This window comes from Rhinoderma darwinii, chromosome 3, assembly GCF_050947455.1.
Source record: "Rhinoderma darwinii isolate aRhiDar2 chromosome 3, aRhiDar2.hap1, whole genome shotgun sequence".
Lineage (NCBI taxonomy): Eukaryota > Metazoa > Chordata > Amphibia > Anura > Rhinodermatidae > Rhinoderma > Rhinoderma darwinii.
The window spans coordinates 417,438,500-417,510,588 of record NC_134689.1 but is presented as its reverse complement, the minus strand read 5'-3'; the positions used below and the strand labels follow the sequence as shown (position 1 = coordinate 417,510,588).

Genomic DNA, 72,089 nt, shown 5'->3' with positions numbered 1-72,089 from the left:
GATGTCATTTATGGGGTGTTTCTAATGTTTCAGCAGCATTAGGCCCACCAGAAAACAGTATGCGGCTCTAAAATCAAATGCAAAATTCCTGGACCGAAAAGGCCAAAAAGCCTCCTTTTATGCCAAGCCCTGGCACATGCCCGCACAGTGAATAAGGCACACATATTTGGTATCCCCATGCACCGCTGAAGTGGAAGAACGTGAAAGGAGATGCATTTTGGCCGTGGTCTATACCGTGTGTGAAAAATACTAGCCTAAACTGACGCATTTGCTAAAAAAGTGCTGATTTTATTTTGTTCCATCTTATTCAAGAAACTTTCAGAAGAAAACTGGACTGTCTAAAAATATGATAAACCCCTTGAAGAAAACCTTGTGGGGTCTACTTGTGTGAATGAAGTCATTTATGGGGTGTTTCTAATGTTTCAGCAGCATTAGGCCCCCCAGAAAACAGTATGCGGCTCTAAAATCAAATGCAAAATTCCTGGACCGAAAAGGCCAAAAAGCCTCCTTTTATGCCAAGCCCTGGCACATGCCCGCACAGCAAATAAGGCACACATATTTGGTATCCCCATGCACGGGAGAAGTGGAAGAATGTGAAAGGAGATGAATTTTGTCCGTGGACTATACCGTGTGTGAAAAATGCTAGCCTAAACTGACGCATTTGCTAAATTCTTGCATTTTTTTCCAATTTTGCCCACTTTAGAGAAAAAAATAAAAATCATATATACTGACAAATGCCACTAAAACAAAGCCCTATCTGTCCTTTAAAAAGAGTGTAAAATTCAAAGATGAACTTTATTCACCTGCAGAGTTATAGTCATCTAAAGAAGCGCATAGCAAAATTGTGAAATTTGCTCTGGTCATTTAGCTGTAAAACAGCCTAGTCCTTAACCGGTTACATTTCCACATATATAGGGGTTATGATTGCTATAAATTCCACTGTGTCATTCACTCTTGTGCATTCACTTTCTGACAAGCAATGGAGATACCTTATTCTAGTTCGTGAACTTAACCATGTTATATACACTCTAGTCAACATATATGCTCCAAAATCGAAAAGAAAACAAATTCTGATCTAAAGTGTTTACAAAAATTAGGAGGGTATCGGAAGGCTTTGTCCTGATAGGCAGTGACTTCAATGAGGTCATGTTTCCTGAACTTGACTCCTCGGTCAAGACCAGGCCTTCATCTTCTATTCATGGTTTTATTGTTAAAGAAAGTTATCTAGATTTTTGGAGATGTCTGCACGGTATAGAAAAAGATTTCACATCATACACCAGAATTGATATGTTTTTGATAGGCAGGCAGTGGCGTAACTACCGCAGTAGCAGCCGTAGCGGCTGCTACGGGGCCCGTGGCTTGAGGGGGCCCATGCCGCTAGCTGACACGCCCCCCATATGCCCGATGGCGCCGCTTGCTGTAGCGATGCTACTACGGGGCCCGCACGGCCGAGCCTCTAACATTTATAGGCCGGGCGACACGGGCCCCCTCATGCCCGGGGGCGTCGCTAGCACCGGAGGGGGCCCCGGTGCTAGCGACAGCCATCCCGTCTTGCAGTAATTGTACTTGAGTCTATAGCATGCAGGTACAAATACACGCATTAGTGCTGAATGGCCGGGCATGTTCCGTGCCCGACCATTCAACACCTTACAATGACGCTGATTGGTGGGGCAAAATGACTTGCCCTGCCAATCAGCGCCTTTCAACAATGCTAGCGTCGCGATGACGTCATCGCGCCGCTTCCGTGCTTGAAAGGCTCTGATTGACAGGGCAAGTCATTCTGCACCGCCAATCAGCGCCTTTGAACGACGCGTCGTTCAGCTCCAGCAGACCTGCTTAGAAGAGAGCAGATCTGCATTGCCACCAGACGGGATCATGTGAATATGTAAAGTTTTATTTTTTTTCTCTACTAAAACTGTGAGTGGCATTATCTACAGTGGGGGCTCTATCTACAGGGGGGGCGTCTATATGTGGGCCACTGTATACAGGGGTGGTCTATATGGGGATCTGGGGCACTATATACAGGGGGGTCTATATGGGGATGTGGTGCACTATGCACAGGGGGGTATATATGTGTGGATGTGGGCCACTATATACAGGGAGGTCTATATGTGTGGATGTGGGGCACTATATACAGGGGTGGTCTATATGTGGGGATGTGGGGCACTATCTACGGCGGGGTCTATATATGGGGATGTGGGGCCCTATATATAGGGTGAGCTATATGTGGGACACTATATACAGGGGGAGCTATATGTGAGGTACTATCTACAGACACAGTGTATGGTACTATTATAATCAGGGACACAGTGTATGGCGCTATTATATTTAGAGGTTTTGAGAATTTTAACTTAGTTTATAGGTGCAGAAATGTTTTAAAAGTGAGAAGCTGAAGACATCTGAGCAGAAAACTGCAGAAATGGGTCATGGTCGGAAGAAGTCGTCATAGAGGTCTGGACCGGAGGGAGAAGAAAAGAACTAGAATTCGAGACGTCACCGGTGAGTCACTTAATGTAAATGTTTATTCTGCCTCTAATAAGCACTGTAGTCATTGTATGATCTGCAGCGAGATGATGGGTGGTATGATTTTTTTTTTGTGAAACAGCAACTCCCAGCATATCCTTACCATTGTTCGGCCCATGCTGGGAGCTCTAGTTTTACTCTGTACAGACCTATTCAGCAGGGGTTGCACTAAATTGAGCTATATTTGTTCTGGTGCTGCATATATGTACTGAGCTTTGTTCTGGTGCTGTATATATGTAGGAGCTTGGTTCTAGTGCTGTAATTATATAGGATATATCTATAATAAGAAAATTGCAGGGCAGATGGAATTGTTCTCAATTCATTGTATATTTCTTGGGACCCTGTCTGGTAGTTTTAACCGCTTGAACCCCCACCATGTGGTAATACATGACCTGACAATACTCCCCTGTATGTTTTTTCTCAGATGCAGCTAAATCTTTAAAATCCACTTTTAAAACGGCGCACACTATATGCTAATTACTCATTAAAGGTTCATGGGGTGGTGCCGCTATCCTGACAAGTCACATAGTCCTGCCTCCAAACCAAACTTTGCATGTTTGATTGACATCCCCTGGCTGATACAACTTTCTCGGATGCGCCATTGCCTTGTGGCACTATATACAAAGGGGGGCTGTGTGGCACTATATAAAAGGGGAGCTGTGTGGCACTGTAAACATGGGGGAGCTGTGTGGCACTATATACAAGGGGCCGTGTGGCACTACTAAGGGCGGGCTGTGTGGCACTATTTACAAGGTGGAGGGCTGTGGCTCTATCTACAGGGTGCTGTGTGTGGCTCAAACTACAGGGGTCTGTGTGTGGCACTATCTACTATGGGGGGGCTGTGCAGCACTCTGTACAAGGGAGTAGGGCTGTGTGGCACTATATACAATGGGAGCTGTATATCGCTATATACCAGGGGGGCTTTATGGCGATATCTACAGGGGGGCTGTATGGTACTATCTACAAGGGGGAGGTGGGGGTCGCTATCTACAAGTGGGGTGTGACACTGTTTATAAGCAGGGCTGTATAGCACTGTCTACAGGGGGCTGTATGGCACATTCTTCAGGGGTCACTATCTATAAGGGCGGCTGCTTGTGGCACCTGGGGGGGGGGCCCAGTCAAGAGTTTTGTCTGCCTGCTATGGGGCCCAGTCTTTCATAGTTATGCCCCTGTAGGCAGGCATGACCTTTTCAAAGCATTTAATGCTAAGATTGGTCTGATCACATAGTCTGATCTTGCACTCATTTCTATAGATCTTTTCATCGATCGTTTTATGGCGTTTAGACGATTCTATTCTTAATAATCTTAACACCGAGTTAACTGCGATAGTAATTTGCAAGAATATTTTTACTTGAATTTGCATTCCACGCCGAACACTTTTTCGGTCTGGAATGCGCGTAAAACTTACATGAGAGGTTTATTTCTGAAAGCAGCACCCCGTGTTAGAAAAACATGGAACTCGAAAGCTGCACGTCTTATCTCTAAAATCGCGGATTTAGAACAGCTGAACAAATGTAACCCCTCACGCACCATTTCCAAGGAGCTTCAGATATTACGCTCTGATCTTCGCCTTGTTCTGACGAATGCACACAAGTTATTACTAAAAAGATATATAAATTATATTTTTATACACATAGCAACAAACCAGAAAAATTCCTTGCAAGACAATTGATGAATAGACAAGCTAGTCAGCGGATAGCATATCTTCAATCCTCTAATGGTCGAAAAATAATACACACAGAGGAGATAGTGGCTCAATTTTGAGATTACTATAGCAATTTATACAACCTTAAAAACGATAGCACTACTCACCAACCTACTTACTCTGCCATCACAAGTTTCCTAAACAATTTAAATCTTCCAGTCTTTTCTCCTTCTCAACTGGAGGGCTTATCCACTCCATTTTCTGTGGATGAAGTGTTGATGGCAATCAGGTCCCTTACCCTGGGTAAGTCAACAGGTCCCGGCGGCCTCTCAAATTGTTATTATAAAACATTTGCCGCCACCCTGGCTCCACACCTAGCAACTATTTTTAACAAAGCGGCGGAGTCTACAGAATTTCCACCCAAGATGCTCTCAGCTACTATTATTACGTTGTCTAAACCTGGCAAATAGCCTAACAACCCAGCGAACTTTCGCCTAATTTTTTTGCTAAATACAGATGTGAAACTGTATGCTAAGGTGGTGGCAACTAGATTACTTAATATTTTACCTTCTACCATTCATTTTGACCAAGTAGGATCTTTAGCAAATAGACAAGCACCAGATGATACACGCAGGATTCTGAATCTGATCCAACATGCTGAGGCCTCTCGAATGCCTTCTCTACTTCTTGCCCTGGACGGCGTTTAACAGGGTTCACTGGGAATATCTGGAGGCAGTTCTTCAGAGGTTTGGGTTAGCTGGACATATCAAATAAGCTATTATGGCCTTTTACTCTAAACCTTCAGAAAGGAAGTTCTCTTCTAGCTACCTATCACAACCATTCTCAATTACCAATGGAACCAGTGAAGGTTGTCCCCTATTGCCACTTATATTTGCTTTAGTTTTGTAACTGTTGGTGCAATCTATTAGAGTGAATAAAAAATATTCACAGTTTGTCAGTTGTCAAATTAGAACACAAAATTGGTTTATACGCCGACGATGTCATTCTAACTCTATCAGATCGACATACCTCCTTGCCTTCAGCACTAGCTCTCCTACATAACTTTGGCACTTTATCTTATTATAAACTAAAAGGGGTTTGCCAGGGACACAAAATGTTTTAACTAATACTCTATGTAAATATTGAATAAAGTTCCTAATATACAGTCTGTATTAAATCTGAACACTTTCCTTCCTATACTCCCTACCTCTGCCCTGCCGGAAGTTCTGCTTTTCATCGGTGTCTTTTTTCTTTCGATACCATCTCGTACACGGGAGTTAGTATACACACAGGCCTGTGTCAATACCTCACTGACCTACGTAACGACGCAGGGCTGTTCTTTACTAATTATTCTACCCCCTCTGTGTGTCTATTGTCCCTCCCCACTAGTTCTCCCTCCCCTTTAGTTTATCCTGCCCACCTGCTTTATCTGAGGTGCGGTCACAGAATCATCTGACCGCACCTCAGATAATGTTATCCCCATCATCCCTAAATATATGCAATCTTCGTCATTGTTGATACCACCGCGGCAGGCAGATAGCAGGCACTGATGAAAATGGTGCCGCTATTGAAGCAGAAACAAAGAATAAATGAAGAGGATATTGAGGAGGCTGTGGACCAATAGGATGCCTCTATGCCCTGGTATAGTGCCAAGGGACTGGCGCAGGGCAAATGTGGTGCCTATTTTCAAAAAGGGCTCTAGGTCTTCCCCGGGTAATTATAGACCAGTAAGCTTAACATCCATCGTGGGGAAAATGTTTGAGGGGCTATTGAGGGACTATATACAGGATTATGTGACAATAAATAGCATTATAAGTGACAGCCAGCACGGTTTTACTAAGGACAGAAGTTGTCAAACTAACCTAATCTGTTTTTATGAAGAGGTGAGCAGAAGTCTAGACAGAGGGGCCGCTGTGGATTTAGTGTTTTTGGACTTTGCAAAGGCATTTGACACTGTCCCCCATAGACGCCTAATGGGTAAATTAAGGACTATAGGTTTCGAAAATATAGTTTGTAATTGGATTGAGAATTGGCTCAAGGACCGTATCCAGAGGGTTGTGGTCAATGATTCCTTCTCTGAATGGTCCCCGGTTATAAGTGGTGTACCCCAGGGTTCAGTGCTGGGACCACTATTATTCAACTTATTTATTAATGATATAGAGGAAGGGATTAATAGCACTATTTCTATTTTTGCAGATGACACCAAGCTATGTAATATAGTTCAGACTATGGAAGATGTTCATGAATTACAGGCAGATTTAAACAAACTAAGTGTTTGGGCGTCCACTTGGCAAATGAAGTTTAATGTAGATAAATGTAAAGTTATGCATCTTGGTACCAACAACCTGCATGCATCATATGTCCTAGGGGGAGCTACACTGGCGGATTCACTTGTTGAGAAGGATCTGGGTGTTCTTGTAAATCATAAACTCAATAACAGCATGCAGTGTCAATCAGCTGCTTCAAAGGCCAGCAGGATATTGTCGTGTATTAAAAGAGGCATGGACTCGCGGGACAGGGATGTAATAATGCCACTTTACAAAGCATTAGTGAGGCCTCATCTAGAATATGCAGTTCAGTTCTGGGCTCCAGTTCATAGAAAGGATGCCCTGGAGTTGGAAAAAATACAAAGAAGAGCAACGAAGCTAATAAGGGGCATGGAGAATTTAAGTTATGAGGAAAGATTGAAAGAATTAAACCTATTTAGCCTTGAAAAAAGAAGACTAAGGGGGGACATGATTAACTTATATAAATATATTAATGGCACATACAAAAAATATGGTGAAATCCTGTTCCTTGTAAAACCCCCTCAAAAAACAAGGGGGCACTCCCTCCGTCTGGAGAAAAAAAGGTTCAAGCTGCAGAGGCGACAAGGCTTCTTTACAGTGAGAACTGTGAATTTATGGAATAGTCTACCGCAGGAGCTGGTCACAGCAGGGACAGTAGATGGCTTTAAAAAAGGGTTAGATAATTTCCTAGAACAAAAAAATATTAGCTCCTATGTGTAGAAATTTTTCCTTCCCTTTTCCCTTCCCTTGGTTGAACTTGATGGACATGTGTCTTTTTTCAGCCGTACTAACTATGTAACTATATGTAACTATGTAACCGGGGACTTCTGACGTATACCCGGGTTTGAGGCATCCTATTGGTCCACAGCCTCCTCATAGTCCGCACCGTATCTGATTGGATAGTGTCACAGCCATAGTAACACTCCCCCTTGCCAGTACACTCCCCATTGACATTTCAGGGGGTTATTTAAATATTGGATGACAAATATAACGGTACCGATATCTAAATAACGGAGGAGGGTAGAATTTTTTTTTAAAGTGCCCCAGGTTTTGTGCAGCCCTGTCCATTACATGCTGCACATGTATGGGCAGGTGAAAGGTTCTCTTTAAGGTCATCCTTGTTCACTTTGGCATACAGGCTCTTCGGCTTTCAACTGTAATCTGATGTTCCAGATTAGATGTACCTCATAACTTTACACTATTGTTTATTGTGTATTTGCAACATATACTAGTTTGTCATTGTACTTCTTACTATGCACATTTTGTATCACTGTACATGTTATTTTTGTACACCGTTTTTTACTTTTCTAAAAATACCCCAAAAAATCATTCTGGAAAAAAAAACAGTAGTTGTACTTAACATTGTCATGATGATGTCCTCATTGATCCGATGGATATAGCACATGATTGTATTGCTTTTGTTGATCTGGCCTAACTCAGTGGATAGAGCTGTTTATGCATCTGTGCCCACATAACAGCTCTCTGTGCTATATACCCGATAGCTGTCGTGTTGGTGCCGATTTGACATGGGTCGTGCCACCATGGTCATATGGTGCCATCCCAACAAGCTGAACACATCGGTTACTACCCTGCTGATTGGTTGCCTTGATGCATTCGCAGTCATAGCTACAGGACAGCGTGGAGTGATGGATCCTCCAGCCCAGACGTCTTGAACTAGAAAGAGTAATTTTTATTGGTGAATATCGTTGGCATTCATTAAATAGTAGCATCCATACAAGACATACATGTGTAGACACAGACATATCTATTAATGATTTATTAAGATTGGCGTGAACTCTATTGCTTGTAAAAAAACGGCTACTGGTGGTTTATGGGGCACTAACAAAAAGATAATACAAGAATATGATGATGTCATCTCTATGCATTCCACCAGCAGAATAGTGAGTGCAGCTCTGAAGTATAATACAGGCTACAGTATCATACGAAACATAACAAATATTTAGAAATGAGTCAAAAAATATATTTTATTTTTTGGGGTCATTTTAGATAAAGATTTGCTTTTACTCTAGTCTTAAATTTTATATAATTTAACATTTACATCCCGAACAAGAAGTACAAAATAAGCCAATATTTACAAAAAAAAATCAGACACTGGACACAACCTGGTTATACCCAATGAAATGTCGATTCACATTCTGCAGGTCTTGCCCACAGAACATCTGTGTCTTCTCATTACATAGTCTTTACAGTTCCTATTAGGTCGAAACAGTATAATAAAACATTTTGGCAGAAACATACATATTAAGATAGCCCAGCTGGAGGCCATGATTGCAAATAGCTCCATTGCCACCGTATATTTTCCCTGGGCACTGAGGGAGGCAGGAATGAAGGACACCCATACACAAAGAAAGGCCAACATGCTGAATGTAATAAACTGGGCCTCATTGAAGCTGTCGGGAAGTCTCCGAACCAGGAAGGCCACTAAGAAGCTTATTGAAGCCAAGAGGAACAGATAACCCAACATGGTCCAGAAAGCGATGGATGATCCTTCATTACACTCGACGATAATGATTCCAGGGTTGGTATGAATGTTGTACTCCATGAAGGGAGGTCTAAGAGAAAGCCAACTAGTGCACAAGAGGAACTGAAATATGAAGCAGACAGATATTATAAAGTAAGAAACTCGAGTGTTGGTCCATTTCTTCATGTTACTTCTTGGCTTTATGCCCATGAATGCAAACAACACCATAATAGTTTTGGCCAAGATGCAAGATATACAGAGAACAAAGACCATGCCAAATGCGGCCTGCCTCAGGAGACATTTCTCAGGCTTGGGGTACCCAATGAAAAACAGAGAGCACAGAAAGCACAATGAGAGGGATCCTAGAAGAAGACAGCTTATAGAGTAGTTACTGGCCTTCACTATGGCGCTGGATTTATTCAATGTTAGAATCCGCAAAATTATATAAGGAACCAAAGAGGATACAATGTTAATAATTGTCAATATTGTCCCTAAGGGCTCCACGTAGGAAAGGTAATCTTCAGTCTTTGAGACACATTTTGTTTTCTGGAGATCCGGCCACTTGTCCCATGGACATTCAAAACACTCAAGAGCATCTGAAATACATAAAGCAATAGAAGCTAACATTGAAGAACTATCCATGTTTATTCCAAGAGCTGGAACAATATCTCCACGTACTTCCTGAAGACCATCAACAAGGAGATTAGCAGCTCTCGACAGATGATATTATTCTTGCTATGTGTCTCTAGTACTGTGAGTGCACAAGGGTGTACTGTTGTGAATAGTCTATAAGTTGGATTGACATAATAAATACTTTAATACTCATTATCCTTTAGTATTCATACACAATTAGAATAGCTTCAGGGATATTAACCAGTTAAGGACTGGACTATAATACAGACTGTAACTCAGGATTTGTACAACATTAATAATGCAATGCATTTACAAAGTGACTATACTTCTTGTTGTAAAGAAAGGCATTTGCGGGACTTTCTTTTAAATACACCCCACTGAAGGACAATTTACCTGTCTGATTGGAGACTTCACCCAGAGGACATGGGACACATTGGAAACAGCAGACGGGTTCTCTCATTCTGACGGTCTTTCGAAATCCCAAAGTGCAGCTCTTACTGCAAACTGACGGAGGAACCTAGAGGAAATTGTGTAGTGATAAGTTTCTTAGTCTATGAAGTAAGACAGTAATCCATAGTGTAAACACATAAGCATAGTCCCACACCAACTTACATGTTTTTTAGTAGACCATCATCATGACCATATATATTTAAGGTTATGTTCTCCTTTACACCCGTATCTTTATTGTTCCAATGCATCGAAAATAAAAATGAGGCAACTTTGCAAATAGTCTTGATGAAAAATATCCTACCCTTTTGTGTATACAGCTAATATGCACCCCTGTAATGTCGGGGTAGGGAGACAGACAGGTGAGCCCTAATCTACCCACCACTCAGTCCCTGCCTACTTGCACGGCCCATCCTAGGCGACGGCGTACAACTGGGCGACGGTCCATACGCTCAATATGTGCACGACAGACAAACAGACAAGAGTACACAGAAGCTAAGGGAAATGGGGCAGTTGCCCACGGCAACACCGTGAGCAACAAGAGTAGTCAACGAGCCGAGTCAAACCAGGAGTGTACGTGGTGCCAAATGCAGAGCAGGAGAGTAGTCGGTAAAGCCAGGGTCAATATGAAGCAGAGGTCAATAGGAAAAGCAGGAACAGCAGAGCCAGGAAGAAGAGAATCACAGGCAAAGAACAAGCAGACAATGAAGGTATAAGTAGACCAAGGGCGGGAGCTAGGACCTTCTGGCCAGGCTGTGATAGGTTCTCCCACTCCTGAGCCTATCAGCCTAAGTGGTAGCAGAACGAGTCACTCTAGCAGACCTAGGAACCGGTGCTGGCTGATTAACCACGGGTGTTAACACAGAAGCTGTGTCTGGCAAATCCTTTACAACCCCTTTGTCAAAATGGCTCAGCTCGCCTACATCTGTGTATGGTCTAAAGTCTTATATTAGCTAAATACACAATTAAAATGTGCAATCAACGGATCCTGACCTAAGGGGACTCAACCAACTCTAAGAACGGGAGTAACCCAATCCGTGATAACGGTGGGGGAGTCTCTACATATGCACAGTCACTTTCCATTAAGGTCAATGAGCGATATGGAAGCAGTCGAGTTTGACCCCCACTGATCAGACTTTTATGGCATATATAGTTGAAAGGTCTATGATGGCAAGACTTTATTAAAGTGGTATTCCACAGGATATGCCATAAATGTCTAAGTGGTATCAGGTCCCACCTCTAGGACTTGTAACTCTGTTTAGAATGGGACTTATGCTTGGAAAAGGGTATAAAAAAGAGGGAGAAAGGGCGCTCCTCTGACGTGATGTTGTATTTGCTCTTAAAATATATTTTTACGGTGAAGTTGTGCAGGATCATCAGCACAACTTGACTTAATTGCTCGTCTGGTAAACTATCCGGTACACTGTGCAAGCCTCGGGAGCGGACCCACGGTGGATGCCTCCAAGCCTGGAGTTTTCTCGACGTGGTCTTTTGATTTATTTTTCGGGATATAGATAAAAGGTCCTTGTTTCGGGCGCTTCTGTGTAGCAGGATTTTCGTTCACTCCAGACCCATTTTTTGATAAAAATATATTATATAAAAGGATAAAACATATGTGGGCTGCAACGCGTTTCAACACCGGATCGGTGTCTTCGTCAGGCAGATAAAAAGAGATATGCTATAGATGTATATATATATAGACATATATATATATATATCTATATATATATATATCTATATATATATATATATATATATATATATATATATACATCTATAGCATATCTCTTTTTTATCTGCTTGAAGAAGACGCCGGTCCGGCGTTGAAACGCGTTGCAGCCCACATATATTTTATCCTTTTATGTTTCACAGTTGTTACTCACGTCATGTGAAAATAAAAAATTGAATGGGACTTAGTGACCCCCTACTCGGCCTGGTGAGTTGACCACCAGGAATAAATAGGGAGGTATGCTGAGAATGAACGGAAGTTGAAGAAACAGCCAAGCAAGCGTTCCCACCTCTGGGACCCCTGTTCCCCATCTAGGTGCAGACTTATCAGACATTTATAGCATTTTCTGTAGATATGCCATAAAGATCTGAGATGGGAATACCTCCTTAATTATTGACACGAAAAATGAATTGAAATATTGAAGTACGATATACAGATACTTTATATCCAAAGCCTCATTATTCTAGGTGTACCTTTCTATCACCGTTGTCCCATAGGATAGCGCCTCTCTCGATTGTAAAGACTAAATTAGGATGAGTTGTGGTGTCATAACTGCCGACTTTGACTTGTTGCATGGCGCCTTCTGGGCTCAGCTGCCAGTTCACAATGTCGTAGACCGCAGGAGGGTCTCCATTCTTATCAAAGTAAAATTCTTTCCCATTACTCAACGTCACCCTCACCTTCTTCATATAATACAGGAGCTGGAAGGTGACAGCACAGGTTTTCATTTTAATCCCAATTATCCCCAACTAACATAGATATCTTGTACCAACAGCGTCAGACTGTGGTTCCTTGGGCTCACCAGAGGAGATGAGCGCCCACCATTAATTGTATCGTAATCTTTGTTATTATTGTACACACAGAACGTATAATCAAGAAGGTCTAATAGGTAATTTGGGATTCGGAACCAACTCATAAGTAATAGATCCTAGTTGCAAGTGATTGGCTCCAAATCATCTCCAAATTTTTAATATTAGCAGCAGGACTGCTGCTAATCAATGATTTCTGTTATCTGTTGGGGCAATGCCTTTGGTCTGAGTCTGGATTTGGTCATTGTTTAGCTTTGCCTGGTTGATTAGGATGAAGTACTTTTCTTGGGCCTATATATATTTCAGGCCTGTATTAATATGGTGCTGGTTATACTGTTTCTGGCATGTGCTAACGCTTTCCAGAATCTTTTGTGACTGAGGTCTGTTCTATATGTTTGTTGTACTGTGCAACCTGTTGGTCCTCTGAGAGATCTAGTTTTTGTATAGTGGTTTTATGTGTATCCTGGGAACAGTAGTTCTACTGGTTTTCTTGCCTTTCCTGTGCATTTGTTCTGCTGCCAAGCTGTTATCTTACCCTGCTGTGGGATAGTATTCAGATGGGGTCAATGAGTGCTGTAGTTCTTGTCCACTGTCTTTTTGTCTGCTAACTGCTTGCATGATATTTATCTACAATCCACTCCATGTATTCATTGTTACAATCTTCTACTACCTTCGATGTTTGGTACCACTCGTTCACTGGTGAGTTACTTGTGCCTTTTGTTTTATGTTTGTGTTGATGCGTTCTTCACCCTTGTGATAACGATTGTCTGTTTTTGCGGTTTTGAGCACTACCAGTGGCGTAACACAAATGGGGTTGTGTATTGCTGGACATTTGGGGCCCATTGTTGTGTCCTATCCCTGGTCTTCTTAAGGATCCCCTGGCATCCTAATTGGCCAGTCTTACCTTGTGGATCAACACTACCTGATAACAATTCAAATGATATGCAGTGCATCCCTTTAGTATTCATTTACACATGTAAAATGCATTATAAGTCACTGTGCCTCCACACAGCCCACATGCAATGCTGCCACTCTCTTATGCATCCAATCAATGGGAGTAGCTGAGTGAGACCCCCCCCCCCCCAGATAGGACTTTTATGGCATATATAGTTAATAAAATCTATGGTGGGGAACACCCACCAGGAGTAGGGACTCATTTGCCACTGCTAAATTCACACCAAAAGAGTTTCACATCTAGTAAGGTTGAGTTTCTCAGAATTCGGTTTGTCATTTGTTACAACTCTTGATAATATCAGAAGTTGTTAGGATACATTTATGCTTTTATTTTAGTCTTCTTGGTCTTATTTTAAAAATGATCATAATGGATTAATTGACATGATATGAAATATCTCTCCATTTTCTGTTCCACACAGGGCCGTAGCTATACTGTAGAGGCTGTAAAGGGTGTAGTGATAGCAGTCACACCTGAACCCTTGTTTTTGAGCGGTCTAACAGCTGTTCAAAAAGCATCTCTCTCTTTCTGGAAGCTCATCCATGCTTTACACGGAAAGTTGTTCATTGTTATCACCGGGGATTCCAGCAGTAACCTGTCTAACAATAAGGAACTGTCCAAAGCGAACAGCCCCTTTAAACCTAATAGGTGGGTCTCCATTGGCACTAAATAGATAGGATACTATCACTTTATTACTATAGTGGATGGAAACAAATACGATTACCTGCCATGGCTCGAAATTCTGAATATCTGCACAGTTTTTATTCAAAAAGGGTCCAGCTCCGTTGTTACAAGTCTGAAGGTCTATTAAAGCTTCCGCAAAGATATGCACTGCTGTGTAGACATTGTATGTGGTCCTGAGGTTAGAGACATCATTGTAGCTATTTTGGACGCTAGTTAGATCTTCTGTCCCTGTACATAGTCTGACAGCTTTTGTAATGTTTCCCATATCCAAAAATGTACAGTTGAAAATTTCCTCCCAGAACAACTTTATCCAGGTTTGTCGTAAATCATCAAAGGGATGGACCTTGTTTAGAAAGTGTTTAAACCCTGAAATCACCCCACTGTAGAGGGCTAAACCAATGGTTCCTGAAAAAACTGTAGCAAATTTTCCTGTGGAGTATAAGAAGGATGTTGACCAACCTTCACTCGCAACAAATATTTTCCCTCGGATCTTCTGTCTCAACATTTCTTCCGCTACCGGGATGAAGTCAAGTTCAGTGGAGAAGACAATGACCACCCCAACGGTGGATTCCTTAATGACTTTCACAATGTGTTGAGCGTTGCGGTCAGCTTGGCTTACCAGAATATATTCAGTGAATGCCACGCAAGCTCCAGCCTTCTCTATCTCATGTTTGACCAGCTGTATTCCCTGATGACCATAGTCATTGTCCACAGCCACTAGACCCACCCAGGTCCATCTGAAATAAAACACCAGTTTGGCAAGGCCTTGGGACTGAAATGCATCACTGGGTACAGTCCTGAAGAAGGAGGGGAACTTGTTTCTGTCACTCAGAAGTCGGCTCGTTGAGAAATGGCTGACCTAAATGCAATAAAACAATACTCTAGTAAGAAAGTTGAAAACTAGACCTTAAAGCGTATTCTCAAAGATCTAATACTAAATTTTGGGAATGTGTACTAGGGCCTACAATAACACTACAAGTTCCAGCATACCATGACTGTCTGCAGGTTTCATGTCGTTTTGCAACGTTTCCAGAGCTGAAGGGGGTCACATGTTGAAGACCGCTTTCCTGCTTATGATACACCCTTGAACTTGTTAAAAAACTGAACATGAAGATTCACAGTCCATCACTATAGAGATTCGGAGGGAAAGTTAAGATGTAGCCCACTGCTCCTGACATAGATTCAATCAGGAATATCACTGCATATTGAGAAAGATGGGCCTCACAGTGATTGGCTGCCTGGGAGAACTGACAGAGGGAGGGAAGAGGTGAAGCCTTGCATAGAGACACAGACTTCTGGTTATTTTATTGATTGGGAGACTGCGATATTTTCCCCATGAGAGCTTATATGGCTGACAGGAAGTAGCTGGCAGGAGCGGTTTGATAGCATGAGACGTAGTACATAATACTAACCTGTGGAAACCTAAGAAGCCCCAGAATATGAGCCAGTAAAAGTGAATTTGAGGAGACAGCTGCTCCGATGACACCACTGAGAGGGATATCCAATAGACAACGGTAGTTGGGGATAACTGTTCTGGTTCCTGTCAGTACTTGTAAAGTTCCTTCTAGGTCATAATGAAGAACATTACAGGAATCATAGACATGGTAGCCCAGAGTGATATTGAGGAGCATACTGGGATTGTTATTAATTTCTTCTATGGCGAAAATCAGTGCCTGGATCTGCTGATAGCTCTCAAGGTGAAACCTTCAGGATATGACATAAAAAAACAACAACATGTAAGTAAAAACAATAGGTGTCCACATAGAAGTGTGACAAAAACAAAAAGGTTCTTGGGTATGCCCCAGAAAAAAGGGACTGTTGTCCAGTATGATACTCTAGTATTTGATATGTATATGCCATTCAGCTTGTGATAAAAAAAAGAAGGTTCCTCTTCTACTCAAAATTTAGATCATATGCTCAATCTGACAAATGTGGTAAAAAATTAGCTTCTCTGATAAAAAAACACAAGTCTGCCACATTTATTTCAAAGATTAAAAACAAACAGAATAACTTGGTACATACGACAGACGAAATATCTAAAGTATTTAATACATACTATGAAGAACTATATAACTTAGATACCCAAAATGTCCAAGAAAAGGAAAGCACAATAAAAGAGGTCTTAGACGAGGTACACCTACCATGTATCAGCGAAACCCACAAAATAATACTTAACAAGCCATTTTCAACCCAAGAAATCGAGAACGCGATCAAAGCAAGTCCGAATGGGAAAAGCCCAGGACCAGACGTGTTCTCCAGTACTTATTACAAAAAGTTTAAAGACATCCTCATCCCCCATATGACTTATTACTTAAATAGCATAGATTCCTCCAATCCATTCCGTAAAGAATCTCTTACTGCTCACCTCACCTTGATCCCTAAAGAAGGCAAAGATGCCACACTCTGTAGCAATTACAGACCGATTTCATTAATTAATAATGACGTTAAAATCTATGCTAAAATAATTGCAAACAGACTACAACCCCTACTACCCTCTCTTATAAATCCTGAGCAAGTGGGTTTCACTCCCAACAGGGAAGCAAAAGACAACACCTTGAGAATAATTAATATTATACAATACGCTAAAAAACAAAATATACCGTTAGCTCTCCTATCAACAGACACAGAAAAAGCATTCGATAGGGTCAACTGGCAATTTTTTAAATTTACTCTTGTAAAGTTTGGTTTACCAGAAAATGTATTAGACAAAATTATGGCCTTGTACATCAACCCATCCGCTAGAATTAAAATTAACGGAGTCCTCTCACAGCCATTTCAAATTAGAAATGGAACAAGGCAAGGCTGTCCATTATCCCCCTTGTTATTCATTTTAACGATGGAAGTCTTAGCCCAAAGAATAAGAGAAAATGCAAAAATTAAAGGAATTTTATGCAATAAAACTGAACATAAAACCGCGACCTTCGCAGACGATATGCTCATTATTATGACAAATCCGAACACATCGCTTAAGATTCTGCTCAAGGAATTTGAACTGTTTGGGAAAATATCCAATTTTAAAATAAATAATTCAAAATCGGAACTCCTTAATATAAACGTGTGTACAAGAAATTGGACCTCATTATCTAAGATGTCCCCCTTCAAAAACACTTGCACTAGCATAAATTATCTAGGTATTAAGATAGATCCTGACTTGACAAAATTATTTGATCTGAACTACAAACCTCTGTTGGAAAAAATAGAAAAAGATCTTATAAATTGGAACTCAATACAAACCTCATGGTTCGGAAGAACTAATCTTGTGAAGATGATAATTCTACCCAAAGTCCTCTACTTTCTACAGACCCTCCCCATTAACATTCCCCACTCCTTTTTTAAAAACCTTAAACAAATAACAACAAAGTTTATTTGGCATTCAAAGGGATTGAGAGTCAAATATGACACCTTGACTAAACCTAGGAAAATGGGAGGGATTGGACTACCTGATTTTGAGAAGTATAGAGACGCAACCCATATCAACAGAGTCCTAGAACTATACTTTTATCCAAAACGCAAATTATGGACGAACATAGAACTGCATATGCTTAACCAAAAATTTGAAAGATATATGTGGATCACCCCCCACAATAGAATTCAATACAACACAATCGGAAACTCTCTGACAAATTTCACTCTACGGACTTGGCACAAACTTAACAAGAAAAACCTGATGGTCCCAAATATCTGTGAACTGACGCCTTTCTCATTTCTCATACCTAACAAATTCAGATCCTTGAAACAGACCATTTCTGATAATCCAACATTAGCTACCTTAGCGGTAAAACATTGAATTAAAAACAACAAAATTGTACACCAACTAACGGATCTGCCCGAGTTTAAGGATTCAAACTTAACCCCTTCACGACCACCCAACGTAGATTAACGGGTTGCAAAGCTGGTCGTTGTGCCTGCAGCCCGTTAATCCACGTGTGCTCCTAACAGAGCACACAGACGCTCCCCGCAGCCCGGCATCTCCCAGTACAGGCTGGTACTAGCAACCTTAGTACTGGGGGAAAACATCGGGTCGGATCACAGCGGTGATCCGAACCGATTAACCCCTTAATTGCGGCAGTCAATAGAGACCACCGCATTTAAGTTCTAATAGCAACATCGGCACCCCGCTACGCGATTGCGAGGGCCGATTGTTGCGGGGGGGGGGGGGGGCGATTGCTATGGCAAATGGAAGCCTAACAAAGGCTTCCTATCTGCCATTACGTTAGCCGATTAGGCCCCGCCTGGAGGCGGAGCCTGATCGGCTTGCTGTCAGTGAACAACTGACAGTTCTAATACATTGCACTACATGGGTAGTGCAATGTATTAGAACATCAAACAAACAGTTGGACCTTCAAGTCCCATAGTGGGACTAAAGAAAAGTGTAAAAAAAAAGTGTAAAAAAAGTAAAAATAAAAGCTGTAAAAATACAATAAAAGTTTCAAATAATAACACAAAACACAATTGCCCTTTTTCCTTTATCAAGTCATTTATTATTATTTATTAAAAATAATAAAGCCATACATATTTGGTATCGCTGCGACCGTAACGACCGTAACTATAAAAATATTATGTTATTTATTCCGCACAGTGAACGGCGTAAAAAAAAAATTCAAAAATACTGACATAATTGCTATTTTTTGGTCACTTTGTCTTCCAAAAATTGAAATAAAAAGTGATCAAAAAGTCGCATGTACCCAAAAATGGTACCTATAAAAACTATAACTCGTCTCGCTAAAAACAAGCCCTCATACAGCTCCGTCAACGAAAAAATTAAAACCGTTATGGCTCTCACAACACAAAATCCATTCTCTTTACAAAGGTTATTTTATTGTGCAAAAAGTTGTAAAACATAAAAAGTGCTATAAATTAGGTATCACCGGAATCTGACTGACCCGCAGAATAAAGCTAACATGTAATTTATAACGCATGGTGAACGCTGTATAAAAAGAATTTAAAAAATAATGTCAGAATTGCTGTTTTTTGGTCACCTTGCCTCCCAAAAAAAAAAGGATAACAAGCGATCAAAAAGTTGCATGTACCCCAAAATGGTACCAATAAAAGCTACAGCTCGTCCCGCAAAAAAACAGCCCTCATACCACTACGTCTATGAAAAAATAAAATTAGTTAAGGCTCCAATAAGCCAGGAAATAAAAATATGCAGTTGTGCCGGCCCGAGGGGAACATTTCTTCTGTTTCAAGTGGCAAATTATCAAGGCCCCTAAAATTAGGGAACCAGGAAGGGGAGGGCCCAAACATATCTGCTGGAAGTGAGGGCACCCGTATTATACCAGGACAACACTTTCCCAGCAAAATTCCCCAAACTTCAAAGGTGCCGAGTGCGGACCAAAAGGGGGATAAGTAAAGACCATTTATTAGTGCGACACCGGCCTGTGCAGAAAGGATTGTGTCACAGCATAACACACATCTATGGATTATTTTATTGTTTTTGTTTACCCCATTATTATACCACCTGACTATGCCCCTTATATACTCCGCCCGGCTTACATGTACCCCCACATTATAAACGGAAACACCAGTAAGACTCAATACAAGACTACTACAAGCAAAATCCACGCTCCAAAAGCCAAATGGCGCTACCTCCCTTCTGAACCCTACAGTGTGCCCAAACAGCAGTTTACTTCCACATATATGGCATCGCCATACCCGGTAGAACCGTTTTAACAATTTTTGGGGTGTGTGTCTCCAGTGGCACAAGCTGGGCGCCACATATTGTTATTATACACGTATTATGCCTGGGATTGTTATTGTACTGTACATTTACCCTACCGATACTCTTGTTATACATATTTTAAACTTGGTAATAATGTTATAGAAAAAGAGAAGAGAGGAAACCTACAGCTCACCAGTCCTGCGTCTTGCACCACACTTGGCTCGGATCTCCGCGACGGCCCATGGTGAATAGCATAAAGAAAAAGAAGGTACGATCCAGCGCTGTTTGGTGATTAAAAAGGAATCGATATTCCCACTTTTATTGGCATAGAAAAATAGATGAATGTAAAAGACACAGTATCGAGGTGGTTTCAAAATAGTAAGTATCAAAGCCTGGCCTTTTTAATCACCAAACAGCGCTGGGTCGTACCTTCTTTCTAATGATGATATACATGTATTATACTTGAAGCTTTTAGTATACATGCACTATACTGGTATCTCTTCGCACTACTGTTATACCAGCACTATATCTTGCACTTTTTTGGAAGTACAATCAACATAACATAACATTCATTGTGTTGTAGTCAGAGGTCTGGAGTAAAGTATGCAAAAGTAAAAAAAAAAAACTTCATATTACATAACATTAAAACATGAGGGTAATATTAATATTACATATGTTTTATACTAGAGAAAGTAACTGTTAGTGATGCCTCGAGCTGAGTTTGTCATGTGGTGTAACTTGTGGTCGTAGCACTGTGTTATCACTGGTTTTACATAGGACTATAAATAAAACTATTACATAATCTTAAATTACTAATTCATCACAGTACACAATAGAAAGCCTAATGACAAAGTCAACACTGCTACATCTATATATAATTTCAATAAGAGCCAAAATTGGAAACGGTCGGGATATTATTGGTGTTCTAATCCATCCAGTCTTCATACGGGCAGGGAATAAATCTAGCACTATGTTTTTAGAGTACCCGGAGATACTTAATCTGCTGCATTATCTTAACAATGCAAAAAAAATAAAATCCATCCTGAAAGTGTCAATTCAGTTCTAGTACATACATACAAATGTAGCAGAGCCGAGTTTATAATTATACTTTTAAGAGCTTTCAACAGATTTACCAGCAGTCACATGAAAACCAAAAGCAACACATTATTATATCGCAAAAACTTCAACCAATTTTCAAATTTAGCCCCATGATTCATTAATCATATTTCTTGTAATCCATGAGAGAAGAAATGCGATACCCCCCTCCCCCACCCCCCATTATCAATATCCTACTTACATTGTACACATGGTCTTTGGAGGTCTCCGGTCAAATGAAACTTTTTGATAGATTCTGTCCAGATGAAGCGGTATGATGACCCCGATCATGATGTCACCGGGTTGGGTCATCTCTTCCAGTTCGGAGGTTGACGTCAGTTTGCATCGGTCTTTATCGAATGTGAAGGAAGAAACTGGATTGGGATGAAACAGAACCAGAGCCCAAAAAAATCTGCAAATTCTCTTCATTTTTAGCTGCAAAGAGAATTTGATAAACCTACGTCAGCGATTGTAGTGATGTAGCAGAACTTAGTGCGTCATTTGGCACTACTTGTTATAATATAATAGAAAATTTCCACAGGCAAACTTGTTGATCTGCTTTTACAGGGTTTTCCTGCTTTCGACAACTTCTTTAAGAAGGCTGAAGACCACCGAGTGGGATCACAGGATCAAAACCTCCTCCTCGATTAGCCAGAGCAGATGGCTACTACAAAAAGTGTCAGTCTTACCAGGAAGACCATTGGCACCCATGCTTGGTACAGAAATGTATGGATTTCAATGGACCTGCTCAGTGAATAGTGATTGTCTAAAGTGGACAACCCCTTTAAGGCAGATTTCAGATAACTGTTGTATGGCCACATTTGAACATCCATATTACAGCAGCAAGACCCAGACCTCCAGAGGTTCTTATAAACTTAAACCTCTATAGGGTTCTATGGTGATCTAAGTCAGACACAGGAGACCCATAGAAGGTCCTTGAGCCGGTAATACAGATGTTAAAATGCGGACATATTACGGCCCTCTGAATCTGGCCAAGCTCAGAGGGCTATCATCATACACAACAATAGACAATTCATCCAAAATCTGAGCTTCATTGTCTAGCTGGTGCAGATGTGTTTTTTTTAGATCATTGCCAAGTTTCCAAAGAAGTTGGGTTGAGTCAAATTCAAAGATGGATGGTCCAAAATGCCCTTCTGGCCCATAGTTTAGTGGTTACCTTTGTGGAACACAATAGTGAATGTCAAGTTCTGTCCAATGTGAAGGTTCCTCAGAAACTTCAGAGGTGGGTACATGGGTCTCGGAGACACTGATAGAGATGGTTGTCTGGATGAAGATGTCTTCTGGAGGCGGAGTGAGGATAAGATGTGTCTCATGTCTCTTCTTTTCTTCCTATAGCTTATACAGTATTCATGTTAGACTTTATAGAGATCGTTCACTGATAATTATAGCATCCTTAACACTCGATTTTCTGGCACCAGGTATATCATAAGTGTGTTTTACCCATAATTATACTTCAAAAGGAGTTAAGAGAAAAATTAAATCAATTACTTTGTAGTTAAGATGTCACAAGGGCAATATAATTGGAGAACATGTTATGGGATGAGACCTGAGGGACAGGAAAACATAATTACAGGTACATTACAATGATATCTAGACTCATATGTGCACCAGGTAGACTATCTTCAGTGCTTACAACCTTGACCTGGTGGTAGAAATATCAGTGTGTACATTTGTAATGGCACATTCTACAGATGTAGGAGTGCCAAGTTTGTAGTTTGGCGCAATATGATGTGAGTGGCATCAATTGACCTCTCTATGAGAGGATCCACGTCTCCGATGTGAATTCTAACAATGAATATTATGAATGAAAAGATTAAAGTGGTCAAACGTCCTATGGTTATCATTAACGGGGTCCACCACTTGTGACCCATTCTATGGGCCAGAACAAAAAGCCAAATTCCAAAGGCGCCATGTAATACTGCTTATCCACTACAGCGGTCCTTGTTTGAAGCGGATTCCCCAGTAAAGTTAGTTGCTTGCTGGTGGTGTCGGGAGTGGGCTCCCATATGGTAGGTGTTGTCTGTGAATAGACAACCCCTTTAAAGGCATGGAATCGCCCGAAAAACATGTTTTTTTTTTAAAATTTAAACATTTAGTGTGTGGGTGATTAAACATTGTTCAAATTTTTTTTATTTTTTTCGCGAGTCAGGAAATATTATAAATTTTTTCTAATTTATAATACTACCCATTTTTGGTCACTAGATGGAGCTAGTTCCCAAAATTGCAGCATTGCAACATTGGGTTAAAAGCTCTCGCTCTAGTGAGCTCTCAGCATCCCCCCCTCCTTTATCCTGGCTAGTGCCGGGATAAACGAGGGGTTTGAAAGGTTTAACCTCCTACACTGTGTGTCGCCATTTTTTGAGGTAACCCACAGTGTAGTAGGTTTACATACAGTAGTAAACACACACAAACACTAACATACATTGAAATCTCTTACCTGCTCCTGCCGCCGCGGCTCCCTCCGGCCCGTCCGCTCCCTTTGCTGCCGCTGTTCCATGTGCACAAGTCCGGAAGCCGCGACCGGAAGTAGTAATATTACTGTCCGGCCGCGACTTCCGGTCCACAGGAAAATGGCGCCGGACGGCGCCAATTTCGAATAGGACTGTGTGGGAGCGGCGCATGCGCAGTTCCCACACAGACGCCGTACACGGACGTGAATGGGACGGGAGCCGTTCACAGTCCCTATGGGACTGTGGCTGCCGTATTCCATGTCTGTGTGTGTCGTTAATCGACACACACAGTAATGGAAACAAAAATGGCAGCCCCCATAGAGAAGTAAATCAATTAAAAACGTAAAAAGTACAACACAGCAACATACATTAATAAAATTTATTGATCTATCACACTAAAACACATAACATATTAAAAAAAAAGTTGGTCGTGACACTGTTCCTTTAAGAAGGACATTGTATATCAATAGGGAGCACAAAAAGGAGACGAGGTAGACAATGACATCCAATCTGATGGGAATTGGGTGACTAAGGCAAGTAGAACATCACTAACATTGAGAACTTTTTACAAAAAGGCATCTGTTGGTAGATCCAATTTCTTCAAGGGGTTGTCTGGTTTATCTGATTGGAGCATTCATATTAAATACATGGCATCTCACGTTTGGGATATCTATTAAGTAACCAGAGTGGAGCAACAAAGAGCGACTCTCTCTTTGGAGGACCCAACACATCTGTTCATTATATAGATAGACCATTAATTTCATTGGAAAACATGTCATGCTTTCCATTCCATGTGGTGGTGCTGTAGGGGAATAGAACACTGCCTGCCTTGTTTCCCCACAGATAAGAGCTGATCGCTGGGTGTCCCAAAGAAGGACATTCTTAAAGTAAAAAGTGGACATCCCCTGTACGGAGAACGCAGAAGGATTTACAGGGAAGTAAGAAAAAATAAGTGAAAAAAAAAAATTAAAAACCCACTTTTCCCCTTATAAACTGCTTTATTATTAACAAACAAAATAAAGTAAAAAAGTACACATATTTGTTATCGCCGCGTCTGTAACGACCCCAACTATAAACTTATTACATAATTTAACCCGCACGGTGAACGTCGTAAAAAAAGAAATAAAAAAACATGTGATAAAAAGTGATCAAAAAGTCGCATCTACTCCAAAATGGTACCGATACAAACTACAAGTCGTCCCGCAAAAAAAAAGCCCTCATACAACTGCATCGGCGAAAAAATAAAAACGTTACGGCTCTTCAAATATGGAGACACAAAAACAAATAGTTTTGAAAAAAAGTGTTTTCACTGTGTAAAAGTAGTAAAACATAAAAAAACTATACAAATTTGGTATCGTTGCAATCGCAACAACCCGCTGAATAAAGTTGTTGTGTTATTTAGACCACACGGTAAACGGCGTAAATTTAGGATGCAAGAAAGTGTGGCAAAATTGCTGTTTTATTTATATTCCCCCCAAAAACAAGTTAATAAAAGTTAATCAATAAATAATATGTACCCCAAAATGGTGCTATTAAAAATTACAACTTGTCCCGCAAAAAACAAGACCTTATACAGCTATGTCGACGCAAAAATAAAAAGGCTATAGCTCTTTGAATGAGACGATGGAAAAATTAAAAAAATGGCTTGGTCATTAACGTTTAAAATAGGCTGGTCATTAAGGGGTTAATGCTAATTTTTCTAATGGGGTATTTGTGTTTTCTTAATTAGACAACCCATTTAATTAGGATTTAATGAAGACAATTAAAGGTTTTCCTACACATAAATATGTATCAGTTATATTATATTATATGTTAGAATATGTTATTTTATTATGCTATATTATAGTAATTTATATGATGTATAAAATATTACATTATAGTAAACCGTGAACGCCGTAAAAATTAAAATAAAGAACAATATGAGAATTGCTGTTTCTTGATCACCCTGCCTTCCAAAATATGCAATAAAAGCGATCAAAAAGTCATTCCACAAAAAATAAGATACAGCATACAACTACGTTGGCAGAAAAAATTAAAAACTAAAAGTTATGGTTCTTAGTATATTAAAGAGAACCTTTCACCTCCCCATACGTGTGCAGCTGAGTGCAGCATGTAATGGGGAGGGCTGCACAAACCCCGGGGCACTTTACATGTTTCTCCTACCCTCCTCCGTTATTTAGATATCGGTGCTGTTATATTTGGCGCCCGATATTTAAATAACCCCCTGAATTGTCAATGGGGCGTGTAATGTCAAGGGGGCGTGTAACATCACTGTGACACTGTCCAATCGGCTACGGACAGTGCCACATCAAGAGTTGGAGAGAGGAAAGCATGCGTGCGCGCACGCGCAGTTTGGAGCTGTGCGCGCTCTCGCACTCACTATTTAGCTCTCGGCAGACAAGGACAAGGCTGTGTGGTCTCTCGCGGAGATCGCACAGTCTTGTCCTTGTCTGCGAGAGCTGAAGTGTGAGTGAGAGCGTGCGCATGCGCGCACAGCTCCAATCTGCGCATGCTCGTGCACACGCTCTCCTCTCTCCAGCTCTTGGCAGACAAGGACAAGACTGTGATTTCTCACAAGAGATCGCACAGCCTTGTCCTTGTCTGCCGAGACCTGAACAGTGAGTGATTGCGCATGCCCGCACAGCTCCGAACTGCGCGCACACTCTCTCCTCTCTCTTGCTATGGCACTGTCCGTAGCTGATTGGACAGTGTCACAGCAATGTCACACGTCCCCTTGCCTAAACACGCCCCATTGACTGTCTAAGGGGTTATTAAAATATCGGGCGCCAAATATAATGGCACCGATATCTAAATAACGGAGGAGGGTAGGAGAAAAATTTAAAGTCCCCCAGTTTGTGCAGTCCTGACTATTACATGCTGCACTCAGCGGAACATGTATGGGGAGGTGAAACGTTCTCTTTAAAGAAAATGAGTTTTTATTGTGTAAGCAGTAAAACATAAAAAAAAGTTATAAATTCAGTATCACCGTAATCGTAACAATCCACAGAATAAAGCTATTATGTTTTTTATACTGCACAGCATACGGCGTAAATTTAGCATGCAAAAAAGAACGGCAAAAATTCAGATTTATTTTCCATTACCCCCCAAATAAAATCTTAATAAAAGTTAATCAATAAATTATATGTACCCCAAAATGGTACCATTAAAAAAAATACAACTTGTCCAGAAAAAAACAAGCCTTCACAGGTGTCTACAGAAAAATAAAGTTATGGCTTTTAAAATGCTACGATCCAAAAAATAGGAAACATTGCTCAGTCATTAATGCTCAAACTAGGCTGGTCACTAAAGGGTTAACAAGATATATAAGATGGACTCTTCTATCCTGAGTTGGTCCCCTGCAACGGCTCTTCAGCCGATACTACTAGATTATCAGAATACTTTGAAAAAAATACATTTATGATTTTTTTCTACTAGCTGCTTTCTTGGTAATTCTTTGCCAATATACTTGCCCCCTAATTTTGAGAGAATGGAGACCTTCTCAGACATATATAGGATGGAAAACCTAATTACTCAGGACCATTATCAGGTCAACCAATTTTTTAGGGGGTGGAACAATTTGGATTATGTTCAAAGGATTTTTTTTCTAGTTACCCTCCTGGCTTGATAGATAACCACCAAAGCACATTGACTTAGACTCCCTTCCCATCTACACAGCTTATATGTTCATAGTATCTTATTACTATATATATATATATATATATATATATATATATATATATATATATATATATATATATATATACAGGGCCGGTGTCAGCTCCAGGAGTGGAATCCCTGGTAAGAGTCTTGCAGGGGTTTCCACTTCTAGAGGGAGCCCCTGTCTGTGAGGCGGCGTTACTACCACTGTAGCAGCCATAGTGGCTGCCACAGGGCCCACAATATGAGGGGCCCGTGCCACCCACCGTCACGACCCCACCCACCGTCACAGCCCCCCCATGCCCAGTGGCCCCGCTAGCAACCGCTATGACTGCTACAGCGGTGGCGACGCAACCTTCAATAGTATCTGCGTTCTTAGGATGCAGATATTATTGAACGCTATTCCAGAGCAGGGAGGTATTTTCCTGCGTTGCCATTTACTAGGCTACAGACGCCCAGGCAGAGTGCTAGTAAATAGCTAATAGCGCTCTGCCAGGATCCATTTCTGGGGAAGCCCCAGACATTACTGTCCATATATGGACAGTGATGTCAGGAGGAGAGGAGTCCCAGGCAGAGCGCTAGAAGCGGATATGCTCTGGGACACCGTCTCCTGGGAAGCACTACCTGGGAGGGGGACAGTGTGGCACTACCCTGCAAGGAGGGGGCTGTGTGGCACTACCTGGGAGGGGGGCTGTGTGGCACTTCCTGGGAGAGAGGCTGTGTGGTACTAAATTTATGGGGTACAAACTTCTATATGGGGGCATAAATGGCCTTACATCTATATGGGGGCATAAAGTGAGGTTTTCTGCAATTTTCCTGCCGCCGTGAGTTCCCCCGCAAAGGGGCCTACTAAGGCTGTTTCGCCCAAAGGCCCACATAGACCGTGAACCGGCCCTGTATATATATATATAAATGTTAGATCCATATAGAATGTAGATAATGTTATAAAGTATTATATTACATGTATATTTGTATAATATTATATTCTATTTTATTATACTTATATTTCTACATAATCTTATGTTACACTTATATGTAAAGAGTATTATTTAGTATTAAATGATTTTACATATCTTATTACCTTATTGTTCGGACTATTAGACGCACTTTTTGTCCTAAAAACTGTACAGTAATCTTCTGGTGCAGCTGCCAGTGTATGAAGAAGCAGGAGACTGAGCTCCTTGTTTCAATGGTCCTTGCAGTGCAGTGTTATGGAAGCAGCACGTCCTGCGCTGTGTGTATAGAATCTGTTATCTGCTCACTGAACAGTCACATCTTACACACACAATTCTGTAAAATCCGACTGTTCATTGAACAAATAACACAGATATTTGCACACACAGTAAATCTGTGCAGATATTGATCTGCAGGGACCTTCAAGCCAAGCCCCCTCCTGCTGTAAACAGCAAATTCATCACCATTAACCCCTGCTTCTCCGCACCTCTGATGTCCGATGAGTTCAGGAGAGGGTAAGGGCACTATAGCGGCCAATATATTGTATCACTGTGGCTGGCATTGTATTGGGGCACTGTGGCTGGCATTGTGGTGGGGTACTGTATCTGTAGCATATTGCTTGAATATTACCCATAGGAAAAGTATGCTTTAACCCCTTAATGACCAGGCCATTTTTCGCGTTAATGAAGAAGGATTATTTTTTTTTGTCTCACGGTCGCATTCCAAGAGTCGTGACTTTTTTTTTATTCCGTCGACTTTTTTTTTGCAGGACGAGTTGTATTTTTCAATTGCACCAATTTAAGATGCTTATAATATATCGTTTAACTTTTATTAACTTTATTTTAGGAGAGAATTGAAAATAAGCAGCTATTCCAGCATTGATTTTCACGTTATAAATTTACGGCGTTTACTATCCGGCGTAAATAACATGTTACCTTTATTCTATGGTTTGGGACGATTACCAATTATATATAAGGTTTTATATTTGTTCCTACGTTTGCACAATAACAACAATTTTAGAAAAAATTTACTTGTTTTGGCATCGCCGCATTCCAAGAGCCGTAACTTCTTTATTTTTCTGTCGATGTGGCCGTATGTGGGCTTGATTTTTGTGGGCCAAGCTGTAGTCTTCCTTAGTACTATTTTGGGGTACATAGGACTTATTGATTAATTTTTATTTTATTTTTTATTTTTTGGACGCTTTGATCTGGCGGTTTAATTAATGTGTTAATTTTATTGTTGTTATGATTGTGAGGATACCATATATGTGTATGTGTTATTTGTTTTGACACTTTTACTATATAAAACCACTTTTTTAGGGAAAAAAAGTGGTTTTATTTTATTTTACTGTAATTATTTTTTTTTCATACATTTTAGTTAACTGTTTTAATTATGAATTAGAATTCGACATTTTAAGGCCTACCACCAGTGACTTATTACGACCTCTTGGGCAATGTTATATTATTATTAGAATTTTACACTGAATTGGAGGAATATACAATATATATATATACTGTATATATATATATATATACATAAATATATATATATATATATATATATATATATATATATATATATATATATATATTGTATATTATATATTGTATATTATATATATATATATATATATATATATAATATGACATAATTTATATATAAGTGAGATATAATACTATATAATATACCACATTTTCGGACTATAGGATGCTCTGGACCATCAGCAGCAGGAGCATAGCAGTTTAACCTATTAGATGCCGCTGTCAATAGCGACAGCGGCATCTAATGTGTTTGACAGAGGAGGGAGCTCCCTCTGTCAGCCCATCGGCGCCCCCGCAAAGAAATTGCAGGGTGCAATTGGGTTTCCATGGCAACCTGGGGCCTAACAAAGGCCCCCAGGTCCGCCTTCACCAATTGCCTATTAGGCCATGCCGGAGGCCTAATAGATTGCCTGTCAGTTTTACACTATACTAAATATACCAAAGCATTATATAAGGGATCAGCAGATCGCATGGTGAAGTCCCCTAGTGGGACAAAAATAAATAAATAAATGAAAAAAAAAGAAAATGATTACAGCAAAAATAAAATGAAACCACTTTTTTTCCCCAAAAAGTGGTTTTATTTAGTAAAAGTGTAAAAACAAATAATGCATATATGGTATAGCCGTGATCGTAATGACTCAAACAATAAAGTTAACACATTAATTAAAAAACTATGGCAAAATTCTTTTTTTTCTACCGTTCCCACCATTAAAACTAAAGTAAAAGTTAATCAATAAGTGCCATGTACCCCAAAATACTAACAATGAACACTACATCTTGTCCCGCAAAAAACAAGCCCACATACGGTTACATCGACGGAAAAATAAAAAAATGACGGCTCTTGGAACGCGGCGATGAAAAAAAACAAGTTATTATTTTTTTTTAAAGGGTTTTTATTTTGCAAACGTAGGAAAACATAAAACCTTTACATATTTGGAATCCCTGTAATCGTGCCGACCCATCGAATAAAGGTAACATGTTATTTACGCTGCATAGTAAACGGCGTAAATTTATACCGTGAAAAGCAATGCTGGAATAGCTGTTCATTTTCAATTATTTCCTAAAATAAAGTTAATAAAAGTTAATCGATATATTATATGCACCCAAAAATGGTGCAATTGTAAAATACAACTCGTCCCACAAAAAACAAGCCCTTATACGGCTATGTCGACAAAATGTAAAAAAAAATTACGACTCTTAGAATGCAACCGTGAAAAAACAAAAAATAGTCCTTGGTCATTAACGTGCAAAATGGCCAGGTCATTAAGGGGTTAAGGTGTTTAAATTACTTTCTCAGATGATTCCAGAACATCAAGATTTATTTTCTTCGTTTTTGGAAGCATAGACATCATATTTGTGAAAATGTATTCGGTCTATAATCTGCTTGTTGGACCTTTATCGTAAATTTCTCATTATGAGATATTCTTTGGAGTTCATCTCTGGCCTGAAAAGTAAAATGAAACATTTAGGAAGAAACATACAGATCAACAAAGCCCAACTAGATGCTAGGATGGCAAATACCTCCATGGCCACTGTATATTTGCCCTGGGCACTGACGGAGGCTGGGATAAAAGATAGCCAAACACAAAGAAAGGCCAACATACTAAATGTTATGAACTGGGCTTCGTTAAAACTGTCCAGAAGTTTTCTAGCCAAGAAGGCTACAATAAAACTAATGGTGGCCAAAATAAAAAGGTAACTGAGCATGGCCCAGAAGGCAATGGGTGACCCTTCATTACAATTAACAATGATGAGTTCTGGTTTATCTTCTGTGTTGAGTTGTGGAAACGGAGGACGAACTGACATCCAAGTGATACACAATATTAATTGCAGCAGGAAACAGAAATAAATAATTGTGTAGGAGACTCTTAGGGTAGTCCACTTTCTTAGACTGCTTCCTGGTCTAGTGGCCATGAACGCAAAAACAACCATGATTGTCTTGGCCAAAATACATGCAACACAGAGAGTGAAGACCAGACCGAAAGACACCTGACGTAGAAGACATTTATCATGATCTGGGTACCCAATAAATCCTAAAGAGCAGAAGAAGCAGAGGCTGAGGGACATCAGTAGAAGACAACTTAGAGAGCAATTACTGGCTTTCACAAGTGGTGTGCTGTTATGGTAGAAGAAAAGCCTCAAGATAAGAGGAGGGACAATTGAGGACATTATGCTGGTTGCAGTTAAAGTGGCTCCTAATGCATCTTCATAGGACAAGAACTCCATGGGCTTTGGTAGACACCTGGATCTTTCAGGATTCGGCCACTGATCCCATGGGCACCTCAAGCAGTTCAAGGAATCTATAGAAGGAAAAAATAATACGGATTTCATTGTCTTCTGTTATTTTTTATACTGTATTAAATAGACATAGGGACCATGAAACATCACAGTCCCTAAGGCTATTTAAGAGGCTATCCTGATCTCAAATCATATTGTATATATGTCAAGATGGCTGCGATTGGGAGGTTAGCAAATGGGTTATCTTACCAAGACAACCCCTGTCTATATCTTCTATTAGAGAATACAACCAACATGGAAAGGGGACCTTGCTCCGGCGTACCCAGCGCTTCCATGCATTACATAGACGGAAATAAATTTTAATGACCGCCATGTCATGCTAACAATTTGTGGAGTTTTATTGGTACCATTTTTGATAATTTATCATTCCAGTTTTTGGAACCAAATGTGACCAAAAAGCAGAAAATCTGGCAGTTTCTTTATGACGTTCATCCTGCGGGTAAGATAATGTCATATTCTAATAGTTTGTACATTTATAAATCCGGCGATCCAAATTATCTTATTTTTTTACAATACTTTATTGGAAAAGGGGGATTATTGCTTCTGGCAGGGCTTAATAGGAGCACTAATATGTCAGGCCTGGGGGCCCCCAGGCTGCCATGGAAATCATCAGCACCCCTCTATGCTTAATGGCTTATATGTCACTGTTGCTATTGATCGCGGCGTTATCTCTGATCCTGGCCGTTAGTGTCCGGTGTCCGTTGTAATATAGCCTGTGAGCCCGCTCCATACTCCCCCCTCTTCTGACTATGATGTACAGTTACGTTAAATTTCAGTAAAGGGGTGAAAACTTTTTTTGAGATTAACGGTACGCTGAAAACTTAGTGGGATTGTCGGGGACACACCCTAGGATAGGTCATCTATGTATGATCAGCGTAGGTCCAACCACCAAGTGCCCCACAACCTGACTTCAGCATAAAGAATTGGCCATGGTGCTCACTTCATTGTTTGTTCAGGCACAGAGCCATACCTACCCGTGTGGCTGTTCCTGGTACGGCAGCTAAATCCAGCTCAGCAAAGCTCTCTTGAATGGACCGAGCTCCAGTACCAGGCACATTCACACCTGTATGTAGGCCCAGTGCCTGGTTAAACAATGAATGGACCACAGTGCTTCAGTAAGTGCCTCAGCTGCTTTATCCTACTCCACCTCCACTGATCATACATTAATGACTTATCCTAAGGATAGGCCATGAACCGAAGGTCTCAGATAACCCTCTTAGAAGAATTGTCCACTTTTGACAACCCCTTTCTGCTTTTTAGGTTCAAGATTGTGTATGAGGATTAGTGATCAGGGATAAATTCTTGTTTAACATTGGACATACACGTTGGCTGCTGTGAAACATCTCCGGGCATTCAACTACAGTACCTGTCTGATTTGAGATCTCTCCTTGTCGACATGGAACACATGCATAGCAACTTGATGGTTTCCCTTGCAGGGCAGCCTTCCTGAATCCCATGGTGCATCTGTCAGTACAATCTGAGTCCGGGACCTGGAAAGATGAAACATTTCATTTTATTAATTATCTTCAGAGAAAAGTTCAAATTAGGCTGTGTTCACACCTTCGTTGTGACATTCCGTTACTCTGCTCAATCAGAGGAGCAGAACAAGGGAATAATGGAAGCAATGGATTCCGTCGGCGAGCAGACACCGCCGGTGGCCGACAGAACGCATTGACCTCAATGGATTCTGTCGGCTCTCCGACGGGATGTCCGTGATTTTACCGGACACAATAGCATAGCGTGCTGCGCTATTGTCTCCGGTAATCTCCGGTAAGCCCTGCCAGATCTGCGACGGAGGCCCCTAACAGAGCCTCCAACGCAGATGCGAACGAAGCCTAACTTTGTTAAGACCACTGCCATTGTATCCCTCTCCCCCTTATGGCTTTCTCCTTAGTTCCTTTTCCCTTTGCTTTACTCCTTATCTATCCCTCTCTCCCTCCCTTCTTTGCTGCCTTCCGATCCCTTCCTCTCTCACTCCCTATTCCAATCTCCATCTGTTTCTTCCTTTCTCCCTATCCCCCTCTCCCTTCCTAATTTCTTCCTTCTTTACTCCCTCTCTCCTTGCTTTACTTCTTACCTATCTCTCTCTCCCTCCTCCCGTCACTGCCTTCCTTTCCCTACCTCCTTCTCCCCATTCTATTCTCCATCTCTCTCTCCCTCTCTACCTATCCTTCTTTACCTCCCTCACAACCTTCCTATCCTTCTTGACCTCCCTCACTACCTTCTTATCCTTCTTTGAATGCTCTTCTCTCACCTTCTGTCCCGTTTCTCACTCCTTCCTATCAGGGGTGAACCTAGCCCCTCTGCTGCCTGAGGCGAACTATAAAAAGACGCCCCCCCAATTCTATCTGAGTTTTCTCATTACTAGTTTTACACAACAAACACGCAATATATACACTTTTTTAAATAGGAAAACATTTGTTGTTTATTTGTTAAAGTGCTGTTTAATGTATAGAAAAGATTTAAAGAATTCTACTTACTGTATTACTTTAGTATCATAGATCAACAACGCAGAATTAACACTGAAAATGGTTTAACACATCATCTATGTCCCCTTTTTATTACCTAATTGACTTATGATTTTTAACTGAGTTCAGTGGCCCGGCGTGGACGGCATGATGCAGTGACATCATCGTGCCGGGCAGTTGGCGTCATCACTGTGCTCCTGATCTCTTGTAGGCCTCAGGTATAAACCATGCTGTGGTCTACAAGAGCAAACAGTGGAGCATGGGTTTCTATTGTTAAATTTTATACTGCTAACTTTTTTTTGGTGGGTTCCGCTTGACCGTTTGGACTACGTCGTAGATTCATTGGACTACTTCAATGATCTACTTTAAAAAAAAAAAAAATTGTGAAAAAGGGTTGCATGGGGGAGTTTTGATTTCAATAAAAAAAAATTCTTATGTCTGTTTTTTGAATACTTTATTATGGCCTTAGTAATGGCAGCTGTCTGATTGACAGCGTTCAAATACTAAGGCTGGGGCTTAGCATTAGCCAGTAAAAAGGCTATGACTAACCCCTATTATTAACCCGATTCCCACTGCCGCCAGGGATACCGGGAAGAGTCGAGTACGATTCAGTACCTGGCCTTCTGAAACGACGGTTAGGTCGCAGGCTGGTATTATCAGGCTGGGAAGGGCCAAAAAACGTGGCCCTTCCCACCCTGGTGATGCTAGGCTGCAGCTGCTTTATTGTATCTGGCTGGTTATGAAAAATAGGGGGAACCACACGTCATTTTTTAAAATAAATTGAAAATGTGAGATCCCCTCCATTTTTCATAACCAGCCAGATACAATAAAGCAACAGCTGCGTAGCATCACCAGGGTGGGAAGGGCCATGGTTTTTAGCCATTCCTAGCCTGATAGTACCAGCCTGTGGCCACCCTAGTACCCTTCACTTCAGATGGTCGGGTACTGGATCGTACCCAGCTGTTCCTGGTACTCCTGGTGGTGGTGGGTAGCGGGGTAATAATAGGGGGTTAGTGCTAGCCTTTTTACTGGCTAACACTAAGCCCCTTCTTAGTAATGGACGCTCTCAATCAGACAACTGCCATTACTAAGGCGGTAATGAAGTATTCAAAAACAGAGACATAAAAAAAAAGTTTTATTGAAATAACTCTTCCACACAATCCACTTTTACCATTTTATTGAAAAAAAGCTTAAAGTGTAGCTAAACGTTCGACAAACCTCTGACATGTCATAGTGACATGTCAGAAGTTTGGATTGGTGGGGGTCCGAGCACGGAGACCCCCACCAATCGCTAGAACGAAGCAGCTGAAGCACTCTTGTGAATGCTCAGCCGCTTCGTGTCTGTTTGGCTTTTTCCAGAAATAAATGTATCTGTGTACGGGCTCATAGACTTTGTATTGAGTCCGTACACCGATACATTTATTTCCGGAAATAGCCGAACAGACACGAAGCAGCTGAGCGCTCACACGAGCACTTCAGCTGCTTCGCTTTAGCGATCGGTGGGGGTCTCAGTGCTCGGTCCCCCACTAATGAAAACTTCTGACATGTCAGTATGACATGATAAAAGTTTAGTTACAGTTTTAAGGCTATGTACACCTTTAAAAAGTTATATATATATATATATATATATATATATATATATATATATATATATATATATATGAATATATCTATCAATGTGATTGGTGCAAGTTTTAATTACTTTTTATTGAAGATGATTTGTACTTTTTGAGATACAGCTGCTTTGTATCCTGTATAGAGAGCAGCTGTATCCAGTGCTGAGACCTGCATCTATTAGGTCACCTATTATTGATCACATCTAAGTTATGAACTTAGATGTGATCGGTAACAGCTTGATCCTGCCCCTACTAATTTAAAAGGGGTCGGCCGAAGCTGGGGGCCCGGAGTATACTGCAAGGGGCGGGTTTGGGCGTTTTACTGACAGCAGAGGGCTCTATAGGGGGAATAATCTCCCCCATAGAGCCCTCACTAGTTACTATACTGAAAGGTTAGGGGGAATCTGAGCATCCGACTGGCTGCTCTAAAGGGAGGGCAGAATACTCCCCCTATAGAGCCCTCTGCAGTGAGTCAGATGCTCAGACCGCCCCTCCCCTGCATCCTTCCATTATAGTAACGTGAGGACTCTATAGGGTGGATTATTCCCCCCTCATAGAGCTCTTGGCTGTCAGTAAAATGCCCAGACCTCCCTTGCAGTTTACTCCCGGGTCCCGGTCCCCCAGCCGACCAACACCTTTTAAATTAGTGAAGGCAGGAGCGTCAGCGCTGTAAGTGGCGCTCAGTTTTTGATACAGGCCACCGCTCACCGCTCAACTCGTGCATTTCGTCACTCCTCTTCTTGAGGAGAGAGCACTCGACCACTCCATCTGCAGACCTGCTCCTCTCTGGCGGCGCGTGCTGCGTACAGAGTCAGAGAGGAGGAGGAGTGTTCTTACAGATGGGCATCATCATGCGGCACATCAGGTAAGTAAAATAAGGCATGCCCCCTCCCCCGGTCCAGTCCTTCCCTGATTCAAAATGCCGCCATGGGGCGTAACTAGGAAAGACTGGGCCCCATAGCAGACAGACAAAACTCTTGACTGGGCCCCCCCAGGTGCCACAAGCAGCCCCCCTTATAGATAGTGCCCCCTGTAGAATGTGCCATACAGCCCCCCTGTAGACAGTGCTATACAGCCCCGCCTATAAACAGTGTCACACCCCACTTGTAGATAGCGACCCCCACCTCCCACTTGTAGATAGTGCCATACAGCCCACCTGTAGATATCGCCATAAAGCCCCCCTGGTATATAGCGACATACAGCTTCCACTGTATATAGTGCCACACAGCTGCCCTCCCTTGTATATAGTGCTGCACTTCCCCCCCTCAGTAAATAGTGCCACACACAGACCCTTGTAGTTTGCGCCACACACAGCCCCCTGTAGATAGAGCCACAGCCCTCCACCTTGTATATAGTGCCACACAGCTCCCCCATGTGTACAGTGCCACACAGCTCCCCTTTTATATAGTGCCACGCAGCCCCCCTTTGTATATAGTGTCACAAGGCAATGGCACATCCGAGAAAGTTGTATCAGCCAGGGGATGTCAATCAAACATGGAAAGATTGGTTTGGAGGCAGGACAATGTGACTCGTCAGGATAGCGGCACCGCCCCATGGACCCTTTAATGAGTAATTAGCATATAGTGTGCGCCGTTTTAAAAGTGGATTTTAAAGATTTTGCTGCATCTAAGAAAAAACATACAGGGGAATATTGTCAGGTCATGCATTACCACATGGTGGCGGTTCAAGGGGTTAAAACTACCAGACAGCTTCCCATGAAATATACAATGAATTGAGAACCATTCCATCTGCCCTGCAATTTTGTTATTATAGATATATCCTATATAATTACAGCTCCAGAACCAATCTCTGACATATATACAGTACCACAACCAAGCTCATAGATATATATATATATATATATATATATATATATATATATATATAAAAGGGGTCCCAGGAGGATCGAAAGAGGACCAAGAAGACGACAGAGGGGAACTGAGCCATACATCACGGATTCAGAACTCTCCGACGACCAATTTGCTATACCTTTTTTAGGCGACAATATGGATACTCCCATGCTAGGAGAAAGCGAACCCGCAGGGGCGGGAGGAAACATAGGAGGAAGATCGAATTACAACAAATCCAGGGGACGCGTGACGTCAATACGGGGGATACGGCAATATCAGACCAGGAAGAAGAACCCCCTGATCTAGTGGTGAATATATCGTCACATGTATTAACTGTTCCACAGGTTAAAGTGCTTAATCGTGGCTTGTCTTTTTGTCCAAATTATCCTATTGATTGGTTTAAACTTAATTTAGATCTTGAATGTTTTTTTAGGTCATTAAGGCTTAAAGCATATTTCTCAGAGCAATCAATATGTACCACTGATTTTAATATAGCCTCAGCGGATGAGATGTTCCACCTTAGGGACTATGGGCTATACAATAAAAGTAAATTTCAGCCTCCCCAAAATATCCATGCTGTTGAAACTTATATTGCATTAGTCAAAGATCAGGTAGACTCTTTAAAAAATTCACAGAGTAGTCAGTTTGTTCAAAGAAATTTGACACGTGCCGAAAATATGGCACTCAAGGAATTAATGGATAATAGTAATCTAACCATTAAACCAGCGGATAAGGGAGGTGCCATAGTGGTTATGGACACCTCCCTTTATCTACAGGAAATGACCAATCAACTTAATGATACTAACATATATGCAGTACTACCGGGTGACCCTAAGTTTATGTTTTTACGTGAGCTGGATAATTTAATTTCCAGCGCATTTAAAAGGAAAATCATAGATAGAAATCTGTGTGAATTTTTGAAGGTTAAATTCCCTGTCACTCCCGTGCTTTATCTCCTGCCAAAAATCCATAAGGATCTGACTCGGCCACCAGGACGTCCAATAGTATCAGGAAATGACTCTCTATTTGTCCCAATGGCTATGTTCATTGATAAAACACTCCGGCAGTTTGCCATTGGTGCGGACTCCTACATCAGGGACACCTCAGACTTCCTGGTCAGGATACAAGATCTCACGATCCCTGATCAGTCGGTCTTGGTTACCCTTGATGTGGGTAGTCTGTATACCTCAATTACCCATCAAGAGGGTATTGATGCCTCACTTTTTTATCTCGAAAAGTCAGGCTTCTCTAGGGACAAAATTGACTTCATTAAATCACTATTGGAATTTATCCTTACAAAAAGCTATTTTTTGGTAGGGGATAAATTTTATCTGCAAAAGAGAGGAACTGCAATGGGGTCAAATATGGCCCCGACCTATGCAAACATTTTTATGCGGCGGCTGGAGGAGGACCTTGTCTATGTGTCCCACCACTTCAGTCAAGTACTGCGGTGGTGGAGATACATAGACGATGTCTTCCTCATCTGGACCGGATCAATTGGTCAATTACAGGATTTTGTAGTATTTCTTAATGGTTTAAATCCGACTATTCTATTCACTATGGCGTTCTCTACCACCGCCATTGAATTCCTAGATACTCATATTTCTATTTCTGGAAACAAGTTGATTTCTGATCTTTTTTCCAAAAAAACGGATAGGAATAATATGCTACATTTTTCTAGTGGGCATCCAGGGGCATTGTTAAAATCATTGCCGTATAGCCAACTGATCAGAGTCAAGAGGGTTGTCAGCCATGAGGACAGATTATCCTCACGACTCGATCAGATGTGCAAAAAATTCTCTGATCGAGGATATCCAAATCATATCCTGAGGATAAATAGACGTAAAGTTGAAGCATTGGACAGACAGGTGCTTTTAGGTGGAAAGCCAAGTGTAGAAAGACAGGTCCGGCTACCATTTGTTTCCACTTTCTCCACATTTAGTTCCCAAATAGGAGAGATCCTGAGGAGGGACTGGCAGGTCTTGAGTAGAACCTTTCCTGAGATTATTGAATTTCAGGAGAGACCGATGATGGCCTACAGACGAGGCAAAACGATTAAAAATAGTCTTGTGAGAGCCGACATTGGGTCGAATCGGAAGATTCAAAGATTTATAGTACCCCCTAAATTGGGTTGTTACCCCTGTCTGGGATGTAATATCTGTGATTATATGATAAAAGGGGATTCGTTTAATCATCCCCAAACTGGTAGTGTCATTAAAATTAAAGGTTTCTTTACATGTCATTCATCCTTTGTTATCTACTTATTAAGTTGCCCCTGTGGTTTGCATTATGTGGGTGAGACCACAACAGAAATACGTCTCAGGATGAGAAACCATAAATCTAACATCAAAACAAAAAGACAAGATTTACCAGTATCAAGACACTTTTGTGAGAAAAATCATAGCTTGTCACAGTTGAGATTCAGAGTCATTGATTCTGTACCTCAAATGAGACGTGGGGGTGATAGAGGTTTGGCCCTGAAGAAAAAAGAGCTAGAGTGGATTTTTAAGTTGGAAACTATGTCTCCTAAGGGGCTTAATATAGAATACTCTTATGGCCCGCATATGTAATAGAGTAGGAGGTAACTTGCCTGCGGATGTTGGGGGGTACGATGGGCGTTGTTCATTGTTGGTATAGCTTGTGTTCTATATATGGATAGGTTGAAGTCTTATCTTGATTTCTCTCTCATGTATATATTGTTTTTAAAAAAATCCTTTTTTCTAAATTTTGTGATTGTGAATATCATATTGTAATTTATTTTGTTTTGCTCTTTTTTTCACTTTCTAGAAACACATGGAATTGTCAAACATCATGAAGGATTCTGATAAACAGCAGAGGCCCATTTATTGGGACCATTTGAGTCCCAGTTGGAAAATTCTATTCCTATATTTGCATATACAGCATCGATTTCAGCATTGTAGTATATCTAATGTCCACACATCCATATCCAACCTCATTTAGTTTGATACAGGGCTTTACTATATATTGTATAGGTTATCTCCCTATTGATTGGCATCTCTTGAATAATAGATATAAATATATATATGGTTATGACATATGATTGTGTCAGCATGTCCGTTTGAAATTATTTAATTTTTTTTCCAATATGGTCTACTCTATTCTATCCCATTGGTGACTATAGTCACATTTCTCTAATGGGCATAGAGGAATATATGGATTTGTATTTTTCAAACGTAAGCAATCTTTTATAATATAAATAGTGATTCTCTATCTGGGGGATCTTAGTCAAGACGTTTTCTTCCAAGTATTATATTGGCTTGAAATTCTACATAGTATACATACTGTTTTCGCTTCCTGCGCCTGCGCAATGGGGCTGGAACGCAAGTTCCGTCTCCGCGCATGCGCAGTAGCGATTGCGCTGCACGATGCGTTCCACCGGACTCAATATCCGGGTTCGACGCCATTTTGGAGCATGCGCAATGGAGACGCGCGAACACTACACGCTGCTGATATGGAGAGATCGTAAACAGTAAGTTTATAGATCTAAATTAATCTATAATTGGCCCCTGCTGATTCTATGAGTAATCCTATTATGTACTGATTATCCATTTTACATGGTGTATGTACACTTTGCTTCTGATATTTTGAGATCTATATATGTCTGTTTGAAGATCCAATATTGCACCATATTGACAATGTTTGTAATACACTATTTCAATCACAGTTTTATACATTTAATGAGAATTGTACAGCTAATTGTTTTATTGCTAACTGTTGTACGCACCTCCTATATATACTTGGCACTATTTTCTGTTTGTTATGGCTTGAGAAAGGTTCCTGTTGAACCGAAACGTTGCTGTTTTTTCTGAGGTGAATAAATCCACTTTGCTTTCCATCTGACTTGAAGTCCTGGTGCCGTCTCTGTGTTCTATGCTTTTCTCTATATATATATATATATATATATATATATATATATATGTATATATATATAAATACAGTACCACAAGTAAGCTCAGTACATAAATACGGTACTAGAACCAAGCTCTGACATATATACAGCACCAGAACGAGGTTCATACATATATATATATATATATATATATATATATATATACAGCACTAGATCCAAGCTCATACATAAATACAACAACAGAACCAAGCTCAGTACATATATATACAGCACTAGAACAAACCTCAGTACATATATAAAACACCAGAACCTAGCTCAGTACTGTTATGATGGGGTAGGGAGACAGACAGGTGAGCGCTAATCTACCCGCCACTCAGTCCCTGCCTACTTGCAACGGCCCGTCCTAGGTGACGGCGTACAACTGGGCGACGGTCCCTACGCTCAATAAGTGCACGACAGACAAACAGACAAGGGTACACAGAAGCTAAGGGAAATGGGGCAGTTGACCACGGCAACACCGTGAGCAACAAGAGTAGTGAACGAGCCGAGTCAAACCAGGAGTGTGCGAGGTACCAATCGCAGAGCAGGAGCGTAGTCAGTAAAGCCAGGGTCAAAATGAAGCAAGGTCAATAATAATAATAATAGCAGGAGCAGCAGAGCCAGGAAACAGGAAAGAATCACAGGCAAAGGAGGAGCAGGAAATGCAGGTATAAATAGACAGAGGGCGGGAGCTAGCTCCGTCTGGCAAGGCTGTGATAGGCTCTCCCACTCCTCAGCCTCCCAGCCTCACTGGTAGAAGATTGTGTCACTCTCTCAGACTTAGGAACAGGTGCAGACTGATGACCCACGGGCGTCGACACAGAAGCTGTGTCTGGCAGATCCTTTACAGTACCCCCCCCCCTTTTAAGAGGGGCCACTGGACCCTTTCTAAGTGGACCTGGCTTATTGGGGAAGCGAAGATGGAACCTCCTGAGCAATACCCCAGCGTGAACATCCCGGGCGGGTACCCAAGTCCTCTCCTCAGGCCCGTATCCTCTCCAATGGACCAGGTACTGGAAAGAGCCTTGGACCATCCTGCTGTCCACAATCTTGGCCACCTCGAATTCTACCCCTTCAGGGGTGAGAACAAGGACCGGAGGTTTCCTCGAGGGAGCCAAGGACGGGGAGCAGCCTTTAAGGAGGGAGGGATGGAACACGTTGTGTACTCAAAAAGACGGGGGTAACTCCAGTCGGAAGGAGACAGGGTTAAGGAATTCAATTAACTTGTACGGCCCTATATATCGGGGAGCAAATTTTTTGGACAGGACTTTAAGGCGCAAATTTTTAGAAGATAGCCACACCAGATCCCTGACCACAAGCAACGGAATAGCAGAACGTCTTCTATCTGCCTGAGTCTTTTGTATGCTCTGGGACGCCTCTAGGCTCTTCTGAACCTGGGCTCAGACTGTGCACAGTTCCTGATGAATGACATCTACATCGGGATTGTTGGAACTACCAGGTGAAACAGAGGAGAACCGTGGATTAAACCCAAAATTACAGAAAAAGGGGGAGACCCCTGACGCGTTACTGACCCGGTTATTAAGGGAAAATTCGGCGAGGGGAATGAACGAGACCCAATCATATTGACAGTCAGAGATAAAACACCTTAAATATTGTTCTAGAGACTGATTAGTCCTCTCAGTTTGGCCATTAGTTTCAGGATGGAAGGCCGAGGAGAAGGACAGACCAATCTCCAACGAGCCGAGTCAAACCAGGAGTGTACGAGGTACCAATCGCATAGCAGGAGCGTAGTCAGTAAAGCCAGGGTCAAAATGAAGCAAGGTCAATAATAATAATAATAGCAGGAGCAGCAGGAGCAACAGAGCCAGGAAACAGGAAAGAATCACAGGCAAAGGAGGAGCAGGAAATGCAGGTATAAATAGACAGAGGGCGGGAGCTAGCTCCGTCTGGCCATGCTGTGATAGGCTCTCCCACTCCTCAGCCTCCCAGCCTGACTGGTAAAAGATCGTGTCACTCTCTCAGACTTAGGAGCAGGTGCAGACTGATTACCCACGGGCGTCGACACAGAAGCTGTGTCTGGCAGATCCTTTACAAGTACATAAATGGAGCAATAGAACCAAGCTCATACATATATACAGCACCAGAACAAAGCTCAGTACATATATGCAGCACCAGAACAAATACAGCTCAATTTAGTTTAACCCCTGCCGTATAGGTTTGTACGGCGTAAAACTACAGCTCCCAGCATGGACCAAACAATGGTAAGGATATGCTGGCAGATGCGGTTTCACAAAAAAAAATCATACCACCCATCATCTCGCTGCAGATCATACAGTGACTACAGTGCTGATTAGAGGCAGAATAAACATTTACATTGAGTGACTCACCGGTGACGTCTTAGATTCTAGTTCTTTTCTTCTCACTCTGGTCAAGACCTCTATGATGACTTCTCCCGGCCATGACCCATTTCTGCAGTTTTCTGCTCAGATGTCTTCAGCTTCTCTCTTTTAAAACATTTCTGCACCTATAAACGAATTTAAAATTCTCAAAACTTCTAAATATAATAGCGCCATACACTGTGTCCCTGATTATAATGGTACCATACACTGTGTCTGTAGATAGTACCTCACATATAGCTCCCCCTGTATATAGTGTCCCACATATAGCTCCCCCTGTATATAGTGCCCCACATATAGCTCCCCCTGCATATAGTGTCCCACATCCCCATATATAGACCCCCCTGTAGATAGTGCCCCACATATAGACCCCCTGTATATAGTGCCCCACATCCAGACATATAGACCCCTCTGTAGATAGTGCCCCACATCCCCACATATAGACCCCCCCTGTATATAGTGGCCCACATCCACACATATATACCCCCCTGTGCATAGTGTACCACATCCCCATATAGACCCCCTGTATATAGTGGCCCACATCCCCATATAGACCCCCCCTGTATATAGTAGCCAACATATAGACCCGACCCCCCTGTATACAGTGGTCCACATCCCCACATATAGACGACCCCCCCTGTAGATAGAGCCCCCACTGTAGATAATGCCACTCACAGTTTTAGTAGAGAAAAAAAATAAAACTTTACATACTCACATGATCCCGTCCGGTGGCAATGCAGATCTGCTCTCTTCTGAGCTGGTCTGCTGGTGCTGAACGACGCATCGTTCAAAGGCGCTGACTGGCGGTGCAGAATGACTTGCCCCGTCAATCAGAGCCTTTCAAGCACGGAAGCGGCGCGATGACGTCATCGCGACGCTATCGTTGTTGAAAGGCGCTGATTGGCGGGGCAAATCATTTTGCCCCCCTATCAGCGTCATTGTAAGGCGTTGAATGGTCGGAACATGCCCGCCATTCAACACTAATGCATGTATTTGTACCTGCGTGCTATAGACGCAAGTACAATTACTGCAAGACAGGGTGGCTGTCTCTAGCACCGGGGCCCCCTCCGGTGCTAGCGACGCCCCCGGGCATGAGGGGGCCCATGTCGCCCGGCCCATAAATGTTAGAGGCTCGGCGGTGCGGGCCCCGTAGTATCGTCACTACAGCAGTAGCAGCCATAACGGCTGCTAGCGGCGCCACCGGGCATACGGGGGGGGCGTGTCGGCTAGCGGCATGGGCCCCCTCAAGCCACGGGCCCCGTAGCAGCCGCTATGGCTGCTACCGTTGTAGTTACGCCATTGATGACCCCCCCATTTTCGGCTAGGTGGCGCCGCCTGAGGCTGTCGGCTCACCTCGCCTCATGGCAAGTGTGGCACTGTTTCCTATGTCCTTCCTAACGTCCCAGTTCATCTCCAGATCACTCCTTTCTGCTCATGCATTATCTATTCTAGGAGTTCTTATATCATTTTCCACAACTTCTCAGGATTGGACCGGAATTAGAGCAGCAAAAGAGTAAAGCAAACAGGGAGTAAGTAAGGAGTTAATTTTTGATGGTTCTACCACTTTGAGCTAATGTTGTTGCACAGCTGTACCGAAGGACAACCATAGCGCAAGGACGTTATCAATTCCTTTGAGTAAAAGCTCGGAGCGTAAGAATGTCTACTAATTATAGTTGGGTAGTCCTGAAACTTCTAGAATCTGTGACTTTGCCATGGGTTTTGTGTGGGTAGACTACAAACCGTCAGGTAATAGAAAACATTGGATAGACAAAGAAAGCAGAGCTCACCGGGAACTAACATGTCCAGGACCCCTGCGCTATGCTCATTGAAACTTCTGAGTGTTTTTATTTAAAAAAAAACAGTGGACTCGCCACAGATAACCAAGGTGAATACTCAGCTACTTTTATGTGGTTTTTTTCTGTTAACTTATTTCTTTCTATGTTTTAATTTGTATATTTTTCACTTAAAGGGGTTTTCCCATCAGGGACATTTATGACATATCCACAGGATATGTCATAAATGTCAGATAGATGCATGTCCCACCTCTGGGACCCGCATCTATCACTAGAACGGGGCCCCTTAAGCCCCGTTCTAGCTTCCTGTGTTCCCGCTGACGCTTGTGATTTCGACCATGTAAGTAGAAAACGGCATAGCTCGTAACGTAACTTCCATAGTAGTGAATGGTAGTTACAGAAACAGCGCAGCTTGCGAAGCTACGCTGCCACTACTACCACAACTGCCACTCACTTCTCTGGAATTACGGAAACAGTGTAGGTCAGCGAGCTACACTGTTTTCTTCTTACATGGTCGGAAATCACAGGCATCAGCGGGAACACAGAAAGCTAGAACAGGGTTTTGGGGGCCCTGCTCTAGAAATAGGTCAGGTCCCAGTGGTGGGACCTGCATCTATCTGACATTTATGGCATATCCTCTGGATATGTCATAAATGACCCTGATGTGAAAACGCCATTAAAGGCTATGTAAACCTTTAAAAGCTATTTTTGTGTTTAAATAAAAATGTCTATTATTTTTAGTTTTTGAGATACAGCTGCTTTGTATCCTGTATACAGAGCAGCTGTATCATGAGCTAGGAGCTGAATCCGTCAGGTCTGCGGGACTGACTGGTTCAGTGTCAGTCGGTCCTGCGTGTCTCTGACACAGAGGATCCACCTGTAATCGATCACTTCTAAGTTATGAACTGTCAGAGACACGCAGGACCCGCTGACACTGAACCTGTCAGTGCCGCTGGCCTGACGGATACAGGATTCAGTGTAAGATACAGCTGCTCTGTATACAGGATACAAAGCAGCTGTTTCTCAAAAAGTAAAAACAATTCTGAATAAAAACTAATTATAAAGTTGCACAAAATACCCTGACCTTTATATATATATGTATATCACTTTAATTAAACTCTCTGTATTCAATTAGCGATTGTGTGTGCACCTACTTATATGCACAATCTTTCGATCCATTGTAAAACACTTGGAAAGCCATACTTATCCTTTGCCTTTAATAATGTCAGCCATTGTTAAAATGTGATTCATGTCCAGAAAACCCCAAATCACCCAAGTCATATTCTTCATTATTATTATCTGTATTTTCACCCACCTGTTTACTCCCCAGGTTCCACAAGATCAGACTTGAGTTCATGGTCAGAGCTTGGTGACGGGGAACTGCAATATTATATTCTCCTATCTTAACTTGTGTCATGATCTTATCGGCATTCAGCTGCCAGTTCACAATAGCGTAGACACTCGGATGATCACCATTCTCAAAATATTTTTCGTTGTCCACATTAATGTTAAGACGAACTCTCCGAATATAGTATGTGAGCTATAGTGGGAAAGAAGAAGATTTGATTGGAAAGATTTGATTGGAAAGTATCAATAAAGTTACTATAAATATCAAGTGAGCAGGCCCATACAGTCAGGTCTCTCCCTGACACGGTTATCAATCTGGAAAAAAATAAAAATAAATCATTTGCCAAACAATTCAGACAATTTTCATTCTCCTCTCTGGTAGATCACCTCCATCGGAGGTGATTTAAGGTTAAAACTGCTAACAAGTAAGCTGAAAGAAGACACTAAGAACATCAGAATTTCTCCACAGAACCTACAGGAAGATCTTGGCAATTTTGACGACCAAGAGTCTACCTTTAGATAGAGGTTGGACAAATTAGATCTACATGGAAGGTACCAGGAGGACATTTTTGCTGTCCAGAAAGCAGCAAGACCAAAGTTTATTTATGAATACCTAGGAAACAATATTCTCATGAAAAAGGGACAAAATATTCGTTTTTTTCATCAGAGCAGAAAAGTTGTCACGATATGGCCCGTGGTTAATCAGAGAGCCATGCTGGATTGGGATGAGGTGAGTAAAAATTTGTTCTATAAATTGGTTCCAATTTTTGTGGAATTAGAAGTTGAAACACGAACATTAGTACACAATAATATATATATTTAAAGTACCTTTCAGAAACAAATAGTAGGATATATACTGTATTACTCATGTTCTGATTATTTATATTGAGTCATCGTATATGTGTAATTACCTGCCATGGTTTGAAATTCCAAATGTTCGCACAGGCCCCGTTAGAGAACGGCCCCTCACCTATTTTGCAGCTTTTCAGATCGTCTAAAGCTTTGGATAAGACATGAACCGAATTGAACATAGTATAAGCTGATTTAAGACTGGAGATATAATTGGGATTGTCCTTTATATCTTCTAGCCGTTCTGATCCTGTGCATACCTTTGCTGAGTTCTCCAAAGAAACAGTTTGGTTTTTAATAAGAAATTGGCAATTAAAGGCTTTCTCCCAATACATCCTGGTCCAACTTGTTGTAGATGTAGATGGATGGATCTTGGCCAAGAATTTACTTAATCCTTGCGCAACATAATCATTGCTGGCTAAACCAAGACTACCAGATAAAGTTTGAAAATAATTACTTATGTACATTAAATCCGACCTGGACCAGCCGGCATTGCCAATAAAGATCCTCCCTGTGACATTCTGCTTCACCATCTCATTACAAATGACAATAAATTCAACGTCATTAGCAAATACAACTACAACCTTAGCTGTGGACTCTTTTATGACCTTCACTATATGTGGGGCATTGAAATCTGGTTGACCAAGCCGAATATATTCCATGAAGGCCACACATGCTCCAGCCTTAACTATTTCTTCCCTTATTGGTTGAATTCCCTGAAAGCCATAATCATTGTCAAGAGCCACAAGTCCGATCCAGGTCCAGCCAAAGCTGAGAATCAGCCGAGCCAGTCCTATAGACTGGACCTTATCACTTGAGACTGTCCTGAAGAAGGATGAAAAAACGTTCCTGTTGCTTAAGAGGGAAATGCTTGAAAATGTACTGATCTATAAATTGAAAATAAAAATAATTCTGTAAACGTTTTACTATGTAATATAAGGTAAATTATATAAGGTATAAGAATATGAACATTTTTATATTTGTTCAGATTAAAGCTGCTTTCCACTTTGGACAATCCATTTTTATTAGTAGGGTCCCCAGATGATAGGCTGAACAGTGGTAATCCATGGGGGAACCTGGCAGTGTGTGTTCAATTTCCCTGCAGTGCCACCGCGGGAAAAATTAAGCATTACGTAGCTCCCATTGAAATCAATGGGCTGTCCATGTAACACAAAGATATTCTGGATCCCCCAGAGTGAGAAACTTGATACTCTTTGCCAATTTCCACTTGGGTTAATAAATGAGGGTTCTGATCGGGAGACTGAATCCCTCCCTTAATTCATTTAATTATTTGGAAACAGTTTTTACAAACCACGGATACATGATTTAACATATTAATAGAAAATATCTAGGTACTGCCTTGACAGGTCCTTCCTACTTAGTGATATCACTATAGAACATCAGTTCCCTGCATTCCGGAGCAAAAGGAAATACTAATTGTGGGCTTGAGGTATGCGTCATGGAGAACAAGGAAGAAGATATAAAATCTTTCAAAGGGTTGAGTCACCATAGACATTTATAGTATATCCACAGTATAAGACAAAAATGTATGACGGATGCTGGTCTCAACTCTGCACCTATTTTCCGAATTGGGCTCCACCAACCCCCATCCTGCCTGGTAAAGTGACCAATGGCCGTCACATACGGGTAGAGACCAGGTGTACAACAGGAAGGGATTCCAGAAAAGGCAGAGCACACTGAGGCACGCTGTTTCCATAACTCCCATAGAAGTAATGGTGAGTTACGTAAACAGCTTAGCACAACAAGCTACACTGTTTTTGTAATTTGCGAGCTACGAAAACAGTGTAACTCCTATTTGATTCTATGGGAGATACAGAAACAGCATAGCTCATTAAGTTTGGCTCTTTCCAGATTCCCGTCCTGTTGTACACATGGTCTTTGTCTGGATTCTGCTGCGAGCGGTTGCATCATCAGTTGGGGTGCGGGTCGTGGGGGACCTGTTCGGGAGTTGGGACCCGCATCTATCAGACATTTTTACCGTATCTTGTACATATGTCATAAATTTATTTTGTGACTCAACCTATTCAAGCAATGAATAGGTAAAGTAGGCAAATAGCTCACCTTCTAAGGAATAACAACTATGTCTACAGTGCCACCAGTCAGTAATGCAAGGTGAAACATAGGTAATAGCAGGCACAGGTACACCCGGACCACGCACCGATCAGCTGTCCTGGATGCCCGCGGGCGCCGCCTGCCTGTGCCGGATGCAAATGTCTCCGATCACAGTATAGTGGCTGTGCTGCAGTACTGCAGCTCTGTTCCTATTCAAGTGAATAGGAGCAGAGCTGCAGTACTGCAGCATGGTCGCTATACAGTGTACGGAGCAATCTGCTTCTGACACTGGCCACTGCATAACATCCGATGTCCAGAGGCAGCCGGAACAGCTAATCGGTGGGGGGTCCGGGTGTCGAACTCCCAGCGATCATATACAGATCACCTATCCCGTGAATAGGTCTTCAGTATGAATAACCACCCTGTGCCCGGACAACCACTTTAAATAACAGAAATAGAGCAATTATTATTAATATTATTATTATTATTATAATTTTCCCCCATCCATCTATCTAAGGGAGGCTTGTCTGGAAGAAGACTTGTTTATCTGGACATGTTTCTATAAATATTATATTGTTGAGATTATTTATTGATCAGAAATACAAAACAATTATTGTGCGTTATAGACCATGTTTTATACCTGAAGATCAATTCCTGCCTTCTAAAGCTGGTTCTTAAAAAGTTTCTTACCTGTGGGTATCTGAAGGTCCCCAAAATATGAGCTAAGATGATTGATTTGGACGAAAGTGTGGCACCAATAACAACATTGAACAATGGTCTAGAATTACACTGGTTGTTGGTCATAGCCATATTAGAGTCAGTCAGGAACTGTAAAGCCCCTTGTAATTCATAGTGAGGTATATTACATGTTTCATACATCTGAAATCCTAATGTAATGTTTGACAGAATATTAGGATCTCTGTTGATTTCCTCAACTGCAAACAGGAATGACTGAAGCCGATGATATGATTCCAGGTTGAATCTTCAAAAAACAGAAGGGTGAAGGATTTTTAACATTTTTATAGATTTTTTATTGATTATTAAAATCTAAAGTAAGGCTTTTAACAGATATATTATTTTGGGTTTGCAAAGGTGTTTTGAATCCTTGCAAACCCCTTTAATATTTAAATATATAATATGAATACAATCACTCACAAAATTTAATTTTACAATAAAGTCACTTTACCCACGCTGTCCTTGTGGGTGTCAGAAATGGCATATGAATTCACCTAGGCTTGTGACCCACCAGAGGTTGAATTGAGCTGTTATATGTTTTTGTTGTAACTTTTTAAATAAAGGCTAAATAGTTCTCCTCTTTTTTATTGGATTTAGGTATTTTTTTAAGTAAAAAAAAATGTTTGCCCCCTTACGACTGTTCCGAAATTATTGCAAACTTGTTGCACTTAATGGTTTCAGCTAACAAAATGGAATACTAGATAAAGGAAACCTGAGTAGCCACATAGTACAGTCTGAATTAATAAAGGGGTTGTGTAGTTAAGAAAACCCATTGTGATATACCCTATTAGTAGAGATAAGCAAATTTCCCAAAATCAGTTTCGGATCCGAATCTAAATGGTCCGAATAAATTTGCTGCAATCACAAGTGCCCCGATTGCACTCAAAACTTGTGTTTAAAGGGGGTTTTACACTGGGCGATTATCGGACAGACAAGCGTTCATAGAGCGCCCGTTGCCAATAATTGCCCTGTGTAAAAAGGGCAGCGATCAGCAGATGAACGAGCGAACTCTCGATCATCTGCTGGTTGTATCGTTTTAAAAAAAAGTTAAATATTATCGTTGTCGGCAGCACATCGTGTATAAACAGGGAGACGCGCTGCCGACATGATAATAATGTATGGGGATGAGTGATCAAAGTAACGACCGCTCGTCCCCATCCATCGTTGATCGGTGCTCGCTGCATCGGCCGAGTGTTGGCTGGTGTAAAAGGGCCTTAACTCTCTGATGTCTTCTAGGACTGTATCCAACCACATTTAAACTCTTTAACCTCTTCCCTTCGCAGACATTTTTCGGATTTTAATTTTAGTTTTTTTCCACCCCACATTTTTATTTTATGGCATTCACCTTGCAGTGAAAATGACATGTTAACTTTATTCTTCGGGTCAATACGATTACGGTGATACCAAATTTATATTGTTTGTTTTGTTATTTCTTACTACTTTTAGAAGGAATAAACAAATTATTAAAAATACAATTTGTTCTGTGTCGCCATATTCTGAGATCCATAAAATTTATATTTTTCGTCTATTGAGCAATACAAGGGCTTAATTTTTGCGGTGCAAACTGTAGTTTTATTGCTAAAATTTTGGGGTAAAAAGTACTTTTTGATCACTTTTTATTTTATTTTTTGTGCAATGTAAAAAAAAAAGCAATGACAAAAATATAAAAATACACATAACTAGTATTGCTGTGTCCAAAAAAGTCTGAACTATTGTAATATAATATTATTTAACCTGCATGGTGAACGCCGTAAAAAAACATTTCAACTGCCAGAAAAATCGAATTCACCCCAAAATGGTAATAAAACTCTGAAAAAAACAAGTCCTCACATCACTCAATCAACAGAAAACAAAAAAATAAGTTATGGGTCTCAAAATATGGCGACACAAAACAAATTTTAGATTTAGCAATTTGTTTTTTTCTCGTAAAACATAAAAAAAATATATACATTTGGTATCGTCATAATCATGTTGACCCACAGAATAAACATAAAACTTATTTTTTACAGCACGGTTAACAAGATAAAAACGAAACCCAAAATCTATTGAGGAATCACTGTTTTTTTTCCGCTCCAATGAAATTGTTCCCACTTTTGCAGTACATTATATAGTATAAATGGTGCTGTGAAAAACTAAAACTCATCCATTGAAAAGTAGAGCCCTCATATGGCTTTATCGACAGAAAATTAAAAAAGTTATGTCTTTTGGAAGGTGGTGGGGAAAAAAATAGACAAAACAAAAAATGGCTGTGGCCGGAGAGGTTAAATAGCTAAGTTAAAGTTTCTTGCGATAATGTATTTAATGTGTTAAGTGTAAGTTAAAGATTGCTACATCTATATGAGCTCTCCCAATCTTAAACTCTTATTTTTAGGTTTGTCTAATCTTCTTGGGTCACAATTTTAGCCACAAACATAATTTTTTTATTTATTTTGTTTAATGAAAAATGATGTGACAGAAAATTGTGCGGAGGTGCCCGTGTGTATAAAGAACTGATTTACATATTGACAATGTGCCAGGTGTCTACTTCCAGAACATATAGGGGTATGTGAGGTCAATTTTAATTTTTCATTTCAGGATTCTGCTTTTGTGTATGTCAAAAAAGTGAAAATTGTCCTGGCTACCAGAGGGGCAAAATGTCCAGAAAATGCCCTGGCAGTGAAAGAGTTAAAAGGGGTTTGCCTTGATGAAACACCCGTTTAAGTGTAAATAAGTGTTTCATTTTTCCTCATGACTGTATTACTTAAATTATTTTATTACTTAATTTTACCCTAAATTGTTTAAAGATCTGAATTCATTGTTTGACAAATATACAAAATAGGGGTATCTAAAATTGGGGCAAATATTTTTTATTCGCCTGTAGATACCAAAACCTATATAAGAGAAGAGTGTTGTTTAAAGCTCACCATGAATTTGGGTTAAACCCTGCAGAAGATACGCCTACTGATAATAACTCAAATACAATGTTCCTGCAAATATTAGTGAAAAAAAAATTGCTAAACGTCTCCAAAAATTTCAACAGCACTAACAGTGTGAGAATATTGGTGATGTGGCGGTAAGAAGTAGACAATTCCGAGCAACTTGTAGAACATCTGATTAATACAATAATTGTGCCTCAGTGGAGAACGTCTATAGAGCCCACCATTGCCATTCGGAGGACCCACTTATACTGGTACAGCACTTGAACCATTTGACTGTAGTTTGGCTTTGACATGGCTTCTGGAGATGCCTCATGAACCAATGATTAACCTGGGTTTGAATCCATGACCTCAGTTCTCCAAAAAAAATAAAGAAATGTGAAATCCTGATCGGCTATTCTATAGTATACATTGCAAGAATAAGGAAGGTCATTACTTTAGGATATATGTATATAATATCAACACATAAGATGTACTTACAATCTGCAGGAGGTCCTGGCTGGTCGGACATTGAATGTGAATTTTTGGTAGATCTTGTCGGTGATAATCGGTAGTACTATTCCTATCATGATATCCCCAAGTTGTCTTATGCCCTCCAGGTCTGACGTTGGTGGTAGTCTGCACATCTGACCCATGGAGCAGATCACTGACATGAGGTGTAACAGAAAGAGCTTCATAAATACTATATACAAATGAATCATATTACTGTAGTTGACCATTAACCTATTTGTGAAGAGAAAAAAATACATTAAAAACTAAATCATATAATATTTATATATTATATTATATAATTTTATATAATTTTATAGTATATTATTCAGTGTTAGTTAATATTTCCTAAGTGTATTCACTATATTTAGAGGAACTGACAATAAACAATTAGGTCACAACCAGAATTTAGTTACAGAAACTTAATTCAAATACATTTTAAATGAAAAAACAACTATTTTAAATTATTTTATTTATTTTATTTGAACTAAAATTGTAATGTCCGACAATTAATGTGTTTTTTATTATTTTTTTTAATTCTATATATTAAGTGAATTAGAGTTTAAAACAAAATTTGAAAAACAAAATATGAAACTTTTTTTTTAATACAAGGCATCTAAACATTTATTTTTAAATTCCAGACATGAATTATTTCTGTATTTATATATATTTTATATATTTTCATATTGTTCTATTTTTCAGAATTGTTATTTTTGTATTTTTTACTAAATTTGTAAATTATTTCTGTATTTATTTTTATAAATACGTTGTTAATTTTTTTTGTAAGCTTATAGTAATATGAAGTTTTCAATAAAAGCTATAATTGTTTTGTTCTTATGTATCGCAATCATATAAAAATAGGAATATTGATGGTATTTATTAATTTATTTTGTATTTTTTTTGCTTAATTTGATTATGATTTTTTTTCTGCAATAAACGATATATTTTTTGTTCGTATGTATCACAATTATATTAAAAAAATTGGAATATAAATGTATTTACATATTTATTTATTTGACCTAATTTTTCCGTATGCTTAGTCATATGAATTTTTTTTTTTTTAAGTATAATTTTTCAGTTTTTGTTTTAGAATTTATTTATTACCATGATTATTAATAAATATTATAATAATAAACATATATACAGTACTGTGCAAAAGCTTTAGGCAGTTGTGAAAAAATGCTAAAAAGTAAGAATTGAAAAGTGTTAGGTTTATTTTTGTATCAATTAACAAAATACAAAGTGAATGAACAAATGAGAAATCTAAATCAAATCAAATATTTGGTGTGACCACACTTTGCGGTCAAAACAGCATCAATTCTTCTAGGTACACTTCACAAAGTCATGTATTTTGTAGGATTATAGTCAGGTGTATGACTAACCAATTATACCAAGCAGGTGATAATGATCATTACTCTCATATGTAGGTCGAAATAGAAGTCATTAACGGTAACATTACCAGATGTGTAGGAGGCTTAAAACTGGATGAGGAGCAGCTAAACTCTGCTACAAAGGTCAGGTTGTAGAAGACAGTTTCATGTCACAGGTCCACCATGGTAAGACTGAGCACAGCAACAAGAAACAAGCTAGATATACTGTATCAGCAAGGTTTTTCCCAGGCAAAGCATTCAAAGCAGACTGGGGTTGCAAGATGTGCTGTTTGGGTTCTTTTGAAGAAGCACAAAGAAATGCAATGTTGAGGATCACAAATGCAGTGGTCGGCCAAGAAAACTTAGTACAGTAGACACATGATGCTTACTTTCCTTAGAAATCGGAAAATGTCCAGCAGTGCCATAAGCTCAGAACTGGCCGAGACAGTTGGACTCAGATACACCCTGTCTGACCAGTAGTGATCTTCATGGGAGAATTGCAGCCAAAAAGCCATACATTCGCTGTGGAAACAAGGCCAAACGACTCAACTATGCACAAAAACATAGGAACTGGGGTGCAGAAAAATGGCAGCAGGTGCTCTGGACTGATGAGTCAAAATTTGAAATATTTGGCAGTAACTGAAGGCAGTTGGTTCGCCGAAGGTCTGGAGAGCGGTACAATAATGAGTGTCTGCAGGCAACAGTGGAGCATGGTTGGGGCTGAATTTTAGCAAATGGAGTGGGAATTTGGTCAGGATTAATGGTGTCCTCAATGCTGAGAAATACAGGCAGATAATTATCCATCATGCAATACCAACAGGGAGGTTTTCATTAAGAACTATCTTTAGCATATAGAAGAACAAGGAGTCTTAGAAGTGATGATATGGCCCCCACAGAGCCCTGATCTCAACATCATCGAGTCTATCTGCGATTACATGAAGAGGCAGAAAGATTTGAGGAAGCCAACATCCACAAATAATTTGGAACAACCTCCCTGCCGAGTTCCTTCAAAATCTGTGTGCAAGTGTACCTAGAAGAATTTATGCTGTTTTGAAGGCAAAGGGTGGTCACACTAAATATTGATTTGATTTATATTTCTCTTCTGTTCATTCACTTTGCATTTTCTCATTTGATATGAAAAAATTCTATTAACACTTCTATATATGAAAGCATTTTTACTTTGCAGCATTTTCCACGACTGCCTAAAACTTTTGCACAGAACTGTATATATTAACTATGAAAACATAATTAAAGTATGTTAAATATTTGTTCAATATTTTCATATTTTTAAGAATGGACGTCTTAGGGCATGAGATAATCTGCAAATCTTTGAATCCTTTGCTATTTTCGGATGAAAGTGTATGACAGGTGAGTTGTGACTATACAATGACATATATGATGATAGTAATACATAGCATGTACTATATGTAAGTGAATGTGTGATGACTTTCTAAGGGTATATGACTTCTACTTACAAATCTAAGACATCCCACGGTCCTCCAGTCTGCACCTGCATGTACATATCCAATGTTTTATAGATAGAGGTGTCTTATATACTGTAAAACATGCATTCAAGATTAACCCCATAAAGGCACAGTAGGAGTAATTTATTGTAATAATAGTATAATTATAATAGTCACTGAGACTTGAGTTTTTCAAAATAATATTTTTCACTTTACATCTTTGACATGATAAGTATTTCCTGGGAAGATAATTACGTGATAACTAAGCAGATATGACCTCCCTGCTGTATAAGTTTCTGTCTGTTCTCTACAGGCTGTAAGGTCATAAAATGACTGAAATTTATTTAAGATTATAATAAAAACAAGTGTGAGAAAACATAGGCTTAAAGGGGTATTCCGGTTACAACAAGTTACCCCCTATCCGTAGGATAAGGTGTAACTTGCTGATTGGTGGGTGTCTGACAGCTGGGACCACCACCGTTTATGAGAACGGGGATCCCAAACCCCTCGTTTGAATAAAGCGACAGGTCGCTCATGCGCACTATCGCTCCATTTATTCTCTATGGAGTGCCGGAGATAGTCGAGTGCATCGTTCGGCTTTTTCCGGCGCTACCATAAAGAATGAATTGTAAACGGCGGTGGTCCCAGTGGTCGGACACCCACTGATCAGAAAGTTACCCCTACCGTATGGATAGGGAGTAACTTGTTGAAACCGGAATACCCCTTTCAAGAGATTGTCTCAAGAAGACAACCCCTGTCCATAAAGGCATACAGCTGTCATAGAAGATGGTCCCTCATTTGGAACCCCCCTCTATGAGCCTAAACGGAGGTTTGCTTTGGTGGACTCAAGCCGACCATGGACTACATGGATGGACATTCATTTGAATGGTCACTGTCACGATCTAGGGGTATGTGGACCTACTAGGCCGCTCCACCATAGCATAGTGGAAGCTGGCCAAATCACAGTCTATACAAAGTCTATGCAAAGTCCTCAGTACAAGGCTACCTGTAAGGGTCCAGACAGTAGCAGAGGCTTTGGCACGGATGGAGATTGACGTAGCAGGTGGCGCAAGACATGGCGGATTACGCTAGATGTGGCAGATGACGCCAGACATGGTGGATGATGCCAGACGTGGCAGATGACACCAGACGACTCCAACTAAAGGCTTAGGCACAGGAAACAATACAGCAACAGGATACAGGAAGCAGGATATGGGAACACTGGGAGCAGGATACAACTAAGGAACCGTTTGCAATACTAACATGGGTAGACAACAACAACCCTCAGGCAAGGAGTGGAAGGGCAGAGCCTTTTTATAGTCCAGGTGGAAATGGAGATTGGTCAGGGAAGATTAACATGTGCGCATGCTGGCCCTTTAAGGCCGGGACCAAGCGCACGCACCCTAAAGTTCAGAACAGAGCAGGACCACCGCATGTGCTGGCGTCTCCTAGAAGGGAGACGCTGGTAGTATACCAAATGTCTGTGGCCGCAGCCGTCGCAAGGTGAGGAACGGCGGTGGTCCACGACCGCGGGCGGGGCACTACCTTACGCCCCCTCTTCTTGGTTCCAGAGCATAAGTGGAATTTCTTTATGAGGATAGGGGCATTAATGTTCTCTTCTGGCTCCCAGGACCTCTCCTAAGGACCAAACCCTTTCCAGTCAACTAGATAGAAAGTTCTTCCTCCTACTCTCTTGAAGTCCAGAATCTCCTTCACCTTGAAAACCTCAGAAGTTCCACTGGGAGCCACTGCAGAACTAGGAGATTTACCATAGTGGTTCAGAACCACAGGCTTGAGGAGGGACACATGGAATGAGTTGGGGATTCTGAGAGCAGGAGGTAGCTGAAGTTTATAGGACACAGGGTTTATACATTGCAAGACTTTGAAAGGGCCGAGGAACCTGTGACCGAATTTGTGCGAAGGCATCTTGAGACAAATCTTTCTAGAGGACAGCAGACCTTAGCTCTGGGAGAGAATTGAGGAGGAGCCTTTCTCTTATCTGCATGCCTTTTCATGCGGTCCACTGCCTGAAGGATCGCAAACTTGGTTTGCTGCCAGATAGGAATGAAAGTCCCAAATTAGGAATTTGCTGCTGGTACTTGAGTCATGGCTGGCACAGGAAGAGGAACTCGCCAATGCTGGTTGTACACAATGTAGACAGGAAATGAGGCATTAGACTCACTTGTGTGATTGTTGTCAGAGAATTCCGCCCAAGGCAGGAGTTGTTCCCAACTGTCATGTCGGCCGCAAACTAAATGACGAAGGTAATTCTCTAATATTTGATTGGTCCTCTCCACTTGACCATTGAACTGTGGGTGATAGGCAGAAGAGAAGTCCAGCTTTACGTCTAGCAGGTTGCACAGGACTCTCCAGAAGTTGGACGTAAACTGTACACTCCGATCCGAGACAATATGCAGAGGAAGTCCATGCAGACGGAAGATGTACAGAATAAACTGATTTGCCAGGTAAGGAGCAGACGAAAGGCCAGTCAATGGAATAAAATGTGCCATTTTAGAGAAACGATCCACCACCACCCAGACTGTAGTACATCTAGCTGAGGGGGGAAAGTCTGTAATAAAGTAGCGATATGTTGCCAAGTGCCTTTAGGGACAGGCAGGAGTAGGAGCAGACCATCAGGTTTGGAGCGGGTAGACTTGTTCGAGGCACAGTTCGTACATGAGGAGACATATTCTGCAACATCTCTAGACAGAGTGGACCACCAGTAGTGAGGAGCTATCAAGTCCTGGGTCTTACGGACACCAAAGTGCCCAGCCAGTTTGGAGTTGTGTCCCCAGTGGATAATTCTCTTCCTGTCTGCAAGACAAACAAAAGTTTTTCCAGGAGGAATGTCTCTAATTTGCAGAGGGTTAGCGACAATAATCCTAGAAGGATCTATGATATATTGAGGAGTTTCCTCAGAGTCATTGGTTTCAAACGAGCAAGACAGAGCATCAGCCTTCTTGTGATCTGTGTAGATGATAATTGGGCGAATAGCAGTTTCCAGCAAGTGTCTCCACTCCTCTAAGTCCAACTTGACGGCCAGCAACTCCCGATCCCCGATGGAATAGTTACGCTCTGCAGGAGAGAAGCCACAGGCCACTATCTTGCCTTTAGAGTTTCTTTGACATAGTAATGCTCCAGCAACAGCGGAAGACGCATCCACCTCCAGAAAGAACTGCCGAGATCCATCAGGGTGATGGAGAACTTCGGCTGAATTGAAAGCACTCATGAGGTTGGTATATGCCTTTACCCCCTTCTGGGTGAGAGCAGAGATTGGAGCAGTCAGAGATGAGAAGTTTGGGATAAATTCCCGGTAGAAGTTTGCGAATCCCAAAAATCGTTATTTAGACCGAAGACCTTATGGGCGTGACCACTCTAAGACGGACTTCACCTTTTCTGGATCCATCTTGAGTTCGCAGTCAGAGACAATGTAGCCCAGGAAGGGCAGAGAGTATCTCTTGAACACACACTTTTCGAGTTTAGCATATAAGCGATTCCCCCTTAAACGCATCACAGCTTAGGTGTTGAATGTCATTTTCCACTCGTCAGCGTTGCGGAGACGGATCAAGTTATAACCCCTCGTAGATCCAGCTTTGTGAACACTTTGGCCCCACAAATCCTATCGAATAGTTCTGAGATGAGCGGCAAGGGGTATATATTTTTTACTGTGATTTGGTTCAAACCTCGGTAGTCAATACATGGACGAAGAGGTCCATCTTTCTTCTTCATGAAGAATAATCTGGCTCCATCTGGGGAGGAGGACTTCTGGATGAACCCTCTCTCAAGGTTCTCTTTTACATATGCAGACATGGCCAAGGTCTCCGGCAGAGAGAGAGGAAAGACTCGTCCAGAGGGGGTGAGACGTCAGGAAGCAATTCAACAGGGCAATCATGGATGTGATGGGGAGGAAGATTCTTAGCTCCCTTCTTGCTAAAGACGTCCGCAAAATTGGCATAATAAGAGGGCAGAGCGGAGAGTGACTCAGGCAGTGGAGGCAAAACAGGACGAACCTGTGGCAGACAGCGATGAAGGCACTTGAATCCCCATTGCAGGACTTCTCTGGAACTCCTGTCGAGAACCGGAGCATGTAGACGAAGCCAAGGCAGGCCCAGCAGAATAGGGTTTATAGCTTTAGGCAAGACGAGAAAGTCAATCTGTTCCGAGTGAAGAACCTCGACTTGTAGTGTCAGTGTCTCAGTGACGGACACAATTGGATTGAGCAATGGTAGACCATTCACAGAGGCAACAGTCAGGGGTCTCTCCAGAGGAACCATGGGTAACAACAGGTGATCCACTAGATCCTGCTGGACAAAACTTGCAGATAGTCAGAGGAGGTGTGCGATCGTTCTCCAGAGAAAATAGCTACAGGAATAGATAATTTGGGAGTGGGAGATGATTTGGAATTTGGCGTCGTTCCACCTATAGTTGTCTCTCCAACCAACCCTAGGTGCTGGAGTTTCCCGAATTTTGTGGACATTGACGCACAAAATGGCCTTTGAGACCACAATACAGACACAAACCTGAAGAGCTTTTGCGCTGTCTCTCCTGCTCGGACAATTTTATTCTGTCTACCCGCATTGGCTCTTCAGATAGAGCAACAGGAGAAGGTAAAAGGGGTCTCTGGAACAAGGGTGCCAGCCTGTGGAAACATCTCCCGCGCTGAACCTCCTGAGCACATTCCTGGGTCCTCATGTCGACCCAGGTTGGCAAAAGAATAAGAGCATCCAGGGTGGAAGGAAGATCGCGGGCTGGTAGTTCGTCTTTTATGTGCGTAGACAGTCCCTGCCAAAAGGTCGCCACCAAAGCCTAATTTTTCCATGCCAACTCCGCCACCAGTGTACGGAAGGAGATGGCATACTCTCCTACCGTCTATTCCCCTTGCTTGAGCATTAGCAGAGTGGCATCTGCAGAGGATGTTCGAGCCGGCTCCTCGAACACAGTATGAAAAGTCTCTAAGAATAATGCTAGATCTGAGATTTCCGGGCCCTCCCGTTCCACGATGGTGTTCACCCATGCCAGGGCCTTGCCAGCAAGAAGATAAATGATGAATGCTACCTTGGCCTCATTAGAGATCAGCACGCAGTCTAAAATGGATGGTACATCGGTTAATGAAACCTCTACAGGCTCTAGGATCACCATCATAGTGAGGTGGTAGAGGTAGCAAAACTGTGGATCCGGAACAGCAGGAGGGGTAACAGGCAGTGGAACGGCAGCAACATTCAGAGGAGGGGTAGGAGGATGACTCAGACGGGTGATGATAAAATTTACTGCCACGAGGATTTGATCCTGGCGTGCACGCTGGTCATGCATATTCGTTTGCATCACCTGAAATTCCGTCTTAGGTTGGCTAGTGGGTTCCATGGCCTGAGCATACTGTCACGATCTAGGGGTATGTGGACCCACTTGGCTGCTCCGCCGTAGCAGAGAGGCAGCTGGCCAAATCACAGTTTATACAAAGTCTATCCAAAGTCCTTAGCACAAGGGTACCTGTAAGAGTCCAGACAGTAGCAGAGGCTTTGGCAATACAGCAATAGGATAGAGGATACAGAAAGAAGGATATGGGATCACTGTGAGCAGGATACAACTAATGTACCGTTTGCAGTACTAACATGGGAAGACAACAGCAATGCTCAGGCAAGGAGTGGAAGGGCAGAACCCTTTTTATAGTCCAGGGTGATCTGGAGATTGGTCAGGGAAGATTAACATGTGCCAATGCTGGCCTTTTAAGGCCAGGACCGAGCGCACGTGCACCCTAGAGTTCAGAGCAGAGCAGGACAGTCGCGTGTGCTGGCGTGTCCTAGGAGGGAGATACTGGCAGGATACCAGAGGTCTGTGGTCACGGCCATCGTGAGGTGAGGAACGGCGATGGTCCGCGACCGCGGCAGTCACCATGTAATATTACATTTTCTGGGCTGGCCACAAAATCAGCAGATTGCCAGGTTGGTCAATATCTACTGGTGCATTTTTTATGCTTGTCTAAAAACTCTAAGCTGGTGGAGACCTGTCCACAGAGACACAAGTCTGTAGGATCAGCAATTAAATAATTGTTTGGTCTCAAGGTTGTCTTAAAAAAGCATGGGAAGCCTGTTAGAAATAGACAAAAAGTTTGCAATCTTCTCTGTCCCTTGTCACCAGTTTTTCTTGCTCTTATTCGGTCCGTTAGTTGATGCTATGTCCATGCAATGGCACATCTTCCAAAAGCTGTAGTCATAGGTGCCATTTTCTACATGGCTTCATGACATGATGCCACATGGATTAAGCATCATAGAGGCCAAGGGAATGCATGGAAATGAGTGACAGAGACCAGTGGAGAGGGTCAGAGAAAGACTTTAAAAGGTAAGTGAGTTTCCATGATTTATATCTATTCACACCAGCAGTTTGAAGCCAGACCACATTTAGGATGTTTTAGAATGGTTGAAGAGATGTGTATATCATAAGAAGGAAATTTTTGCCAGACTGGCCCACCAGAGCAGATAATTCTGGAGGCTCATTTACCATATCAGGGTTTTTTTTATTGCTTCTTTTTTTTTAATGGCGGTCACCGCATGGGTTAATTCGTTTATTAGATTACTATGGTCACAGGTGTACCTTAAATGTATACCTTGGGGAGCTTTTCTAGACCTGGAAGAGCATCAGGTACAGATGTAACCATCTTTATCTTGACTTTTAACGCAGTAAATACACAATGGCAAGATCCTATATCTAGACTTTTTCAATGACTTTTCAATGGCTTTTGTTGCGTGATATCACGAAGCAGCAAGTTATATGAGTCAAGATAAAGATTGCTACATCCATAGCTCTCGGGCCAGTTGATTCTGGCCGTGGGGAAGCTCCTGACGTCACTGTTCATGTATGGACAGTGATGTCAGGGGCTTTCAACTACAGAGTCCCGGCCAGAGTATCTGTAGCGTTCTGGCCAAGGACTTCAGAACTGGAGAATCCCCTGGCGTTACTGTCCATGTTAAGTCCTGGAGTCCCGGCCACAACATTTCTGATGCCCTGGCTGGGGACTACGTAGTTTAAAGCCCTTGACATTACTGTCCATATATGAATAGTAAAGTGAGGGGCTCTCCCTCTAAGAGCGGAATCCCCAGCAAGAGCTTTGTCTAGGATTCTCGCATTACAGAGTCCCTGACGTCACTGTCCATATATGGAGAGTGACGTCAAGGGCTTTCCTAAGATAGGAGTCCCCGGCCAGAGTGCTTGCGATGCACTGGCTGGGGACTCGCTAGTTGAAAGCCCCTGACATCACTGTACAAAAATGGACAGTGACGTCAGGGGCTCTCCCAGGGTCAGCGCTTAACGTATCGCTGTGCCCAGGGAGTTTGGGCGACGTATTCCACTGTATGCCTATACAGTGGAATTCATCAGTGCCTTACGTTGGAGGTATACACATCGGGACTCTTCCCTACCTGTGAGGGAAGGAAACAACGTGATGTGCACAGGGCCTAAGCACTGCAGGAATATGTTAAATGGTGATATAATTGAAGAACAAAGCTCTGACAAGGCTTCACCTATATATCTCCTATTAGAACGTCTGGAGAAATTAGCAGAACTAATAGCCTGGACAAAGAACTTAAAAATACAAATAAGGTAGAGGATACTCAGAAAAAGCACTTTATTATATATGAGAATGACAACAAATTAACAGAATAATAACACTTTAATAGGATAATTTACAAGAAAAAAAGATCGCTGTCATAGGCTGTAAAAGCCTGGGATATCTGTCTCAAACCTGGGGTACACATCTAGCCCAGATATCGGGACATTTGCCTATTTTTGCAACTTGGAATGTTTACCACATGTCTGTGGATCTGTGAAAGAAATCCAAAATCTTGCTGGAGAATTCATTGCCAATCCCACAAGGGATGGCTGGTGGACCATAACATACTCTCTAATTAGTAAAAATAATCTTTATAGGAATTCCTCGGAAAGAAATGGAGCCCCAGAAATAAAGTATATGCTACAAATAGATGAGTATAACTAATAATCTCGCTATAATTTTTTCTTTTTTTCATCTACATGAACTGCATTTACAATAGCGAATGGCTGCTATATTCCCATGACTGGAACATTCATGCTACACCTCCATTTGTATTTAAGGCGGACACTCATCTAGATAATTTTCCTATTACCTCCTATGGTCCATTTCTTATATTATTATTCTATGCAATGTTAAATAATTTTATTTAAAAAAAAGAGAAAAGTTTTGTCGGTATGATAGCTTTATTGGCTAACGAGAAAAATTATATACAGTATGAAGCTTTCAGAGCACACAGACTCCTTCAGGCGAGTTGACAAATTAATGACTTAGGCCTCATGCACACGGCTGTGCCCGTAATCACGGCCCACGAATGCGGGCACGGCCGTCTGCTGACGGCCGCCCACATTTTTGGGCCATGCTCCCGTACAAAGTAAGGAAGCACAGCTCGTAAAACACGAAAAAACTGACATGCTCCATAATTCCCGGCACAGTTCTACGGCACGGACACCCATCTGTAACGATACAGAACTGAATGGGTCCGTAAAACCACGGACCGTAATCGTGTGCAAAGACATGAGGTGATACATCATTAAGATAAGCCGGGCCCATAAAACTGGGTATATAGGGGTGATGACTTAGGAGTTAAAGGACGAGTGTCGCGAAAAAAAATTTTTTTATATCAATTTGCTTTTAGTGTTTTATTAAAATAAATGTTATTTATTTGTGTCTTTGTGTTTAACTTTTTTTTTTTCGAACTTTTTCTTCACTATGGGGGCTGCCATTTTTTTTTTCATCTCTGTATGTGTCGATTAACGACACATACAGAGATGGAATACGGCACATACATCCCCATAGAGAATGCGAACGGGAGCCGTTCGCATTCACTATGGTGTACGCCGTCTGTGTGGGTACGGCGCATGCGCCGCTCCCACACAGTCCAAATGGAAGGTCTTCGGCCGAGCGACATCCGGCGCCATTTTCTTGTGGACTGGAAGCCGCGGCTGGAGAGTAAGATTACTACTTCCGGTCGCTGCTACCGGACATGTGATTAGAAGCAAGCACTAGGAGCGGACGGAGCGGACGGACCGGAGGGAGCGGCGGCAGCGGCGGCGGCAGGAGCAGGTAAGTTATGTTTGTGTATGTTCGTGTGTTAGTGTGTGATTGCCTACTACACTGTGTATTCGCTCAAAAAATGGCAAAATTCGCTCAAAAAATTGTTTGAGGACACTAGAGCGAGTGTGTCTTCTCAAATTTTGCAGCATAAAGCAATGTGGTTGCTTTACCACATGCCAATGCTGCAATTTTGGGAATTGCTCCCTCTAGTGACCAGCACTGGGAAATTTTATAAATTAGAATCTAATTTATAATATTTACAGACTTGTGAAAAAATGTAAAAAATTAAAAAAATCTCTAATCATGTTACATAGTTACATAGTTACATAGTTACATAGTTAGTACGGCTGAAAAAAGACACATGTCCATCAAGTTCAACCAAGGGAAGGGAAAAGGGAAGGAAAAATTTCTACACATAGGAGCTAATATTTTTTTGTTCTAGGAAATGATCTAACCCTTTTTTAAAGCCATCTACTGTCCCTGCTGTGACCAGCTCCTGCGGTAGGCTATTCCATAGATTCACAGTTCTCATTGTAAAGAAGCCTTGTCGCCTCTGCAGCTTGAACCTTTTTTCCTCCAGACGGAGGGAGTGCCCCCTTGTTTTTTGAGGGGGTTTTACAAGGAACAGGATTTCACCATATTTTTTGTATGTGCCATTCATATATTTATATAAGTTAATCATGTCCCCCCTTAGTCGTCTTTTTTCAAGGCTTAATAGGTTTAATTCTTTCAATCTTTCCTCATAACTTAGATTCTCCATGCCCCTAATTAGCTTCGTTGCTCTTCTTTGTATTTTTTCCAACTCCAGGGCATCCTTTCTATGAACTGGAGCCCAGAACTGAACTGCATATTCTAGATGAGGCCTCACTAATGCTTTGTAAAGTGGCATTATTACATCCCTGTCCCGCGAGTCCATGCCTCTTTTAATACACGACAGTATCCTGCTGGCCTTTGAAGCAGCTGATTGACACTGCATGCTGAAATTGAGTTTATGATTTACAAGTACACCCAGATCCTTCTCAACAAGCCAGTGTAGCTCCCCCTAGGACATATGATGCTGCAGATTATTACACCCAGATCCTTCTCAACAAGTGTCTCCCCCAGTGTAGCTCCCCTAGGACATATGATGCATGCAGGTTGTTGGTACCCAGATGCATAACTTTACATTTATCTACATTAAACTTCATCTGCCAAGTGGACGCCCAAACACTTAGTTTGTTTAAATCTGCTATGTATTTATATAATAACTGTTTAACTAAAAAAAATAAAAATAAAATTCTAGCGACACATTCCCTTTAAGGGATCTGTAGTCAGTCTGATGGGGGATGTGGCGTGTGTCCATGTAATTGCTCATAAATCCGGGTGTTAGATTGAGTCCTTGTGTCAATGACTGGAATGTTATCATCAGCTTGAATTCACAAATTTTTCTTTCTCTGCCGTTCTTAAAATGACCCTTCAGTTTTAGGACCTTTAAAACTTTTAAACTGTGGTCTGGTCCTGAGAAGTGTTTGCCCAACAAAAGTGTAAAAACTCAGTAAAATTACAAACCAGAATGGATCTCCACAGACATACATTAAAACAGGAGCTGAATACACCGCTGGGAAAACACTTCTCTGTACCAGACCCCAGTTTGGCAGATTAAAAGGTCCTAATACTGAAGTGTCATTTTAAAAAAAACTACAGAGAAAGAAAAATTTGGGAATTCAAGCTGATGATAACATTCCAGTCATTGACACAAGGACTCAAACTAAAGGGGTTTTACACCCGGCGAGTATCGTGCAGATGAGCGTTCATAGAACGCTCGTTCTCAATAATTGCCCTGTGTAAACAGGGGAACGATCATCAGATAAACGAGCCAACGCTCGATCATCTGCTGGTCGTATAGTTTTGAAAAAGTAAAATATTGTCGTTGTCGGCAGCACATATCCCGGTGTAAACAGGGAGAAGTGCTGCCGACATGATAATAATGTATGGGGATGAGCGATAGGAGTAACGACCGCTCATCCCCATCCATAGCTCCGTGTGATGGGAGAAAACGAGCGGTGATCAACAATGTCTCGTTGATCGGCACTCGCTGAATCGGAAGAAATACCGGCCAGTGTAAAAGGCCCTTAACACCTGGATTTATGAACCACTACATGGACACACATCACATCCCCCATCATACTGATTTCAACTCCCTTATCTCCTAAGTCATCACCCCTATAACCTCAGTTTTATTGCCCCGGCTTATCTAAATGATGTATCACCTCATGTACTAATTGACTTTGTGTAACATCTTAGATGTTGTGCTATTATCTAAGTCATTCATTTGTAAATCTACCTGAAGAAGGATCCCGCGTGCTCTGAAAGCTTCATATATAATTTTTCTCGTTAGCCAATAAAGATATCATACCTATTATACTTTTATCTTTTTTGGCACAAAAGTATTTAACATTGCATATTGTTTCTGGCTAACACAGTACTACACTTCTAATATTCTATAAATTATCCATTGAGTTATTATTTTTGTCTTTCCTTGTCATGATATCCCTGAAATTCATAATCGGTTCTTGACATTAAATTACTAAACTAAATTACTGTAAGAGATTGACCCTCTGAGACCAAGGTTCCTCTACAGATTTTTTTCGATTTACTTGTCATCTATGTCATGTTAATTGTGATAATAACTGAGCAGATGTGATCTCCCTACTGTATAATTACATATATAATTTCTATGAATTCTCTAAGAGAGCACCGGCTGTAAGAACAGGACAACATCTTTGCAATCTAAAATACAGATTTACAGTCTCATAATAGAAGTCAAATTGAAATTTTTTTTATAAGGAGAATATGGGATGAATATAATTTTGTTTGTGATTATGAGGCTCACAATCTAATTGTCCCATGTCTGGAACATGGCTAGTCAATCTTTTTCTACTTGGGCCTCACTAGTCAGAACACAGTAATGCCTGGGCCTCAACACTGATCATTGTCCATATAAAAAAAAAATTAAACTTACTTTAATTTACAATACAATTTGTCTCTTGAGCCCAACAAACATTAAAATAAACACAAAAGGAGTCAGTTATGTCGGTAAACCAGAGACAGGTGCAGCAAGAAAAAGGCCTTTGCAGCATATATTCACTTGAAACTGTATCTCCAGCTACACTTCACCAACTTGGGAGCGCCTCACGAGTAAGGTCCCCTGACAATTTAAGAATGACTGGACTAGAACACTAGGAAACTGGTACCAATTTGAAAGGAAACCAAAGTAGCTCTACAGTGTTAGAAACCCATCAAACCACTAACCATATCTCAGCTTTCAGGAGATTAATTGTAAATGAAAGACAGTGACGTGAGGAGATTACCCAACGCTGGAATTATGAAGCAGAGCATCTAATAGCGCTCTGCAAGGGAACTCCTACGCTGTAGAAGTTTCTGACATCAATGTTCATATATAGAGAGTGATGTCAGAAACAGTGCCAGCGTCCCAAGGTAGAGGGCTAGTAGAGGCTCTGTCTGGGTTTCCAGGACTGGACAGTAACGCCGGGACTCCCATCCTGCACATGTATGGACAGTTACAGGGCCGGTTCCAGGTTTATGTGTATGAACAAACATGCAGATGACCAAAGCCCAACTGGATGCTAATATAGCAAAGACCTCCAAAACGACTGTGTAGTTGCCCCGAGCACCTGAGGGAGGCTGGGATATAAGATGATTAGAAAAAAGGAAGGCCATCATACTGAATATAAGAAACTGAGCTTCATTGAAGTCTTCTGAGTCAGAAAGGCCACAAGGAAACTAATGGTGGCCAGAAGAAAGATGTAACCCAACATGGTCCAGAAGGAAATGGGTGATCCCATTGCAATCAATAATGATGATGAGATCAGACTTAATCCCAGTGTTATATGATAGAAATGGGGGAGTAGTAGACATCCAAGTGGACAACCAACTGTAACAAATAATAGATAAAAATAATTGTGTAGCAGACTCTAAATGTGGTCCATTTTCTTAGCCTGCTTCCTGGTCTAGTGACCATACAAACAAAAACAACCATGATCGTCTTCGTCAAAATACATGGAACACAGACACTGAATACCAGACCGAAAGACACCTGACGTTGTAAACATTTGTTGTGTTCTGGGTGACCAAGAAAACGTAATAAGCAGAAGAAAACGGGGCATCAACAGAAGACAACTTATAGAATAATTACTCACTTTTACAATAGGGGTAATTTTATTTTTTATTAAAGAAGGCCTCAGCCTTTTGTCATACTGGTGTTGGTTCTGCATCAAGGTACATTCAAGGGCGCGTGTCCTGAAGCTGCACATGTCTTGTCTCCCTCATGAAAAAAAACATAATGGTTAGAAAATACCTTTCATAGATTGCTTGACATAGATGATATAGAGGGTAGCTCTTTTATGGGATTATTGTTTAGTTGTTTGTTATTTGGCTCTGTTGGAATATTTGATTAGTGTATATGGCGTGTATACGGATATGTAGGAGAAACGTAGTGTTGGGACTTACCTTAACTGCCAATAGCCATAGAGTTTGTTAGTGAAAATAAAAACTGAGAGAGAAGGGTGTGAGTCCCCTCCCTCATAGCAGGGCTATGGGCAACAGTCATGGCAAACAAGGGTCTGGCCGATCACCAGATTACAGAGTAAGATGTCCGCAGGCTACCTCGCCCACACATGAGGATATGAACATGAGGTATGGCACATGGGTGAGCAAGCACCTGTTAAAAGGGTTAAAAGCTTACTAGGGGATTGGATTCAGGTATTCCAAAGAAGAGAACATATGAACTGACTCGCTGGGTCTGTTTCTATAAAAATGTTAAATCCAGAATGACTGAGCCAAATGAGAAAATGACTTGGAGTAGATGGATTGTAGAGTCTTTTAGAAAGCTACAAAAAGCCCACGGTATATTCGCAGTAGGCATTAAAAAAGGGACTAGTCAGTCAGGTGAAGCTAAGCAGCCTGAAGATAATGCTTGAAGAAAAACAAAAATAGAGACGGCGCTCCTCTAAGGTAATACCGTATGTACTGGTGGTATATTTGATATACAAATGAGTAAAGGTAGACTCACCTGGTTTGGTTGTGCAGGACATCAGCACAACTTAACTTTATTGCTCGTCAGGTGTAGTCTCCGGTACACTGAGCTAGTCTCTGGAGAAAACCCATGGTAGATAGTTCCAATATTGGAGTTTCTTCAGCGTGGTCATTCAAATTCAGAAAACTGGACAAAAATGCTCATCGTGTCGGGCGCTCTTGTGTAGCTGGTGCGGTGATTACCACTGACCCATTAGATGAATTTTAAAACTACTTATTGGACAACATGGTATAAAAACAATAAAAAAGACTGCTGCAACGCGTTTCAACCTCGTACTGAGGTATTCGTCAGGCACATACGTTTTGGACAAAGCACATCTTAAATAGCCATATCATCTGGTTCACACCTGGGTCAAACTGTCAGGGTTGAGGTTTATTGTGGGAGTTTTTCAAAAGGTAAGTGAGGATCATTATCATTTCTAAACTTTCTATTGTTATTCCCATTTTTTCATCCAATGCAGGGATTTTATTATTCTTACCAGCAATATCTATAAAAAATATATGTTGGTTTGTTTTAACGTATATTTCTGGACTCTTGAGAGAGCAGTATGCTGATGCATCTGTCAGCTTTTTTCATGAACCTATTTTACATGAATTTCTTTCCCTCATGTGTGGTCTGGTATACTTTTAACCAATTCTGTTATTATTTGAATGAATCTATCATTTCTTTTTCTGGCTTATCCTAGGGCACCAAGGACCCCCATATATATCATCGAGAAACGCAATGGAGAAGAGAGGACGCAAATGGTATTGTTACTAGTCTATTCTTATTTTTTATTTTCTTATTTTTTTC

The 72,089-nt window shown here is 41.2% G+C and overlaps 2 protein-coding genes across 2 annotated transcripts; both read right to left on the bottom strand.

Moving 5' to 3' along the window:
• Positions 1-8,605: 8,605 nt before the first annotated feature.
• On the bottom strand, positions 8,606-22,283 carry LOC142750582 (extracellular calcium-sensing receptor-like). The gene is made up of 7 exons (XM_075859579.1): positions 22,127-22,283; positions 21,152-21,323; positions 15,605-15,896; positions 14,233-15,051; positions 12,221-12,448; positions 9,965-10,088; positions 8,606-9,534 (listed from the first exon to the last, which is right to left on the bottom strand). Exons 1-7 carry the CDS (start codon positions 22,281-22,283, stop codon positions 8,606-8,608), a joined length of 2,721 nt encoding a protein of 906 aa, XP_075715694.1.
• Positions 22,284-30,967: 8,684 nt separating this feature from the next.
• On the bottom strand, positions 30,968-60,915 carry LOC142750581 (extracellular calcium-sensing receptor-like). The gene is made up of 9 exons (XM_075859578.1): positions 60,789-60,915; positions 54,264-54,429; positions 50,824-51,115; positions 48,123-48,947; positions 47,137-47,404; positions 39,719-39,839; positions 34,359-34,392; positions 33,237-33,360; positions 30,968-31,872 (listed from the first exon to the last, which is right to left on the bottom strand). The coding sequence occupies exons 1-9, from the start codon at positions 60,913-60,915 to the stop codon at positions 30,968-30,970; spliced, it is 2,862 nt and encodes a 953-aa protein (XP_075715693.1).
• Positions 60,916-72,089: the final 11,174 nt, after the last annotated feature.

What these genes read in the sequence shown, in the direction of transcription:
- LOC142750582 (XM_075859579.1), bottom strand. Translation starts at nt 22,283, where the DNA reads ATGAGACACATCTTATCCTCACTCCGCCTCCAGAAGACATCTTCATCC. An exon ending in AGAATTTCGAGCCATGGCAG is followed by an intron (nt 12,449 to 14,232) that starts GTAATCGTATTT and finishes GTCACCTTCCAG; the next exon opens with CTCCTGTATTATATGAAGAA. An exon ending in GGGACAACGGTGATAGAAAG is followed by an intron (nt 10,089 to 12,220) that starts GTACACCTAGAA and finishes AATTTCCTCTAG; the next exon opens with GTTCCTCCGTCAGTTTGCAG.
- LOC142750581 (XM_075859578.1), bottom strand. Translation starts at nt 60,915, where the DNA reads ATGTCTGCATATGTAAAAGAGAACCTTGAGAGAGGGTTCATCCAGAAG. An exon ending in TCCATGTATTGACTACCGAG is followed by an intron (nt 54,430 to 60,788) that starts GTTTGAACCAAA and finishes ACCTCATGTCAG; the next exon opens with TGATCTGCTCCATGGGTCAG. An exon ending in GCCAGGACCTCCTGCAGATT is followed by an intron (nt 51,116 to 54,263) that starts GTAAGTACATCT and finishes TGTTTTTTGAAG; the next exon opens with ATTCAACCTGGAATCATATC.